Source organism: Euphorbia lathyris, chromosome 2 (genome assembly GCF_963576675.1).
Source record: "Euphorbia lathyris chromosome 2, ddEupLath1.1, whole genome shotgun sequence".
NCBI lineage: Eukaryota > Viridiplantae > Streptophyta > Magnoliopsida > Malpighiales > Euphorbiaceae > Euphorbia > Euphorbia lathyris.
In genome coordinates, this window is record NC_088911.1 from 142,061,678 (window position 1) to 142,133,766 (window position 72,089).

At 36.0% G+C, this 72,089-nt stretch overlaps 3 protein-coding genes across 4 annotated transcripts; all 3 read left to right on the forward strand.

Annotated features, from left to right (window-relative positions):
* The first annotated feature begins 3,686 nt into the window (after positions 1–3,686).
* Positions 3,687–10,354, forward strand: LOC136220189 (hsp70 nucleotide exchange factor FES1). Its single transcript, XM_066007952.1, has 8 exons — positions 3,687–4,062; positions 6,651–6,742; positions 6,912–7,062; positions 8,157–8,284; positions 8,394–8,552; positions 8,640–8,825; positions 9,793–9,990; positions 10,065–10,354. Exons 1-8 carry the CDS (start codon positions 3,828–3,830, stop codon positions 10,083–10,085), a joined length of 1,170 nt encoding a protein of 389 aa, XP_065864024.1. The 5' UTR covers positions 3,687–3,827; the 3' UTR covers positions 10,086–10,354.
* Positions 10,355–22,331: 11,977 nt separating this feature from the next.
* On the forward strand, positions 22,332–27,216 carry LOC136220190 (DNA repair RAD52-like protein 2, chloroplastic). Its single transcript, XM_066007953.1, has 4 exons — positions 22,332–22,841; positions 23,013–23,050; positions 23,856–23,947; positions 26,903–27,216. Exons 1-4 carry the CDS (start codon positions 22,438–22,440, stop codon positions 27,038–27,040), a joined length of 672 nt encoding a protein of 223 aa, XP_065864025.1. The 5' UTR covers positions 22,332–22,437; the 3' UTR covers positions 27,041–27,216.
* Positions 27,217–56,990: 29,774 nt separating this feature from the next.
* On the forward strand, positions 56,991–63,413 carry LOC136220191 (UPF0664 stress-induced protein C29B12.11c). 2 transcript variants are annotated; one of them, XM_066007955.1, is made up of 5 exons: positions 57,078–57,291; positions 61,497–61,608; positions 62,525–62,596; positions 62,671–62,876; positions 62,967–63,413. In XM_066007955.1, exons 1-5 carry the CDS (start codon positions 57,182–57,184, stop codon positions 63,073–63,075), a joined length of 609 nt encoding a protein of 202 aa, XP_065864027.1. In that variant the 5' UTR covers positions 57,078–57,181; the 3' UTR covers positions 63,076–63,413. The 2 variants fall into 2 exon arrangements, with proteins under 2 accessions (XP_065864026.1, XP_065864027.1); XM_066007954.1 differs by lacking the exons at positions 61,497–61,608; positions 62,525–62,596; positions 62,671–62,876; positions 62,967–63,413 and adding an exon at positions 59,786–61,490 and having other exon boundaries at positions 56,991–57,291.
* The last annotated feature ends 8,676 nt before the right edge of the window (positions 63,414–72,089 follow it).

Consider the following 72,089-nt stretch of genomic DNA (forward strand, 5'->3'; position numbering starts at 1 on the left):
ACATTGTTTAGTTCCTCTATTTTGAAAAACACATTATAAGGTCCCTACATTTTGTCAATATTCACTATTTGGTCCTTCTGTCTATTTTTTTAAGATTTTGAACCGAATATATGTTAGCTTGCAAGACAGCCATATTACAATACAAAATGAACATGTTACTTTATGTCTGTGTATTTATGTCAAATATAACAATTAAAAATATAAAAAAAAATAGATGAAATGACCAAAATGTTAATATTGATAAAAGATAAGGACTTTATAATGTGTTTTTCAAAATAGGGAGACTAAACAGTATGTTAGGTAAAAATATAGGGACTAATAAATTATTTACCTTTTATTATAAGATGTCTACTATTTTAATTATTAAGTGTAGGCACAATACACATGTCCAAATATAAATTAGAGACAAAATATATATACACATGTCATGAATTGATTGATTCGAAAGTATAAGGAGTATCTTAGAATTACTCATATAAATTGAGGATTCTCCAAGGGCGCGTTTGGTTCAAACTTCGGAATCAGAATTAGAATCGGAATACTATGGAATCAGAATCAGAATGCTTATTTATTTCTTTTGTTTGGTTTAACCTAGAATCAGAATTCAATTACTCTTGATTCAAATTTTGGAATCGATCAAAATGCGACAAAATTAAAATTAATTAAATAATAATATATTCAACACGTAAATAAAAAATATCAACTATTAATAATTAGTGAATATGAAAAATAAAAATTAATTTTTATTATGTAAAACATTAATATAAATTTGATACATATAATTTAGAAAACAAAGAAAAAAATTATATATACAAACTATCAGAAAAAAATGAAAAAGAAAAAGAAAACAGAAAAAAGAAAAAAGAAATCTCCATCCACATACTCCACATGCACATAGTGGAAGTGAGGTAGACCTGGCAATTATCGTGTTCGAGTCGTGTTCGTGTCGTGTCATTTCGGGTTCGTGTCAAAAAGAGTAAACCCAAACCCAACCCAAAAACTTTCGTGTCAAAGTCGTGTTAACCTGTTCGGGTTAGTGTCGATTTCGTGTCGTGTTTTCGGGTTACATGTAATTTTGTTATGCATATATATTAATAATAACTCTTAAAAATATAAGAAGATATGGTACTGTTTTTAAACATTTTATATCATTTTTAGATTAGTATGTTAACAATAATTATTGAAAAGTTCGATAATATCATGTTAGAGGGTCATGTAATGTGTTTATAACAATTTAGGAAATTCAAATCAATATTTGCAATTAATAATTATAATTTTATTATCTTTATTAATAAAGTGACATAAAAAAACACTAGAGAATATAACAATAATTTTCAATATCCGTGTCATTTCGTGTCGTTTTCGGGTTCACTTATCAACACTAACCCAACCCAAAAATTAGCGTGTCAGTTTCGTGTCAACCCAAAAATGACCTATTACCTATTTAGCTCAACACTAACACTAAAAATCCGTGTCGTGTTCGTGTCGTGTAATCGGGTCGTGTGTCATTTTGCCACCTCTAAGTGAGGGTAGGAAAAAATAAACTGATTTTAAATGTGATTTACTCTACCTAGCCACAAATTCCTACTTCTAGCCTCGGGAATTAACCGAGCCCAAAAATTGAAAAAAAAACCAAAACCTCTCAAATACCCTATACACTCTTCGATCAAATCCGAACTCGTTTGTGAACCAAATCATGGATCGTGAAATAGCCCGTAAAGAGAAAGACAAAATGGTAAGATTTACGGTTTTATTTCGTTGATTTTCGCTCTATTTTGTGATATGTGAGGTATTTAAAAAAATCGTCGGAATCGCAGTTGGGCGTATGAACATCACGCTCGACCTGTGGTTCGGGCGTGATTCCCTTACCAATGGTGCGGGCATGTGGCTATCACGCCCGACCAATGGTGCGGGCATGTGGCTATCACGCCCGCACCACTGGTCGGGCGTGATTCCCTTACGCCCGAACCACAGGTCGAGCGTGATAGCCACATGCCCGCACCATTGGTCGGGCGTGATGCTCGAACGCCCGAACCACAGGTCGGGCGTGATGCGCTTATGCCTGAACCACTGGTCGGACGTGATGTTCATACGCCCGACCAGTGATCTGGACGTGATTCCCTTATGCCCAATGTTTTTTTAAAAAAATTTACATTATTTACAAATTTATTAATTTATTGTAATTTTATAATAACTTTAGTATAATTTTATAATTTTAGTATAATTTTATAATTTTAGTATAATTTTAGTATTTTAATTATACTTTAATATAATTTTATAATTTTAGTATAATTTAGTATAATTTTAGTATTTTAGATAATTTTATAATTTTAGTATAATTTTATAATTTTAGTATTTTAGTATAATTTTATAACTTTCAGGGACAAGCAAACGTCCTAAACTTTCGCCGGTTGGATACGGTGTAGAGACATCGTCGAGCCGTATATGCCCGATCGAACGCTGCGACAGGTCGGATATACTCAGTCTATCCCAGCTGAGCGTATTAGACCTGATAAAACAGTACGACCATGGAGATCTTTAGCGTATAAGCTCACGCATTCCTTAGTCACAGTTGAGGATACCTGACGGAGATTTCTATCGGCTCGGGGAATTGATCGGAGGAGATGTCGACCAGTTGGATACGATCCCATTGCCTGTGATCCTGCTTATATGGACTGGTATATGCGATATTCGCATCCTTATCTCCTTCATGCACCACAGGCTGGACCGGTACAACATGCTCGTGCAAACAACGAATTTGTAAGTTTATTATTATTTAATATTATTATTTAGTATTAGTTTATATGTGTTTAATTTTTAATATTTATTAATTTTTTTTACAGTGGGTTAGCTGGTTGTGGCGTGTCACCCAACTAGCGGCTACCCACCGATCTGACGAGGATGCTCCACGCATTAAGAGGGAGATGGATGAGTTTATGGATGCGTGGCTCGGGCGAACTAGATTATTATTTTTTTTTGTAGAACTTCATACATTTTAACACTTTTGATATTATATTTACTCTTGTATGTTTATAATTTTTTTTATGTTTATTAATTTTTATTTTAATGTTTTTAAATTTTATTTGTTAAAGGATAATACGAGTTAAAATGCCGTAATTTTATTTCTAAACGGATAATTCGAGTTACCACGCCTCACCCTGTGGTGAGGCGTGAGGCTATCACGCCTCACCGTAGGTGCACACGTGATAGTCCCACGTCTCACCTTGTGGTGAGGCGTGATTATCTCACGCCTCACCACAGGGTGAGGCGTGATTACCTCACACCCGCGTGCCGGGAGAGGTTTTTTCCGCCAATTTCCCACCTCAAAGCCTGAAAGGGTATTTTCGTCCTTTCACGGGACTAGAGATGGAAAATTAGGGCTGAATTTAACAACACCCCTTTTAAATTTGATTCCCCTCTATTAATTTTGATTAACATTATATTATGGAGGGAATCATTTCCTTATTTACAGGAATCACATTTCCATAATTAAATTTAGCTAACCAAACAATCTAAATTCCCATTCCCATTTCTTTTCTCAGTACTTTTTACCCAACCAAACACTACTTAAGTGTATAAAATATAAAACGCAGCTACAAATGCTAAAAAACGACATATAATCATTTCTTCCCAATCACCAATCAACGGCCTAGATCATAGGAGATGACGTCTTATTTGAATTGTACCCTAAATTCCTCTAATTACTAGTATTTGTTTCCTTTCCCGGAACTATATCCATCCCGGAATTCTAGACTTTGATTCCTGCGAACTTCGCGTAATTGATTTTTGAATCGCGATTTATAGGCAGGCAGAGAGCGGCTTACAGGATGGGGTCATCCGCAGCAAGGCAAGCTCTACTCAGAGTCTTAAGAGCAGTCTTTGTTGCGGTTATGATGTTGTCGGCAGTGGTTACTGTAGCAGAAGGTGAGCGCTTCAACAAGAGTTCTTCAAAAGGGGCTGAATCCGGCAGCGGATCTTCTGCTGCTGCTGCTGTCGTCAACGACCACGACGAGCTTGATGGCGGCTTCTCTTCTCTTGATGGAATGTTACATTGGGCAATTGGTTTGTTTCTGTCTATTTAATCTTCCAGTTTCCTCAATTATGTAGTTTTTGATTTTTGACTATGAATACAGAGTGAGAACTTGGACTTCCTGACTTATGGAAGTGAGTGAATAGTAACAAATTGATATTTCTAGGGTTTTGATTGGATTATTTTACTTCAATATCACAGGAATGTTCACTATCAACACTAAATCCATATGTGCATTAACTATCCTCATCGTTTGGTTCTGTCTATCTAATCTTTCAGATTCTCCAATTATATATTCTGTGATTCTTGACTATGAATATAGAGTGAGAACTTGGACTTCCTGGTTCTTACTAATTTATGGAAGTAAATAGTAACAAATTGGTAGTTCTAGGGTTTTGATTGGATTATTTTACTTCAATATCAACACCAAATCCAAATTGGTAGTTCAAGGGTTTTGATTGGATTATTTTACTTCAATATCAACACCAAATCCATATGAGCATTAACTATCCTAATCTTTCAGCTTCTCCAATTATATATTTTGTGATTCTTGACTATGAATATAGAGTGAGAACTTGGAATTCCTGGTTCTAACTAACTTATGGAAGTAAATAGTAACAAATTGGTATTTCTAGGGTTTTGATTGGATTATTTTACTTCAATATCAACACCAAATCTATATGTGCATTATCTATCCTCATCGTTTGTTTCTGTCTGTCTAATCTTTCAGCTTCTCCAATTATATATTCTGTGATTCTTGACTATGAATATAGAGTGAGAACTTGGACTTCGTGGTTCTTACTAACTTATGGAAGTAAATAGTAACAAATTGGCATTTCTAGGGTTTTGATTGGATTATTTTACTTCAATATCAACACCAAATCCAAATTGGTAGTTTAGGGTTTTGATTGGATTATTTTACTTCAATATCAACACCAAATCCATATGAGCATTAACTATCCTAATCTTTCAGCTTCTCCAATTATATATTTTCTGATTCTTGACTATGAATATAGAGTGAGAACTTGGAATTCCTGGTTCTAACCAACTTATGGAAGTAAATAGTAACAAATTGGTATTTCTAGGGTTTTGATTGGATTATTTTACTTCAATATCAACACCAAATCTATATGTGCATTATCTATCCTCATCGTTTGTTTCTGTCTATCTAATCATTCAGCTTCTCCAGTTATATATTTTCTGATTCTTGACTATAAATACAGAGTGAGAACTTGGAGTTCCTGGTTCTTACTAACTTATGGAAGTAAATAGTAACAAATTGGTCATAGTTATTAAAGGCGCGCCTTTGGCGCATCAGGTGCAAGCCTTAGCGCCATGACACCCCCATGGTGTTGCGCAACCACTGTGGCACACGCCTGGTGCGCCATTTTGCACCAAGGGCAGTTGCCAAAGGCACACCAAGGCGCGCCTTGGTGACATAGGGGCAATTTTATGGGTTTTTTGACCGTTAAATATCTGGAACAAGTGTTCTGAAGGGTCCCAAGTGAGAAAAAAATATTAAAAAGGAAGAGAGAGATTATACGTTTGAAGTAATTAGAAGAGGAAGAGACAGAGTCTTATTATAAGAGTAAGAAGTTTAGTAGAACAAAACACAGAAAACGAATTCAAACAGAAACAAAGCAGCCAAGGGGAATTCGAATTCAATATGAGTGATGAGTTTTGAGGGTTTTGATCAGGAATAGAACTTAGGATTTAGTATTCAACTTTAGCTTTCTAACTTGGGGTTCATTTTGCATTTTAAAATTTATTTATGCTTAAGAATATTGCCGTGATTTAGTATTCATTGCATTTTTATGTTAGTTTTATAATTTTTATTTTTGTAAGTGCGCCTTGTATCGCTATGGCATGCGCCATCGCCGTGCGCCAAGGCTCTTGGATTTAGAAAGCTAAAGTTGAATACCAAATCCTAAGTTCTAGTCCTCATCAAAACCCTCCAAATTATATTGAATTTTTATTCCCTTGGCTGCGTTGTTTCTGTTTGAATTTGTTTTCTGTGTTTTGTTCTACTAAACTTCTTTCTCTTATAATAAGATTTTGTGGTAGCATCTTTTAATTAATTCAAATGTATAATCTCTCTCTTCCTTTTTAATATTTATTTCCCCCCCCTCATTTTGGACCCTTCAGAACACTTGTTCCATATATGTAACTGTCAAAAAACCCATAAAACTGCCCCTAACTCACCAAGACACGCCTTTGGCAACTGCCCCTTGGCGCAAAATGGTGCACCAGGCGCGCGCCATGGCGGTTGCGCCATGCCATGGGGGTGTCATGGCGCTAAGGCTTGCGCCTATGGCGCACCTTTAATAACTATGAGGGTTTTGATTCGATTATTTTACTTCAATATCAACACCAATCTAAATGTGCATTAACTATCCTCATCGTTTGTTTCTGTCTATTTAATCTTTCAGCTTCTCCAATTATATATTTTGTGATTCTTGACTATGAATACAGAGTGAGAACTTGGATTCCTGGTTCTTACTAACTTATGGAAGTAAATAGTACCAAATTGGTATTTCTAGGGTTTTGATTGGATTATTTTACTTAAATGTCAACACCAAATCCATATGTGCATTAACTATCCTCATTGTTAATGCATCAGGTCATTCCGATACTGATAAATTGAAGGAAACCGCAAAAAGTGTACAGAGTCTATCTCCTGACGAATTGGAGAAGCGTCAAATGGAAATTAAAGTTAGTATTCTGCCTGTGTCTGTAATCTACTGCTAATAATCGTTGATTACATGAATTGAAGCTACTTATCTTTACATATACACCTCTCCCTAGCATGTTATTTTTAGCCCCTTCAAATTCATCCTTTTTTTTTTGTTTTGAAGTGGTTGCATTGCTCTGTGTGACTCAGGAACTGACTGACAAGTTGAAAATGCCATCAGATGCTCAGTTGATGCAGATTGCAATAGATGACTTGAATAACTCCTCTTTACCTTTAGAAGATCACCACCGTGCATTGCAGGAGCTTTTGATTCTTGTTGAGCCAATTGATAATGCAAATGGTAAGTATGAATCTATCCACCTTAATTAATATGCTTGGAACAGATTCTGAAGGAGGATAAATGTTCATTTACTGGAATGATTTGTTATGCAAATTGCCACCACTGGGAAATTAAAGACAAGTTTTTGAACTGTTAAATTGCCTTAACGTATTTTCCAAGTTCTTTTTTGGATCACAATTACAATTATTAGATGATTTACGGATAAGTTAAATAAGGAGTTGACCAAGTCTATATCTCTCAAGTCTCAACAGATTATTGATAATCCATTTTTGAGTTCATCTGGAAGGAGTTTTAGACATACAGTCTACGTAATTCACGTTGCTTGGGCTCAGGTCCATGATAACCTGGGGCAGCTAGCTACTATTTATTATAACCCGGTTATTCCTTTCGTCTCATGATTTTTGATCTCACCAGAACAATTTGCATTTGATTTGAGGTTCTGACTGGCATAATAGAATTTTGTACAAACTATTTCATGGAGGTTTGCATTAACCATAAGTAACTAGGTGGACTTCTTCAAAAAAAAATATTTACTTATGAAATTACTGAATGATCTGATCCTTGATTGCAATTACCATTAAGATATAGGACATCATTATTCTCTACTATCTTTTGTTGGTTTGCTCCATGAAGTTTGTGTTTTGGTTCTATTTTGCCCACAGAACTTTTTCACTGTGCCAAGACTCACATGACATGTTTATATATGCAACTTATTGTGGTCTAGGTCAGATAATAATATGAATTTCAACATGTCTTGCTGTCATGTCATTACGTCACTAAATTCTTGAGTATAAGCAATGCCTTGGCACTTCACCGAAGATCGTTAGGTTGGAATGAGAAGAGAATGCAATTTCTGTAAGCAGAACTGCTAAAAGAAAGTATAGGATGTATTTGATTGAAGTTTGGGATGTATGATGCTATTAGGTCTTAATTCGTGGATAATGAAGACATCCTTGTAACCAGGATATTGAACTGATGATCGTAAATATACACGTGTGATACTTCACTACTCTTGTGTGCTAATGGTTAGAAGTATCTGGTTTTGTTTCTTCATGCAATATTAGTGGCTCATTCTACTACTGTGTGCATACCAGATTTGAACAAACTTGGTGGTCTTGGCGTGTTAATGGAAGAGCTTAATCATCCTGATTCAGATATAAGAAGAGTTTCTGCTTGGATTCTTGGGAAAGCTTGCCAAAATAATGCTGTTGTCCAGAAACAGGCATATAATTTTCTAACTTTTACCTGTTCTTCTTGTTTACGGTTGATTATTGGTTTCAAATTTATGCGTTATGTTTATTGATTTTTTTTTATTATATTCAACTTGTAAGGTCTTGGAGCTCGGGGGAGTCCAGAAGCTAATCAAAATGGTTTACTCAACTTCTCCAGAGGAAGCCATAAAAGCATTCTTTGCTCTTTCATCCTTAATACGGAACAATTTAGCAGGTCAGCGATTGTTCTATGAAGAAGCTGGAGATCAAATGCTTCAGGTACCTAAATAAGTAAGGTGGTCGAGTCCTTATTTAAAGCATTGCTGGTTGCAATTGTTGTGTCTTTTCTAAATCATTCCTTTGCAGAACATACTGATCAACTCGAGCACTGATATCAGACTCCAGAGGAAGGCTATTTCCTTGATTGCGGATCTGGCTGAATATCAATTAGAAGATGTGGAAAGAACTGATCACTTTTTCTTCAGCAATCCTGTATTGCTGAAGTCAATAGTTGATCTAACAGCAACAACAGACATTGATCTCCAGGAAAAGGCAAGTTTTTTGAGCAAGTACAAAGTGTTTTAGCTGGATTTAGTTTTTGCAAAATCATTAATATGGGTACCCATTTGGGGGTTGCAATGACATTTGAATGTGCTTAGCATGGTCAATATGCGATTGAGACCGACAGTGATGTGCAGTTGAGAATGCATCATATGCAACAGGCTCAACTACATATTGCAGTACTCATTCTTAATTTCCCGTTCTTCGGTTTCTTTTGCTCACTCACCATTGCATAGATGATAATGTTACCATACATGTTTTTGATCCTCCTTAACCCAAGCCTGACAGAGAATTTCAACCTTGCAATAGGTAGGGCAAGGCAGCAAGCAATGTGAAGTTTGTTTTAAAATATGCCTTTTGTACAATGCATTACCCCAAATACTAGCGGACAATATGCATATAGTATGTGTAATAATTAATATATAGAAATCGTTTTACATACACTATGAATTAATGATTAAATGCGGATCGCTACCAAGCATCCAACTCTGCACTTTTCCTCCCTTTCTCCAATTTTTAGATGGAAGGAAATCAGATTGGATGACAAATTCCTCCTGCACCTTTATCTCTTTTGCTAGCATCATATGGTGATGGTCAAGGAAAATCTATGACTTTTGGTGAACTTTAAGCCTGAAGTATACCCTTATTCGTGGGACTCAGCCGAGTAGGGATTTTCGGGGGCCTCAAGCCAACAACAGAAAACCTAATGCAAACAATTTAATTATTCAAATGAGTGTCTGATTGCATTTTTCCTATCACAGCATTGCTTTAGTTAACGTGTGTAAAGGGAAAACTCAAAATGTACTATAAGCTCTTAATGTAACCGCCTAAGATACGAAGTCTCTTACATTTGACCAAAGAATTAGCCAACACTTTAACTTTATCTAACTGATACATAAGTGTGATTAACCAATTGTTAATCTTTGATCATATTGATTGACAATTTGTTCGTTTTTAGGCTCTTGTTGCGATCAAGTCTCTCTTGGAACTCAAAACAACTGAAGCTTCTATTTTTGAGGACTTGGGTGGTGCTTTGGAAAGGATGAGGCTACAGCTGCAAGATTTGATGAGTGTGGAATACCATAGAGATTATGCAATTGACATGGAAATCCTTCGCCGAGAAGTCGAGGTGATTTTCCATAGGAAGCATGACAAGGTGAGAACTAGAGCTTTCTCTGGGTTTGATTATAATTTTGTGTACTCTTATTTGATAAAAAGATTTTGTTACAGGTGATCAGAGTTCCTACATAATGGGAAGCACCGTGCCTCTCACTTTCAAATTCAATCGTGCAAGTTAATCTCCATCTCTCTCTGCAATTTTTTTTTTTTATAGATAGATAGATAGATAAATAGATAGGTAGATGACGAAAGAGGTCATGCGAATGAGTTGGTTGCGCCTAGGAATTAATTACTGTCTATATAATGTTGGAAAATATTCTCGTATAAGTGTCTTATAAATAACTGCGTAACGAGTTGTATTTTTAATCAGTAAATTGCTTCTGATGCAATATCGTTTTTTATTGGGTTGCTGACCAGGAAAAAGAAAAGAGAAACAAAATCTTGTTAGGGAAGGAACAATTGAAATTTCTGAAACATTCGGGGTTTTCAGGGATGGGAATGATGGTGGGGGATATTTTCCTCCCAATGCCGAAACTGGGATAGGGTAGAGCGTATTATCCCTGAATCGTGGGGATCCTTGCCCTGCCTCTGTATAAATCCGGGATTCCCGAAAATCTCAGATATTAATTATATTATATATATATATATATATATAATCATAGTTCAACAACTATTTGGAAGAATAACTATATTATGCAATTATACAATTATTTTCTTTCCTTTTATGTTTCATATACATAACTCTTCAAGCTAAAAATTTTTGTAGTCCTTAATTTTTTACTCAATACACTGTTTAGTCTTTGTATTTTAATAATATATTGTTTAGTCTTTAACTTTTTTTTTTTTTATATTCAATAGTTTAGTCCCTCAAATATTTGAATTATTAAACAGTTTAGTCTCCTATAGTTTGGTCTCTATAAGGGGTTACACTTTTGAATAAAACAAAAGTTAAGGACTAAACAAAATATTAGTAAAAGACGAGGACTAAATAGTATGTCAGGTAAGAAAGTGAGACTAATAAATTATTTACTCTAAAAATTAAAATACATATTGCATCTACTTTAGCTTAATCTTGTTTGGTGTTTTAGTATCTATGTTGTATAATATGGGTGGCGAATTTTCGTCACACGTGGGTACCCGCTTTTCAGGATTTCTTTTCCTTGATCGGATTGAGGTCTTGGTTCGAGTCCGAGTAGTGGCATATCATCCTGTAATTTTACAATATACATATTTATGTATAAAATAGTCTGTAATAATCAAAATATTAACTTTTTTTTTTTATATCGCATATTATTGTTGGTCTTAGTTTATATTGTAAACTTATAAAAGTATCTAAATTTGAAACAGATGGCTGCAAGTAAAATAATATATTTATCATTCTCTATTTATATTTATAGATAGAGGAGGGGAGGGGATGATAAAAGAAAATAATTAATATATATGGATGGAATAACCATTATAATAATGAGTTTTTAACGTTACAATATTAATGGTTTATTGTCATAAACAAGTAATAATAAACGTTTTTTTAAAAGTTCATTCTTATAATTGATATTCCTTCCATTTATAGTAATCATTTTCTTGTATCATCCTCTTTTCTCCTCTATCTATAAATTGAGAACGATAAATATGTTTCTTTGTAGCCATATGTTTTAAATTTAGACACTTTATAAATTTACGACATAAGACTAAGACCAATAGTAATATTTTTTTTTATTACTTGAATGCGATAAAAAAAAAAGCAAGTTAATATTTTGATTATTTTATATATAAATATGTATATTTGATTTTTAAATTAAAAAAATTTAAAATTTGTGTAAGTATGTTTTAATGGAAATTAAATTTTAATATTTTCATACAATAATTAGTTAATATATAATAATTTTAAAATGAATAAACTGATCTAAATAAAGATTAACCAAATTAAAAAAATGATCAATGAATTCTTAAATAGATTGATGGATAAAATGAAGCTGATAATTATTTGGCTTCCATCTGTCTATCAAAAGAAAATAAAAAGGAAGTTTTACAATAAAAGAAAATTCTTATATAGGAATATATAATATTAAATGATGAACGATGGATCTTATATAAACGTGTAATTATTAAGAGAAAAAATGAAGTTTATAATAGAAAAGAATTACATATGTTTTTATAATATATTACCTCCATTTCATATTACATATCTTTTTAGAGATTTTTTTTGTTTCATATTACATGTCATTTTATATGATCAGTATACGTTTAAGTTATCTTTTTCTCTGTCATAAAACGCGGGTTTATGGAAATTAATTAAAATAATGGATTTATTATAGAATAAATAAATATTGGAATCAATAAATAAGGGGCAACAATGTCTTTTTTTCAATATTCGTAATTTCTATACAACTCTCTAAAAACACATGTAATATGAAAAGTAAATAAATTCCCAAGCAGTGTTACATTTTACGAATAGGAATTTATAATATAGAAAAGTAAATAAATCAACTTTTACTTAGGCTTAAGGAAGAAGTAAATATAGAAATTAAGGGATAAGATGCAAAAATACTCTGAACGTTTACAGTCAGGAGCAATTTTACCTCTAACATTTAAACTGATGCAATTTTACCCCTAACAGTGGCAATGAGCAATTTTACCTTTAAAATTTCAGATATTATTATAAAACACATATTTTGTTTCTTATTATGCACAAATTGCATATCAATTTGTTCTAAAAGAAAGATTTCATATTTTTTACGATTTAATAATAAAATTGAAGATTAATATTTATAAATTTGGTGAAATATTTGATTTTTTTTTGTATCCAACTCGTAAAGAAGAGTAACTTTTTTTCCATGTCTAATCTTATATTTGTGATCAATTACTAATAATTGATAAAATGACACACATGTGAAGTGTAAATGACAAGATTCTTGATAGAGAAGAAGTTTGATGAATTATTTCTCAAATTGACCAAACTTGTCAACGTTAAGAGTAAAATTGCTCTTGAAGCCAAATTACATATTTTAAACGTCAAAGATAAAATGGTCAAACACGTGAATATCATAATTAAGTACAAAATTACAACTAAGTCGTGTCACCAAACTTAATTCTTAATATGTCATTATTTTTATATATTATGATTTTACACAATAATTTAAAAATTCTAGACCCAAATTCATAATTCATAAACCCTAGAAAATATATTTTAGACTTCTAATTTATAAATTCGAATCCTTAAAATATATTAAAAGTACTGATTTTACTAGTTTGATATAATTCAAAATCATTACTTGACATAATTGTAAATAATTTTTTTAAAAGTGAATTTATATGTAAATTTTCCAAGATAAATTCGCTCCTAACTATAAAAGTTAAGTGTATTTTTATAGTTTTCCCTAAAATTAAATACAAATATTATTACTTATTTGTATTGAAGATCACTATAATTATTTTTAGGTTAAATAATTTATTAGTCCTCACATTTTTACATAACACATTGTTTAGTCCCAAATTTTGAAAAACACATTATAAAGTCAATATTAGCCCTTTGATCATTTTGTCTAGTTTTTACATTTTTAACCGAACATATCTTAGCTTTGAGGACAACCATAGTACAATACAAAATGATAATGTTACTCTGTTATTTTCTGTCTGTTTGTTTATGCCTAATATAACGGTAAAAATTTAAAAAAATAAACAGAAGGATCAAAGAGTTAATATTGACAAAATATAAAAACTTTATGATGTGTTTTTTAAATAGAGAGACTAATCAATGTGTTAAACAATGTGTTAGATAAAAAAATTGAAGACTAATAAATTATTTATGGCTTAATGCTTCTCCAACCCCCTTAACTTGTCCAAATTGGTCATTTTACCCCTCCAACTCATCGAATGTCCTATTTACCCCCTTAATTCCATAAAATGGTATTTCTCACCCACTTAACTTGTCCAAATTTGTCATTTTACCCCTTCTCAACTCATCGAATGTCCTATTTACCCCTTAAATCTATAAATGTGGTATTTCTCACCACTTATGATCTTATTTACTCTCTTAACTCCATAAAAATAGTATTTCTTATCCTTTATAGTAGTAAAAAAAGTGGAAAAGAGAAAGAACGAATAAAAAATACAAATAACAAGAACATCAATATAAAGAAGTTAAATACATTATATGTAGGGATAATGTACCAAAATAGGCCTATGATTTTTAGGAAAGTATCAATTTAGGTTCCACTTACAAAATAGCATAAATATAGGTTTAACGTTTAAAAAAAGTTATCAATTTAGGCTTCGATAACAGATTGTAAGGGGTGAAAAATACCACTTTTATGAAATTAAGGGGGTAAATAGAACATTCTATAAGTTGAGAGGATAAATGGACAAGTTGAGGGGGTGAGAAATACCACTTTTATGGAGTTTAAGGGGTAAATAGGATATTCGTGTTTTTGAGTTACCTGTAAGTTTGTTATGCATATATATTAATGATAACTTTTAAGAATATAAGAAGATATAATACTTTTTTGAGTAAAGTTCAAATAAAACCTCTGTGGTTTCATTAATTTTCAGATAAAGGACTGTGGTTTACTTTTTGTCAAAACGAGGACTGAGGTTTTCAACTTTAGCAAAATAAGGACTTTTTTTATTGATACTATTAAAATCACCCTTAACAACTTCAAAAATGACATATTTTAAGAACTACAGTACTAATATTCTAAGCAACTTTAATTCTTCAACTTTTTTTATTTCGAGATTATTTAGATGATGTTTGGTAAAGAGATAGAAAGTTAATGTTTAGAGAGAGAAAGTTCCAAAAAAGATGATTTTCTAAAATCGAAAATGTAGTTCCATAGAAAATATAACATTGAACAACTTTAATTCTTGAAAATTTTCATTTTGAGGTCGTTAAAGATGGTTTTAATAGCATTATTAAAAGTACGAAACCTCAGTCATCGTTTTGACAAAAAGTAAACCATAGTCCTTTATCTGAAAATTAGTGAAACCACATGAGTTTTATTTGAACTTTCCCCTACTTTTTTTCTTTTAAATACTATGTGTCATTTTTATATTAGTATGTTAATACTAACCATCGAAAGTCCGCTAATATCCTAATGTAATGTGTTTATAACAATTTAGGAGATTCTAATCATATGTGTAAATAATAATTATAATTTTATTATCTTTATTAATAAAATGACATATAAAAATACGAGAGAATATAATAATAATTTTAAATATTCGTGTCATCATTTTTGGGTTAGCATGTCAATCCTAACCCAACCCAAAAATTCACGTGTCAATTTCGTATCAACTAAAAAATGACATATTACCTACTAACCTAAACCCAAACACTAAAATTATGTGTCGATCTCGTGTCGTGTGTACTTTTGCCAATGTATAAAATGATATAAATTTATTTTTAACATTTTTAAATAAGATTAAATGTATTTCTTGAATGTAGTATTTTGATAATTATTTGATTGTTATATCGACTTTTTAAATAAAATTGTCGATAAAGTGAATCGGTTTCGTATAATTTAATAGGTTGTTTGTAAATGTGTTAGTAATATAATAAACATTTTAGATATTTTAATAAGTTTTTTGTGATTAATTTATATGTATGAACTTAGTCGTTGACATTTTGACAGATTATTTATAACTGTTTTAGTAATATAGTGATAAGACAAATGAGTTCAAAGCCATCAAGTCTAGTAAAAAGGTAGATTTAAACCCATAATTCCTACATACGCCTAAACCAAACGGGGTGCCAAGACGACCCAAACTTGTCCTATCCAGACAGGTCAGATCCTAGGGGTACTAAGAACATTCCACCATATCCGAAGTCTATAAGTATTACTTTTAAACCTCAAAGTAAAGGGGCCAGTCTCTCTCTAGTTCTACAGACTATTTCTCGTATCTCTCTTTAACTTGATTATTAGAGTGTATTTAGGAGACCACTCTCAACGCAGGTCAGACCATTCAAAAGGACTTACATATATAATCTCCATACCTCATCATTTGGTGCGGTGGGCCTAGAATAGAACGGTATATGTCATTCACTATGATCAAGAAAGCAAATGTGATTGAATGAAATGCATTTCCAAAGAAGAAGGTGATCACTGCCTCCGAAAAATACACGAAGGGGTATGCGGTTAACACAAAGGGGATGAAAACCTAGCCCAATAGGCTCTTCTACAAGGACTTTAGTGGCGAACCACAGATGCCATCGTCATGGAGAAATAGTGCAATAGTTTCCAAATGCATGCCATTGCCACAAAGTCATGGGGATCAACGTTTGAAGGTATCATTTCACAATTGCTCTTAATAAACCAAACGAAAGGGACCAAGGTGGAGGCTTTGTCCATCATTTTAGTGTCTAAGGTAATTTCATTCCTCTAAAGCCACGTCCTCAACTGGTTCGCTATTCCCTACTCATTCCTTACGGAAAACAGAAAAAGTTTGATTATTCTCGGCGGATGCTCGCCTTAGACCAAGCTTTGCCTACGAGACATCCGTCATGACGCCTACGATACTGTTTGACTCGGACTCATTTGGAACGCTCCATCATCTTGGTAAGGTCGCAGATAAAGAATGTAGTCGCCACCTATACTAGGTCCAAAAATCTTACAAAGATTTCTTGCAAAAAACTAGCGAGAATTTGAAAAATATGGTATATTTGGGGAAGATCAATATCCCCTCAGAAAGAAATATTAAGCATTTCTAAATCGCTCAGTAAACCTCAGACTTCATACTCTACACCCTAATAAACTGTCATGCATTATTGAATTCTTTTAAGTTTATGTGAAAGTGCGTGCATATTATTGTGTCAATTAGCATTTTAAGTTTAAATCACCTATTAATAGTAAATCCTTTAGCATGCATGGTCTCTGGTCAAAGGATATGGAAAGCGAAATAAAAAAAATGAAATCCCCAAAAACATAAAGCCCGAAAAGAAAGATAAATACAAAATTACATAATGCATCTTCACTTTGTGCTTCATACTCCCGAATCACTATTTAGTAATTAAATCAATCTTACAACACACAAATAAGCGAGTTAAAATAATAAAACGAATAAAAATATGAATTTATAAGTTTTTGAAATTCGGGAATGTGAATACTCAATCTCATGTCGTCTCTACGCTATAGCGAGTCCCTAAGCAGTCGCGAAAGACCTCTTGGCAGCAACGACTACTTTGAGCGATCATAGAAAGGGTCTAGTTAGTAGCGTTCACCTCTAGACAGTTATAGAAGTAGTTTGGGCGGTGTCGCCCGCCCCTGGGCGATCACAGAAGTGGTCTAGGCAGTAGCGCCTACTTGTGGACAGTCACATTAGAGGTTTGGGCGATAGCGCCCGATACCTATTTATTTATAGTGTTTATATATGTCTCAGAGTTTAATTATGACTTTTATTAGTCTTAAAGCTCATAATTTACTTTAATAATGCATGTTGTTTTGTTTTACCTTTGGCTGCTCTCTATTTAGAAAGATTAGTCAAACAGGTTGGTAGAAGAAGTGAGAGATGAAGCTAAAAGAAGACCATCATTTTCAAGGACATTCGAACTATAAAATTACTTTTTTCTAAGTTTTTGTCTTACCCAGGGAAATAAAATTTGTAGTTGAAACTAATAATTTATGTTTTTTTGTTTTATGTTGCAGATTTTTCTGTCTGCATGCAACAATTGTGTTAGGGAAAACCCCGCAGTAGAACGAAATATTTAATCTGGGTAAATAAATTGACAACAAAATAAAAGAAGAACAATAAAGTAAATGACACAAGGATTTACGTGGTTCGACGGTGTGCCTACTCCACGGGCGAAGGAGACCGAAAATTATTCCACTAGAGAGACAAAAGTGGTACAAAATAATAGAGAAAATAACACTCAAAACCCTTAACCCCAATACATCCAAAACCTCACAATTCTCTCTTAGAGAATATCACTCAAAACTAGCAATCTAATATCAATTGCTAGGATGCCCAAAACCTATGCCAAAGCATGGTATTTATAGGCAAATTTTGGAGTGTGAATACAAAGAAAAATAATGTGTGAACAAAGGGAAAGAAAAGGGATAAATGTGAACTTTGACAAATTTAATTGGTGTTCAAAGTTCAACATGGTTTGAATTGAAATTCAAAGTATTCATACTAATTTCAAAGCATTCATACAAACTGTTATGTCTGTCTGTGGCAAACTATTCTATCTGTTTCGACCGACTGTTCTCAGCTACTGATTTATATGTAATTTTATCTTTGCTTTAGTATTTTACCGTTTTCCATGCGTTTTAAACCCACTTTAGAGTGTTGTATTGAAGTATTGTCAAAATCATTATTAATCATCCAATTAGATAAATTTTAATGTAGACCGAACTTACGCTTCCTTTTTATATAAATATATAAAGTTTAAGAATTTTATTAATATTAGAAAAATAAAATAATTTTTATATAATAATTATCAAAACATAAAATAGGAAAAAATAGTATTAAATGATATTTTAAGTTGTAAATATGATTATACATTTATTTGTTTTTTGTTTTTTTTTAATCATACATTTATTTGTTTTTTTGAAAAATATGATTATACATTTATTAATTATTGATAAATATCATAAGTTGTATATTAATGTGGTGGTTGAGAAGCATGTTTGAGATTAAGATGTCCCAAATTTGAGCTCCCTTATTTATAGATTTAAAAATAAAATAATAAATAGCAACCCAGAAAATGGCTTGATCAGACCGCTTAACCGGGACAGGTCTCTCTCCGGAGTGGAATAGTGACCAGTTCCGGTTGAATCCCCTTATATATAGATTTTTTTGATTAAATAGTAACCCAGAAGATGACTTGATCAGATCGATTAACCGGGATAAGTTCAAGCGGTTCTAACCGGTTTTCAGCTATGTTAAAATATAGCTATTTTCGGACCAAAATAGTGACTAGTTTCGGTTGAACTGGCCGATTCGGTTCGGTTCTTACAACCTTACATTCTTTTCGAGCCCCCTTATCTGTAGATTTTTTTTAATTAAATAGCAACCCAGAAGATGACTTGATCAGACCATTTAACTAGGAGTGGTTATCAGCTATATTAAAATATAGCTCTCTCCGGAGCGGAATAGTGACCTATTCTGGTTGAACCCTTATCTATAGTATTTTGTTTTTAATTAAATAGCAACCCAGAAGGTAACTTGATTAGACCGCTTTACCGAGATCTATTCAAGTGATTCTGACCAGTTTTCAACTATGTTAAAATATAGCTTTTTTCGGACCGAAATATTAACTAGTTTCAGTTGAACCGGCCGATTCGGTTTGGTTCTTACAACCTTGCATTCTTTTCGAGCTCCCTTATCTGTAGAATTTTTTAAAAAAAATTAAATAGCAATCCAAAAGATGACTTGATGAGACCATTTAACCGGGAGTGGTTTTCAGCTATGTTAAAATACAGCTCTTTCCGGAGCGAAATAGTGACCTGTTCCGATTGAATGCCTTATATGTAGACTTTTTTTTTAAATTAAATAGCAATCTAGAAGATGACTTGATCAAACCGCTTAACTGAGATCGATTCAAGCGGTTCTCACCGGTTTCAGCTATGTTAAAATATAGCTCTTTTCGAACCGGAATAATGGCCAGTTCTAGTTGAACCAGTCGGTTCGGTATGATTCTTACAATCTTGCATTCTTTTCGAGCCCTTTATCTGTAGATTCTTTTTAATTAAATAGCAATCCAGAAGATGACTTGATCACACCTAGGGCTGTAATCGAGCCGAGCAGAGCCGAGTTTTGGCCTGTTCAAGCTCGGCTCGCTATAAAATTAACGAGCTCGAGCCCGAGCCAAGCTTGCTATAAAATTAACGAGCCGAGCCCGAGCCGAGCTTTGGCTTGCTCAACAAGCTTGAGCCGAGCTTCGAGCTTGTTTCGAGCCCAAAATCCTCTTTTGGACTTGGTTCATTAAGAAAATTATCTAACCATGAATTATTTGTGAGTAAATTGTTAATTATATTTGTGAAGTTTGCTCACAAATAACTCTTTAATTGTGTACATAAACAAGCTCACAAGCAAAGTTCGTGAATAAATAAACAAGATGCGTACAAATAGTTCGTCTATTACTCATTTATTATGTTTGTGAACGAACTCGTCTAATAGCAAATGAAATAATATTAAGTTTAGATATTTGTGAACTAACACAAAACTATATAGTTTTCTACAAAACTAAAATTTGTTCATAAATGTTCTAATCGAGTCTGCTCGCGAGCTTTCGAGCCGAGCTTTGGCCTGCTCAAGCTTGGCTCGTTTACGAACCGAGCCAGTAAATCGCGTTCACGAGCAGCTCGTTTACAAATCGAACCGAGTCGAGCTGAGCTTTTATCGAGCCGATCACCGAACCGCTCATGAGCGGCTCTGTTCATTTACAAACCTAATCACACCATTTAACCCGGATCGGTTTTCAGATATGTTAAAATATAGCTCTCTCTGGAGCGGAATACTGACCAGTTCCGATTGAACCCTTTATTTGCAGATTTTTTTAATTAAATAGCAACCCAGAAGACGACCTGATCAGACCGCTTAACCGGGATCGATTCAAGCGGTTCTGACCGGTTTTTAGCCATGTTAAAATATAGCTCTCTCCGGACCGGTATAGTGACCAGTTCCGATTGAACCGACCGGTTCAGTTTGGTTCTTACAACCTTGCATTCTTTTCGAGCCCCTTTATATGTAGAAATTCTTTATTTTTTTTAATTAAATAGCAACCAGAAGATGACTTGATCAGAATGGTTTTTAACCATATTAAGCTATCTCCGGACCAGAATACTGACTAGTTCTGGTTGAATCGGCCGATTCAGTTTGGTTCTTACAACCTTGTATTTTATATAAACAGTGTTCTTTTTGGTTGAAAAAAAAAACTGAATTGAACTGAATTCTATTGAAACTGAAATAATAATATAGTCCGTTAAAAATAGCAATAATAAAAATAAAAATAATAATGGTTCTAATAATAATAATAGTAAATATTTATAAAAATTAATTATAATAAGTAATGATAAGTTACTGAACTGAACTAATTCTGAATACTGAACTGAATGCTACTGAACTGAATATTACTGAAATTAAAGGCCTGTTTAGTTCAGCTGTTAGCTAATAACTGTTGCGGTTGCTGTTAGCTGTTTGCCGTTGCAGTAAACTGTTAGTTGTTTGTTATTAGCTGTTTAATTATTAGTGTTTGGTAAAATTATATTGAACTGTGTGTGTTCGGATTTAAAATGTCTAATATGGACATGTTTTAAATTAATTAACAAACATATTGTATGAAATAAGAAGGATAATTTTATTAATAACAAATAACTAAAAACAACTGTTTATGTCGTGAAAAGCTCCAAAAGACTGCGGTTTCTAAAAAAATACTAAACGATGCGGTTATATAAACCTAACCAAATACAATATTTAATGCGATTTGGAGTGAAACGACGCTCCTTTTTAAGCGGAAACAAACAAGGGTGCTAAAAAACCGAACCAGACCAAAATAACCGATCGAACCGATAAATTTCAGATTTTTCGGTACGAGTTTTGGTCTATTAGGTTCGGTTTTGGTTTTATTTTTTATAATATTTCGGTAATTTCGGTCCGTTCGGTTTTTAAATCAAAATTACCGAATTAACCGAACAGACCCAAATAAATTAAAATTAGATTTATTATATAATTAATGTATGTTATTTATTGTTCTAAGTTATATTTGATTTAGAATTGTATTATTAGAATTTTTGTTAAGCATGATAGTTTTTGGATTGCCTGAAACTAATTATATTATTGGTCTATTTAATGTTTATCTACTAATTTAGTACAATTGTACACTAATTCATATTTGGAATTAAAATTGATTTCATTTCTATATAAAACTTGTATGTTTTTTTTTTCTGTTTTTTTTTATTTCAATCCAAAAAGAAAAATAAAAATTGTTGTACCCAACAACATCGTTGACGGTATAATATTATCCTTACATAAAAATAATTGTTAATGAATATAAGAAAACCGAATAATCGAACCGAACCAACCGAAATAATTCGATCAATTCGGGTTGGTTATTTATTATTATTTAATTAGATTCGGTTTTTATTTTTATGACTATTCGGTTTTTTGGTTATTTCGATTCGATTTTCAGACCGAACCGACCGACGAACACCGGTAAAAACAAACAATAAAGAACACGGCATTACTCCCTCCGTTCTAATCACCTAACAACTACTATTTGCCAAAACAAATTAAAGAGTTCATTAGAATCGACGGTCGAGATTAAAATAAGAAGGTAAATCTAACGGTGTTAAGGTTCACGTGAACAATGGTGGCAGCTATGAGGAGTAATTATCAAAGAATAGTACGAGTTTAGGGGTAGGTGGTGGTGGTGGTGGTGGTGGTCTATTTGATATCATTTACATCTACCATTTGGTTTAGTTTTTTTTTTCTTTCTTTCCTTTTTGGGCGGCGGCGTCGTCGTCGGCTGCGTAACAGGAACGTGAAAAGAATGGCTCTGCCAAACAGCAGCGTCTTTCTCGCAAAATCAGTTTCTCCGGTGGTCGTCGACTTTCCGTTGTCATCATCTGAAATGAGCACTATTAGTTTTGACTACAGTGGTGTAGGTGTAGGTTTGTGGAATAATCAGAGGCGGCGATCAACGCGGCTTTTATGTGCTGTTGCCGGAAGCAGTAACAATAATGCTAACAGCAGTAGTAGCGGAGGCGGAAGCGATGGTGATAAGAAGAAAGGCGTACTGAATTCCAATTATGTTGTGCCTTTGGATAAATCATTTTCTTCTTCTTACTCTTCCTGTATCACTCGCCCTCTTGCTGAGATCTTGCGTGATCTCAACAAGAGAATTCCTGATAACATCATCAAGCCATCGTCCCCCGCCACTACCTTAATCCCATGGTATGTGCTATTTTTTTTTTTTTTTGAAACATCCATGGTATGTGCTATTAATTGTGCTTTTCTGTTGTTTCATTTCATTTTTTTCTAATTTCTGTTCAATTATGCATTTCAATTGTCTAGGCCTAAATTGATCTGTTTCTGATTTCGATTATTGATGATTTTGTTTTCTAGGTACCATGCCAATCGTATGCTAAGCTTCTATGCTCCTGGTTTGTTTGTTTCTTCCTTCTTTTTCTCTTTTGCTCTAGTATTCTATATACACGCAAAAACGGTGTGATCTCAAGATCTCATTCTAAATTTACCTTACCGAGCTCTTTACTCTGGATTTTTGCTATGCTCATCTCCATCGCATTACCATCATTGCATACCTAGTTGGATACATTGTAATTTGTTTGGATACAAGAATTTTGGTGTTTTTATAATAATAATAAAATGTGTTTTATGAGGTGGATTCATCATTCATCAACAGAGAAAATTTAGTATTAATGATGTAAGATTTATCAATAATATGAATCTTAACTTATGCAATTTGAATACAGAAACTCAATTTGTTTTGGTTTCACTTCACATCCTATTATCCTGATATACCCTCATTTTTCTGAGAATTTAACAAATAACATCTACGTACAATCTATTGCTGTTTGGAAACAAACTGTTTCCAGCTACTCTCACTTCTCGATCCACTCCATGCCCAACCTTAGCCATCAGTTTGTCTTATCTCATTTATCTGAGAATTTCCAAAATACTATTGGTGTCATGTATGATGATTGCTTGGCTTTCTTTTAAACATACATGTTTCTGTGTGTTTGGATGTGAGTTACAAACCCAACTTGAAGCTTATAAAGATAGTTACTATCCATAATATGCCACCAGAGTTAGCTAGTTTGTAATGCAACTGCAACTGTATTGGGCTGTGCAAAAATCACCTTGAACTTTCCTTGTGTATAATTTTCTATATTACAGAATCAATTTTTATTTTATTTTATAATTAGTAAGCTATTTCTCATTTGGCAGGATGGTGCGGTGAAATACGTGATGTTATATTCTCTGACAATGGAAGTGTGTCTGTGGTGTATCGTGTTACCGTACGAGGATCAGATGGAGAGGTGTGTCTCATGATCTTTGTACTTCTTTTTACAAGTTGTTTTTCAGTGTGTACCTTGCTATTGAAGCTGTAGAATTATGAATTAAGTTGAATGATACTAACTATTAACTTGTGTCAAGATTTATTTATGTTGATAATTTATCCGGTTACGGTTCTGGCTGGTCAGACACCCGGTGGATCATGCCTCAATATTTATTTAAGCTTTAGCTTTGTTTCTGTTTAGTATGTTCATAATCTTTTAATTACATCATGCTTAGACATTTCATCTTTAAGGACAAGCACTAGCAGAGTTTGGTAGCTCAACTTATTTACTTTGGTTTTCTGGGTTATTTGATAACATTTTAGCTTACTATAAATCAATATTTACTGATAATTTTGATAAATTAATACCTAAAAAAAGAATACCTGTAGTGCAAATACCTTGATATGTTTGCTCAATATATTGTTGATTTGGATTGTGATGTTTATTTTCTATGGAGGTTTAGATTTTTTATTAGTTTATGATTGGGTACCTGAACTAGGGGTGCTTTTCTGGTTGCCGGTCCTGCGCTTGGGGTGGCCCTCTGGATACACTCCGATCCTAAAGTTAGTAGGAGTATACGAAGTAGAGAGACGAAGTAGAGAGAGAGAGTGAGTGAGAGGAGAGCCCCTGTACCTGTCCATTATTGGGGGCTATATATAGGATGTATGATGGGTTAGAGTTTCTTTTTCTTCACTTGGTCTTTGTGGGTCTATTTGGTAGGAATGTGGACCTTGATCCACCTTCCTCAACAGTTTGTAAGATGGAATTATGTTTAGATAAGATTCGGCTATGCAGACTTGCATTACTTAAGGCCTTCAATGATCTATATTTTTTTTCCCTCATTGTTGGACCAATGATCAAATTGAAAGAAGAATGACCTCTTCAAAAATCCCAATAACTAAAATAACTATAGTAAATTTTGTGTTTAGTTTGGTTTCGAGAGTTAAGAGGCGATTTGATTGTTAGGATCACTCCTTGGTACAGTTTTTTTTTTTCTGAACTAACTCTTCGGTACAGTTCAGTTGAGCAGACTAACTGAATTGATGTCTGTTGTTTCCAAGTTATATGCAATTGTATACTTGCATATCTTGCTTTGACTTGACTTTGAACAAGATACTTTTGTGAAATAAACGTATATATAATAATACACCAATGATTTTGAAGAAGTTTCTCTGGAATTATTTAATGCTGATTTCCAGTCAGTCAACTTTTCATCATCTTTCTCTGATTCCATGATTAAGTGATTTCTTTAATCAAAGTTCCATAATATTCATAGCAATTAGATAGAGAAGGTTAATAGAAGTAATATGACTGTTGTAACCCAACTATCTCATAGACAAAAAATGTGGCATGTTTACTCTACAAGAAAGAGCTAGAAACTGATACTCTTGGAAGAGAGCGTATGAGTATGAGTCTTGGCTGGTAGTTGTATATGCAGGTGTTGCTGATTTTAGAGGCAACTTTTAGGATATTCTTCCATTTTGTGGGTTGTTTGCTGTATCTTTGAGAGATAGGGGGACTGTTCCTGGAGCATTGCTTCTGCACTTCTATTGTCTGTATCTCTCTTTTCTTTACTGAGATATATCAGATGAGTTGTAAACTCTTCCATTTCTGACCCTCTTTTTTTTGTGTGTTTTTCTTATATTGGCTGTTTAGTTGATTGTTCGAAATCGAGTTTCCTTGCACAAATTTACATTACCCTGATAATTATTCATGAGTTAGGAGATCACCAAATTGTTACCCCTTTAAGATATGTGTCTTCCATTTCTTGCTCCAGTCACTTGAAGTCAATGTCATTTTTCCTCTTCATGTTCAGCAGCTCAAATGTCTTTTCCAGATATTTTTGCATTTTTGAGCTTGAATTAGTACTGCATTTTAGTTACTGTGACATACAGTTGATAACTCTAGCTGCACCTTTATATTTTAAAGTTTTTTCACAAATTCTTATAGTTCGAATATAGAGGATAGAATGCGGGAACACTTATTTAAGACATCTTTGCTTCCCTATGAGACTATAAAGTCATCCATCCATGTTCATGGTCATAGTTAAAGAACATTTATTTAAGACATCTTTGATTCCCCAATTTAGTGCCTATATTCTAGGAGGTTTTCTACGATCTCTTACAAATGTCAATTCAAAACAAGTTATTTTTTAGCATCTAGTTAAAGTTATAACTTCTGGTCAAGTCTGATTTTATTCTTATGCAGATTCATATACAAACCTTTGGATAACAATCCTTTGTGGATAAAATCAATACCTTTCAAATATCCTGATTTTTGAACTTACACCTTTCTTTTTCTGTGGGAACATTGGTTCTAATCTATGTTGCACGGAGACTCTTCTTCATTAGCGGTTCATGTCCGTTTCTGTTTCTTTTCCGTTTCCATTACCGTTTCCTTGCTAAATTTTCTTAGAAATAAAGTTTCCCTGTTTCTGTTTCCATTTCAGTTTGCGTCTCCGTTTCCGTGCAACATAGGTTCTAATTTCTGTTTTGATTTTGAGCCTTGTGAGTTACGAGACATCTTTGCTCATATGATTGTTTTCTATGAGTGTATTTGAGTTCGGCATTTAGAGATGCGTAAGGAAGAGATTGAAATAAGATGTTCATTGAAGTAGAAAAATATTACATTCCTTTGCTTGATGTTTGTACATGTAGTTGCATTTATCTGTGTGTAGATTAATTTCTGTTTTAGTTTTGAACCTTACCAGTTACGAGACATCTTCGCTCATAGGATTGTTTTCTATGAGTGTATTTGAGTTCGGCAATGCGTAAGGAAGAGACTGAAATAAAATGTTCATTGAAGTAGAAAAATATTACATTCCTTTGCTTGATGTTTGTACATTTAGTTGCATTCATCTGCGTGTGTAGATTAGAGACATACATGATTTACTCTGTTCATTCTAGAGCTCACCGATATGAGTTGGCATTGCAGGCGCATCGTGAGTCAATTGGGACGGTATCACCGAGTGATGGGAACATTGTTGACCCTGTTGCTGCGGCGGAGGAAATAGCTTTTTGCAGGGCCTGTGCCCGTTTCGGCCTTGGCTTGTATCTATATCATGAAGAGTAGAGGCCTTCCTAACATGTGATAGATGTTGGTATTTTGAGAAATTAGAAGATTGTTGTATTTATTATATCTGTTTGCCTTCCAACTGATGTAAATATACAGCATTCTCAAAGAATCCAATTTGGTTTGGTGAAAAAACATCAATTTTATATAAAACAAAATGGAACAGATTACTTTCTTATTCGTGTGTACTTACTAATATCGAGAATAACTGCCCGTTGTTCGTTTTAAGTTGTAAGAGCATGTCTAATGGATGTTACCAATTTAAGTATGTTTATGACTTTGTTTACAAGCTTTATATTCTTGTTTAAGAGAAGAAAAACTGGATGAAGAGGCAATGTGTAGTTTGCAAGGTGCCAGACCTTGTTGCATCTGGCGCGTATAATGCACGCGGCAGATGTCTGGCGTCAAAATAAGAAAAGATAGTGGATGGACGTGTGTAATGCACGCGGCAGATACACACGACAAAATAAGAATAAGATAGTGGATGGACGTGTGTAACGCACGCGGCAGATGTGGTGCATCTGGGGTTGAAAAGAGAAAAGATAGTGGACTGGCGTGTGTAATGCACGCGGTAGATGATGTGCATGTAGCACCGAAAAAAGTAAATATAGTGGACTGATATGTGTAATGCACGCAGTAGATGCGGTGCATTTGGCGTTGAACAAGGTTATAAAAGACGTTAGACGCTAGTCGGACGGATAGGGTCTTTGGAGGATTAATCGAATTTGTATTTTTTATATTTTCTTATTTGTTAATCAACAAATTATTATATAAATGCAATTAAATTATGTATTATATTATTTAAAATAATAATATAAAATGATTTAATATAGAAAACATGTATATTTATAACCTAGGTAAATTTCATTAATGGTGTATAAGTTTTGCCTCATTTCACACTTTGGTGTACAACCTTCAATTTGTCTCACTAATGTATACGACCTTATAGGTGACCTCACATTTTGGTGTACAGCCGGTAAAAATGACCGGTCAACATCCGGTCAACACGCCACCTCATCAATTTCATTCAATTATATTAATAAAGTGGGACCCACAAATAAAATAAAAAAATCAATTTTATCCTTTCCCTCTTTTACTCTTATCCCTATATATCTTTATCTTCTTTTCTCTCTATCTTTCTCACTCTTCAAATTTATTTCTCTCTCTAACCTTTCTCTCTTTAAATTTCTTTCTTTCTCTGACAGTCTGAACATATAATGTGTGGATCAATTGACTGTTACGGCCAAAAAAATCCATGAGAGGATGTGGACAATTAAAGCAATAAAATATAGTTTACAGTTCATTTGAACTTGAACTTGTTCGTTGAAATCCAAGGTTTGCAACATCAATTTAAGTGGCTCTACTTTTGCAAGTGGTGAATAAAGCTTTTCTGAGACGATCATAGGTAGGTAGTCTTTAAATTGCAGCCCATTTTAAAGCTTGTTCATCATCTCCATCTTCTCTTGAAGATTCCTATATATAAATACTCTTGTTTTAAGCAAATAAACAAATTAGTACGAATTAATCAACTTGTATAACCATATTTATCATTCCAGATGAACAACTATTTTATGGAGTAAGATTTCTAAATTTAATTTAATTTTATGAGATCATGGCAAAGGTTTGGCTCCTGAACCTAGACATATCATCCAAGCAAATAGATTTTTTGACTCTTACATCCTCCTCCAGCTTTTCTATCGATTTCCGATTTCTTAGCCTCTGCGTCCGGAGCAGTCCCGGCACCGACTTCCTCCTCCATAATCAAAGCTTCATCGTAATCGCCAATCAAGAACAAATACGGAAATAGCGACGGAGAAGAGGTAGATTGACGGGAACTCTCAATTTGACTCCTAAAAGCAGCAAGATCATCCGCGAGAAAACTTTCGATTTTCTCCATATAAAAGAATAGGGTCTTGGCAAACTACCACCTGCTACATAAAGTTCAGCAACTTCCATTTACCAACTTCAAGAAAACAAAAACCCAAAAATAAGTTTATTGTTTAGTTTCCTGTATATATATAATGGAATTCAGATTGGTGGGCTTTTAGAAAGAGAGAGGTGAGGTTGAGAGAGAAAAAAAATTAAAGAGAGAGAAGGGTTAGAGAGAGAAATAAATTTGAAGAGCAAGAAAGAAAGAGAGAAAAGAAGATAAAGATTTGTAGGGATAAGGGTAAAAGAGGGAAAGGATAAAATTGATTTTTTTTATTTTATTTGTGGGTCCCACTTTACTAATATAATTAAATGAAAATGATGAGGTGGTGCGTTGACCGGACGTTGATCAGTCATTTTTACCGGATGTACACTAAAGTGGGAGGTCATCTATAAGGTCGTATACATTAGTGAGACAAATTGAAGGTTGTACACCAAAATGTGAAATGAGGCAAAAGTTGTACACCATTAATAAAATTTACCCCTATAACCTATATCATTAGAAATGTCTTAGAGTTTAAACACAATTAAACAAAAATATCAGGAAATAACAAAAATAAGGAAAAATTACAAAATTGGTCAAATGGGAGATCCATTTACATATTTAACTCAATTACTCAACCTACTACATATCTAGACTATTTTTATGCGACTTTCCCAAAATACTCTTACCCTTTCATCTTCCCCCTTCTCCTTTTCGGCTATGCGAACCCGCTGCTCTTCCCCAAATGATTTCCACACCTTTGATCTTCCTCTCTTCCTTTAAATTGCGCGAAATCTGCACCATTTTCCACATCATAATGTATTTCTCTTCTTCCTCTCTTCATCTCTTGATTCTTCATCTTCCTAATCCTAGAAAACGGAGCTATGGTTCTTCATCTTCATTTTCCTACTTGTTCCTTGGTTTCTTTCTTCTTGTGACAATCGAAGAAATGGTTATTCTACGTTATTTTCATCATTTTTTCCAGTTTATCATATTGTTATTGTCGTTTTAAGGGTGAAAGATGGGAAAAATGTAAGTATCTACTGTTTTCTCTGCGTTTTTTCAGAAAATCACTATCGCTTAGTCGATGATTTCGCGAAGATCTGTGATGAGAAAGAGCCTAAAACGGGACGTTCTTCTTAACGAAACGATGATTTCGCGAAGATCTGCGATGAGAAAGAGCCTGAAACGGGACGATCTTCTTGACGAATCGATTATTTCGCGAAGTCTGCGAGTAGAATAGTTCATGATTTCACTCGCAGACTGCGCGAACGCATCGATATGCGACGTAGATCGTCACATTTCAGACCTCGCAGACTTCTAAGTAAAATCATCTTCTTCCCTGCACATTTACATTCGCATGTCTATGAATGTATTTGAGTTCGGCATTTAGAGATGTGTAAGGAAGAGATTGAAATAAGATGTCCATTGAAGTAGAAAAATATTACATTCCTTTGCTTGATGTTTGTACATGTAGTTGCATTTGTCTGTGTGTAGATTAATTTCTGTTTTAATTTTGAACCTTACTAGTTATGAGACATCTTCGCTCATAGGATTGTTTTCTATGAGTGTATTTGAGTTCGGCAATGCGTAAGGAAGAGACTGAAATGAAATAAAATGTTCATTGAAGTAGAAAAATATTACATTCCTTTGCTTGATGTTTGTACATTTAGTTGCATTCATCTGCGTGTTGGGCTTATGGAGACTAATATATATAGGCCTAACTGAAGCGATGGGCCCAACTGCAGCGATCCAACTGGGTAAACAATTCTTTCTTATCGTAATTTCAATTATTCCTAACACTGCGTGTGTAGATTAGAGACATACATGATTTACTCTGTTCATTCTAAAGCTCACCGATATGAGTTGGCATTGCAGGCGCATCGTGAGTCAATTGGGACGGTATCACCGAGTGATGGGAACATTGTTGACCCTGTTGCTGCGGCGGAGGAAATAGCTTTTTGCAGGGCCTGTGCCCGTTTCGGCCTTGGCTTGTATCTATATCATGAAGAGTAGAGGCCTTCCTAACATGTGATAGATGTTGGTATTTTGAGAAATTAGAAGATTGTTGTATTTATTATATCTGTTTGCCTTCCAACTGATGTAAATATACAGCATTATCAAAGAATCCAATTTGGTTTGGTGAAAAAACAACAATTTTTATATAAAACATAATGGAACAGGATACTTTCTTATTCGTGTGTACTTACTAATATCAAGAATAACTGTCCGTTGTCCGTTTTAAGTTGTAAAAGCATGTCGAATGGATGTTACCAATATAAAAAGGAATGGAGGGAGTAATACTTTTTAATATATAAAAGAGTTATGACAGATATCGAGTACTCTATAGCTATTTCTATATCCGTCCTATTACCTGTTAGGATAATGGTTTTAATCTCATATCCATCTCATACCATTTTATACAGGATACGGATAGTTCCATTAGAGTCGGATAGTGTCCGCATCCGTTGTCATTCATTCTTAGTTTAGGCAGACATCGATTTCACAAGCTGAAAAAAGTAAAGATAGTGGATTGGTACGAGTAATGCACGCATTACACGCGGCAGATACACCTTGTGGCAGATACGGTGCATTTGGCGTGGAAAAAAAAAGTGGACCAAACTGTGGGCCTCATTGGGTTTTATATTTTTTCAAAGCTATTAATTGAGATAAATGGAAACATGTAAATATACATTAAGTCTTGTTTTAATATTATTTTCTTTATTCATTTGAAAATATATTAAGAGATGGTAAGAGTAATACGACCCGATTACACCATATGTAATTTTAATATTTGAGTTTAGTAGATAATATATTGTTTTTGGATTAACATGAAACTAACACGTAAATTTTTGGATTGGGTTAGTGTTGATTAGACCTGTCAAAGGTCCGGTCGGCCAGGCTTTCAGTTCAAGCTCAGCCCGGTCCACTGTTAATTTAGGCGGGCTCGGATTTAAAAATCAAATCTCAAGCCCAACCCATATAAACCCACCTAAAAATATATACATAATTTCTAATTATAAAAAATAAAAATTATACTTAAAATTATGTATTTAATATATGAATTTATTACTTAATATTAATAGGCGAGCCAGTCCGTGCTATTTTTATCAATCTCAAGCTCATTTAAAAAATAGATGGGCTTTAGCGGGCCTGGTCCGGACTGGACCTAAAATCAATTTTTACTGTCTAAGCCCGATCCAATGAACATGGGTCTGGACGGATACTTGAGCCCATGGGCAAGTATAATGTTGATATGCTAACCCGAAAACGACACGAAATGATATGAATATTTAAAATTATTGTTATATTTTCTCGTATTGTTATATGTCACTTAATTAATAAAGATAATAAAATTGTAATTATTACTTGTAAATATAATTCGGACCTCCTAAATTTCTATAAACATATTACATGATGTTAGCATATTTTTTGATGGTTAGTATTAACATACTAAATACTAATCTAAAACGGACATAGATTATTTAAAAACATTACCATATTTTCTTATATATTTAAACATTATCATTCATATATATGCATACAAAAATTACATGTAACCCGAAAACACGATATGAAATCGACACTAACCCGAACAGGTTAGTACGATTGTGACATTAAAGTTTTTAGATTGAGTTTGGGTTTACTCTTTTTAACACGAACCAAAAAATAACACAACATGAATACGATTGGAATACAAATTGCCAAATCTAATATTAATCTTGTTGCTGAAACTTTTTTTTTAATCAATACAAAAGGTTAAAAAAAATGACAATATTTTAAAAAATAAATTGATAAATATTTTATATTTAAGTAAAATGTTCAATAAATAATAATAGTTATTTAATTATTAAATTTTATGAAAATAGTAATAAGTAGTGAATTAATTATTTTGTTGGATAAATAGGTTTTATAAAATTAATAATTTTGTTTGGGCTTAATACATCATTTGCCCCCTGAACTTGTCCAAAATGGTTGATTGGCCCCCTGAACTTTCAAAGTGTATCGATAGCCCCCTGAACTTGTATAAAATATTCAGTTAGCCCCCTGAACTTACGTAAAATGTAATGAATTAATCATTCGGTTGTAAAAAAGTAAGTCAAATGCAGAAGATATGTTACACGTGCCTTAGAATGTTATTACATACTTCACAAAATAGATTAAAACATGTTAAAAAAGAATTTCTTACTTATTCAACTATAAAACATTTTCTTCTCTAATATTATAATCGCATACCCGGACCTTGATCGTTTTACTTTTTTAAGATGCGTGCAACATATCTTCCGTATTTAACTTACTTTTTTACAACCGAGTGATTAATTGATTACATTTTATGCAAGTTCAGGAGGCTAATTGAATATTTTATGCAAGTTCAGGAAGCTATCGAGATACTTTGAAAGTTCAGGGAGCCAATCAACCATATTAGACAAGTTCAGTGCACAAATGATGTATTAGGCTTTTTGTTTGGAATTATCAAAAGAAATTTACATAGAATTACAAGTTTTAAAAAAACATTTAGAATTAAATCACCTTTATTTTTTAATATTATCAATTGGAGAATTTTTTTTTTGTCATTTTGTCAAACTCTAACTCCCACGTTTTAATATGAATTGGAAAATAAATAACTGCTTTCTAAAAAAATAAAAAAATCAGTAACTGTTTGATATTTGTGGAATAAATTTTGATACTTTTGATATATTAAGAATTAGTTTATCAATATTGATTAAATACTAATATTATTAGTATATATGACTTCTGTGTAAAGAACCCAATTATCAATTGTATGAGAGTGAATCATACATGTTCATCAGTCGGGTTAGGTTGGGGCCGGTTTTGATCACATGGACCTTAATGACCATACAATATTTGGTCATTCACCATTAGATCTAGGGCTATTAGAATCCTAAGGTGGAGATTCAAAGCATCCTGCGGCTTAGATTTAATAAGCCTAGATCTAACGGTGAATGACCAAAATCACTTGGTCATTAAGGTCCATGTGAATATTCCCGAGGTTGGGGCAGAATCTAATGGTTTTTTATTCAAAAATACCAAGCCCAACTTGCTAAGTTGCTATTAATTCAGATGGGTTTGGTCTACGATACTATAAAAAAAAAAATATATATATATATATTATTTTTAATTATAAAAATAAAATTGATACTTAAAATAAATATTTATTATATAAATATATAAATTCACTAATAATATTAGAAAAAATTACACAAAAATTTATATTCTAAAAACTATTTACAACTATATCAAATCATAGTTTTAGATTATGTCAAACTAGTAAAATCAGTACTTTTAATATATTTTAAGGATTGGAATTTATAAATTAGAAGTCTAGAATATATTTTCTAGGGTTTATGATTTATGAATTTGAGTCTAGATTTTTTAAATTATGGTGTAGTATCATAATATATAGAGAATAATGACATATTAAGAATTAAGTTTGGTAAAATAAAAAGATACAGGATAAATTAATCTGATAAAAAATAGAACCCCCCGCCACCAAAAAAAAACCTAAATAGTTCTCCGCCATCGTCGGGTTTCTTGAAACCGTATCCTTCCTCTCCACCGCCGTCCGGCAACGTTGTGAGTGTTATAATTGGAACCCTTGAGGTTTTCATTGAGTAAGAAGTGTTTATATACATAATACACAATTAAGCCTACAATCAATGGAATAATAAGGAAATAATCTATTTCCTAAACAATAGGATTTTCCTAAATAATAGGATTATTTACATATCTAACACTCCCCCGTAGTCAAAGCGGGAGGAGGTCGAATGTTGAGACTAGATCTGAAGTCGTCAAAAAGAATATGTGGTAGACCTTTAGTGAAAATATCGGCTATTTGATGTCGGGAAGGAACATGAAAAACTCGTACTTCGCCTTTGGCAACCTTTTCACGCACAAAATGAATATCCATCTTTATGTGTTTGGTGTGTTGATGTTGAACAGGATTACTAGAGAGGTAGACAACACTTACATTGTCACAGTAAACCAGGGTGGACTTCCGAATCTGACAGTGGAGCTCAAGGAGAAGATTTCAAATCCAGCAAGTTTCAGAGACAACATTAGCTACCCTTCGATACTCAGCTTCGGCACTAGAACGAGAGAGAGAGTATGTTGGCGTTTTGTTGACCAAGAAATGAGATTATCACCAAGAAAAACACAATAGCCTGATGTGGATCGTCAAGTGTCAAGACAACCGCCCCAATCATCATCAGTATAAGAGACTAAATAATCAATAGAAGATGTAGTAAGTGTAAGCCCAAAATCAAGAGTCCCCTTAACATATTGAAGTATCCGTTTGATGGCGGCCATGTGCTGGGTCCTGGGGTCATGCATAAACAAACAGACTTGCTGAACTGCATAGGAGATATCCGACCGAGTGAGAGTCAAATACTGTAAGGCACCGGTAAGACTCCGGTACTCGGATGGATTATGATAAGGAGAACCAGAAGAAAGGCTAAGCTTTTGTTTAGTGTCAACAGGTGTAGCGCATGAATTGGAAGACAAGAGTCCAACCTTGTGAATTATTTCAGAAGCATATTTCTTTTGAGACAAAAAGAGAGACCCTGGTGTCCGATAAACTGATATACCCAAGAAGTAGCTTAGTGGACCCAAATCCTTCATAGAAAACTCTGAACTAAGTTTCTGTATGATGGATTCTCTTAAAGCAGTAGAAGAAGTAGTCAGAATGATATCATCAACATACAAGAGTAAATAAGCAGTCTCGGACCCCCGACGAAACACAAACAGAGAATGATCATATTTACTGTGAGAGAAACCCAAGGTGGATAGAATAGTAGCAAACCGTTGATACCAAACCCGAGGGGCCCGTGTCAGGCCATAGAGAGACTTTTGGAGCAGGCAAACATAGTCTAGATGAGTAGGATCTTGGAATCCTAAGGGCTGATGCATGTATACAGTCTCAGTTAGGTCACCATGAAGAAATGCATTCTTCACGTCAAGCTTATGTAAGCTCCAGTTCTTGGATAAAGCAATGCTGAGAACCGCCCGAATGGTTGCCGGTTTGACCACATGGCTAAATGTGTCACCACAATCAATGCCAACCAGTTGGTTTGCACCATTACCAACGAGACGAGATTTGTACCTCTCAAAGGATCCATCTGCATTAAATTTGTGCCTGAAAATCCACCAACTACGAAGAATGTTAGCATTAGGAGGACAGGGTATAAGTACCCACGTCTTATTTTCAATAAGAGCCCTATATTCATCGGACATGGCATTTTTTCAATTGGAATCGTGTAACGCAAGCGAAGGGTTCAAAGGTAGGGGAGAAAGGGTGGTGGTATTGAGATTTAATTTGCATTGAGGTTTAAAAATGCCATTACGGATGTAGGTGCCGCGGCCTCGCCCGGACGGACCGGGGGGTGGACACCGTTGACGACAGATGCTGTGATTGGCGCCGAAAGCAACCAATCGCGGAATCAAGCTGCTCGGCAGGGCCGGAGCTCGAAGTATGGAAGAGTCGCCACCCACGAATGGGAAATGAACACCGATCCCTTGCGGGAGACCGGTGAGGGTTCGGGAAACTTAGGTACGAGCCGAGAAGGCTAGCTCCTTTCCGGAGAAAGGCTACTAGACACCCCGACATCGCCCGGTTATGAACCACCGGCCTCCTACTTAGCATGTTAGACGCTAACGGACTAATTGCATATTTCTGTAAGTTTAAAATTCATTTGAAACCTTTTCTTTCTCGTTTTGGAAACCGTTTTGAGCATATATTATTGAAAGCCATATTAGTAAAAAATCACCCATTTACATGAATTTAGAGTATATGGAAGAAAGAGGGAGATAGAAAAAAGGACTAGTTTATTCACGACGTGAGTTATGCTTTATATTATAGATTAAATATACACTAATCTCACTCCCCAAAAACGAGTTTATTTACATGGTTCGTACCTTAATCGCCGTTGGAACGATTTAGATACGTTTCAAAACCCGTTAATTTACATGATGTTCACTTGAATCGCCGTTGGAACGACTCGAGCGTTTGAAAGCGTGGAATAAGAAGTCTTAACCCAAAATCGTGATTAAGCATACAAGTCCATTTATTTTTGTACAAAACCGTTTAATTAGGAAAACGATTCAAAACTCTATCATTTATAAGGAAAACGATTTTAATTACAAGGTTCGCTTAATCCGTCGTTGGAACGAATTAAGGTTTTAAAATATGATGTTTAGGAAGTGGTTTAAAATGATAAAAAGCCTTTTATTTACTCTTTAGGAATATCTAGAAAAACTTTAGTTTAAATGAACAAATTAAACTCTCTTTTTTGTGGTTTATTTTCCCTTTTTCACTCAATTAACCTTTACTTGAATATGATTACAACAACTAACAAATCAAACCCAAATTCACCCAATAAAACAAATTTGAAGTATATACATATAGATGTCAAAAAGAGGGGTAAATATACATATACGTATACATTTTGGTCAAAAATAATGGGTATATCTATAGATTAAAAAAATAAGGAAGTAAAGAATAACATATGGTATAATTGTTTATGATAATGAAAATAATATTAAGTATAATCTATTTTTTTATCTTAATAAAGAAAACAGGTAAAAAATGAATAAGATTCGTAAATAAGAAAATAGTATTTAACCCCAAAATAGTTTTTATGATGAATGTATAGAAAATAACCCTCCCCAAAATACATATTAAATATAGATAATAGAAAACACCACTTAATGGCCCAAAAAGTACCTTTTAATTAATTATCCCAAATGTCCAAACTAATAATCTCCCAAAATAATAACTAACATGGCTTGAATAAAACCCAAAACCATATATATATATACATGTGACTTTACAAAGCCCAAATTAGTATAAAAGATGTTTAAATATGAAATAAATAGGTATATAATACATAATTATTAGTCATATAACCCCAAAATAATTTTAATAGATAGATCACATAATTATACATATATATATAACATAATAAAAAAAAAGCAAAAGCCAAAAAAAAACTCAAAGAAATAACCAATTTAAAATTCCAGCAGAGTTAGTGACGGAAAATCCGTCACTAACCTGTATTTACTGACAGAAAACGGGACATTACAGAAACAGTCCCTTTGAAATTCCAGATTTATCAAAACTTATTAGATCCACTTTATTTCATCATTTTAGCCCCCAAACTACCCCAAATCGGGTCATGGTTTGTAACGGAGGATTCTAAAACGACGTTTTATTGAAAATAATGGTTCAAAACATTTGTAAACACACGGATCTACGACATTTGGATCCCGAACTACCCTTAAATCGGGTCACGGTTCGTATTGGGATCCAAACGAAGTTTTTATTTCAAAACCAAAACCAAATACTTGTTCAAATGCAAAACGAAAAATTAACTTAACAAATCTAAACAATAAAAGTGTATTGGTAACGGATTAAATGGATCTAAACAACAAAAATGCAATAAAGAATTAAATGGGTCTAGTTCCTCGGATTATTACCTCTTAATTGGTAAAGGATTCCAAATCAAGTCGATTGATTAGTGTTTTAGAGTCGTTTTTGTGGGTTTTTGAGAGAATTCGGGTCTCGGTAGAATTTGCCAGGGGTTCGGGTCTAATTTCTTCCTCTTTTGTACATTGAGCTCCATCCTATTTATCCTATTTATGGGCATGGAGCTCCCAAACTTAGTTTATCTTTGGCTCCAAGCCAACTTGGAGCCAAAGATAAGCTAAATTAGCCATGGAAATTTCCTAGGCATCATTATTATTATTATTATTATTATTATTATTATTATTATTATTATTATTATTATGATTTTGTTTATTATTATGATTTTGTATTTTTTTTTTAATAAAAAAGTAAAGAATGCACTTGGCCGAATGCCAAGTGCAGGGGGGCTGGCCTGGGTGGCCCAGCCCCATCACGGGTCGTCCAACGGCCCGTGACGTAAATACTGGCTCCTGACGGGGCCGTGTTTAAATATATATTAAAAAATAAAAATAAAAATAAATATTTAGATAACTAAAAGAATAACTATTTTTATCGAAAATGATTTTTGTCAAAACCGATTCTATAAAATTAGCTTTTATAAAATATATTTTGGATTGCTTGAATACCAAAACAAAACCCTATCGACCCGAGATTTTATTAATAATAAAATTAATAAGAAAAGAGCATGAAATACCCCGAACTCGGCGAGACGATTTAAGATTTTATTCGCGGAACCGATTCGCCCGTCGCTCGATTTAATTTCCGAATTCAATCAAGCCGGCCTCCACGGTTCCTTCGAACAACGTTTTTACTTGTTATTTTTATTGACTCATAGTTTATTTTAATCGACTGATTTGGATCCCTTTTTGTAATTTTTCTTCATCGGTTCTCCAATCCCGGTGTCTACAACGGGCTCGGGTCATCATGGGATGAGGAGGAGAAAGTGGCTGTGGTATAGGGGAGGCTGCTTGGGGCGTGGTGGAATTTGTGGTAGAAGGGGGGGGGAAGGTCGGGATCAAGTGAGTGGGCCGTAGGAGTTTGCCCAGTGGGGCTGGGTAGTAAGGGAGAGGCTAGAAGGCTTGGCGGGCTCGGTGGGCCGGGGGCGAGAGGAGAGTCTGTTGGTCTAGGGCTGGGCTGGGCTGGCGGGGAGTTGTTAGCGGAGGGCTAGAAGAAGAAGGTTGGGGCGGGGAATTAAAAGTGATAGGAGATGTAGTAGCTGGGCCAATAAAATATAACTTAATAAAATATAATGCATATGATACACCATGTACAACACCTATATTTTCTTTTGAAATACAAAATAGAATCTTGCATACTGTTAATATTTCGTGAAATAATATAAAAAATATAAAAGAAGTCTATATTTAATTAAATTGCTGATTGCTATCTTATACTAATCATAATTTAATTTTTAATTTTTAATTTTTTAATGTAAAATAAATTAGCAGGGCGGGCTGGGCTGTGCTTGGAAATCAGTTCTCTTAATATGGCCCAGCCCGACCCGAGCCCAATGCAAATTTTGTATGGATTGAGTTGAGATTGGACAAACTAATTACATGTCAAACCCAGTTAGATCCGGTCCGAGCCCAGCCTGGTCCAACCATGAATAGATCTATAGTCATTAAACTTCAAATTACTCAAAGGCGATGATGCAGGGCGGCGGTGAGGCGATTTGGTTTTTGATGATGTAGGGTTTGTTGCAGTGGCGACGCAAAAACTGGTGAAAGTAAATTAATTTTAATTTTGGCTGAATTGAGTGGAGGATTGGTGGATCTTCAATGATGCTCGCTCGATTTCGCGGATCTGCTGCCGTGATGGCTCTGCTTCGCTGAAACGAGTGGATTTTCGGTCTTTGTTACCGTGGTTTTGCTCCGACTCTGATTTGGGGTTTCGTAATGCTTTCGTTTGAAATTTGTTTTTATTGGTTTCTTTTGAATTGTTTGATTGTCTGTCTATGTATGATTGGGTTTTTTCACGATCCTATTTGGTGAATTTGTGCTTTCTTGTAATTTGAAAGATTAATTTGCTTTGCTCTAAAGGCGAAATTTTCGCTCTATTTTAAGTCACCCAATAGCCTGTAGTTTGTCTCTCCGCATGGAGTGCAGTTTGTCTCTCCGCATGGAGTGGTATTAGGTCTTCTCTCTGTGAGAAGGGTTTGTGATCGTTTTCTATGAATTTTTCTCTATTCTTTTCGCTGTGATCCATTATTAGCAGATCATTTATGGATAAAGGTAAGGGTATGATGGAAGCGTATGCGAGATTATATCTGGCTGATGATGAAGAAGTCGGACTCGAGATTCGCCTAGCCCAATGAGTATCCTTAGTAGGAACTGTCGTGGGCTGGGTAACCCACGTACAATTAATGTTCTGATGGACCTAGTTAAGGTTCATAGGCCTATGGTTACCTTCTTAATGGAAACTATGATTAAGGAGGAGAAAGTGATTTTGGTTGGTAGAAAGCTCGGATACAGTGGATATTTTATTGTAAACGGCTCGGGTCACGGGGGTGGTATTGCGCTATTATGGAAAGATAATGTCACAGTTACAATTCAGTCATCTTCAGTTAATCATATTAATGCTTTTATTACCTTTCCAAATATACCAACCTGCCGTGTTATAGGATTTTATGGTTTCCCGGAAAGACATCGCCGGAGAGCCTCTTGGGATTTGCTGCGATCCCTCAAAGACCAAGAGGGTTATGCATGGTGCTGCATAGGGGACTTTAATGATATAATGAGTTTGCAGGAGAAGCGAGGAGGTAGAAGTCAACCGAATTGGCTTATTGAAGGATTCAAAAAAGCCATGGAGGAGAGTGGTTTAGGGTCAGTTCCCATGGATGGATATCCATTCACGTGGGAAGTCGGTCCAGGTACTCATAGATGGATTGAGAAAACTCTTGATCGTGCACTTGTCAACTCAAAATGGAAAGAATTATTTGTAGAATCTAGAACTCGGAATCTTATTACTATTTCATCGGATCACTCGGCTATCCTTTTAGAGAGTAAGATGTGGATACGCTGTCCTGTGATTAATAGGTTCCGTTTCGAGAATGCTTGGCTAAGGGAGTCTCATTGTGAAGCAGTTGTTTGTCAAGCATGGATCTCTGATAAAAATTGTTCGATATCTACTAAGATATCAGCTTGTACCGATGCACTCAAAGAGTGGAGTTCCTCTTTGGAATCAAATTTTAAAAAATCCTTGAATATGTACAGATTGCAGATGGAAGCCGTACAAGGAAGAAGGGACGAGTATGGAATGGAAAGATTCAAGCATGCCTCATTAGCATATATGTCAACATTAAAGAAACAAGAAGATTTTTGGAAGCAGAGAGCTAAATTGCTTTGGTTAAGAGATGGTGATTCAAATTCACAATACTTCAATTCCTACGCAACAGACAGAAGAAAGAAGAATAGCTTTTCGAGTCTCAAGGATTCTAACGGTAATTGGTGCACAAAAGGTAATGGATTAGACAATATTCTATCTGAATATTTTAACGGGATATTCACGAGTATGGGTAATAATGATTCTGCACTTCTACCGTTTGTACAATCAAGGGTCATGCAGGAGGAAAATGAGTTGCTATCTCATGCATTCTCAAATGATGAGGTAAAAAATGCTTGCTTCTTTATGCATCCGGATAAAAGTCCGGGCCCTGACGGATTAAATCCGGCTTTCTTTCAGCATTTTTGGAGTATAGTGGGACCTGATGTATATGAGGTATGTTTCTCTATTCTCCGTTCTGGCAGGATCCCGCTGAATCTTAATGATACGTTGATTGTGCTCATTCCAAAGATCGGTAAGCCAGAATTGTTGGTCCCTTATAACGTAACAAGTTAGTTCCAAGGGGGGGGGGGGATAGGAACTATTTAAAATTTTAGTACGTTAAGGCTGACTTCTTTTACTTTGAAAAGGAATTACACAGCACGCTGAGTGAAGTAAGACACTGGCTTAATCAACTGGTGACTAAGTCAGCTTCTTTCTTTGAGTCAGGAGATAGCACTTGAGTTTATTCCTGAACTCAGATACTCAATGCACACAACTCAGCGTGACCTCTTTACTTGGTCAGTTTTGTTTAAGCAAGAAATATATATATTGAAGGAGTTTAAGGTTAGAACGATGTTACTCAGCAGATTTATCCAGGTTCGGCCTCTATGCCTACGTCCTGTCCCCGAAACACATTCCGAGCTTTCGAATTCTCTACTGAGCTCTTTAACGGTTGAGCATCAAACCTTTTACAACAAGAAGCTGAGTATAACAAGAGTACCTTCCTCTATACCTCTACTCACTCCTATTCTATTGCTGAGTACTATAACCGAGTACTCAGCCTCTCCTTTATATTTCTAGAATTGATAAAAAGATTGTCCTAAACAACAATTGCTAAGACACTTTAGATGATTGGATAATCACTCTAGACTTTTACACAGTAATATGGAAATTGGTGTAAGTATTTGCTTTGCTTTTTCACACAGATTCTTCAAGTAGAAATTTGGTCAGCGTAATGGCTTGTTGAAGATCTGCATCGAATGAAGCAACTGAAAGGCCTATTTGTAGTGACACTTGAGGTATCGGTTATTTCAAATTTCGAAATAACTGTTGGAGGGAAACGGCTTGATGTCGTTGTCACTCAGTACACGCTCAGTGTCGTTAGCCAATCAGATTGTTGTATCTTCTGTCTTCGGTCAGTGCTGAGCAGCTTTTAGACAGACAGGCAGAATGTTTCGCCTTTTATGGCAAAGTCTTCCAGACAGCTTTCTGTGTCTTCTGAACTTTACCCAAAGTAGAAATACTTTGTCTTGAAGTTGTTCCTTGCTCAGCTGCTGTCTTGTACTCCTTGTCGTCCAACTCAGCAGCTTCATTCCGAGGTAGATAAAGAAGGTCTTCCAGATCCTTCTTCATGCTGAGCTGCGTTTTGTCCATAACGACAGCGTTTTGTTTACACGGACCGAGTTGTCTTGGGCCTTTGACTTTCCTTTGGGCCTTTATCCTTTTAGTCTTTATGTCTTATAAACAATTTAGCTCAACATTGAACAACCACATTAGTGTAATAAATCAAAGCATTTAAACTTAGTGTGTTTTAGAATATTCTTTAAATAATTTTGTCAAATCAAAATCACGTGGAAAGGTGTTTCAACAAACTTCCCCATTTTGATGTTGGCAAAACTATTCAGTGAAGAACTCAGTTTTGAGCTCCCCCATGATAGTTGACCTTTTATAACTTAATAAACTCCCCCGTAAGGGTTGAGCTACTGACACAGTTTTACTCAAAACACTTTAAGGTTTAATCGAGTAAGTCCTAGGTCAGTTTTCAAAAAAAAAAGGTCAGCTCATGAAACATATTCTACTAACTCAGTTTTAAGCGGAAGATTTTTGCTATCAGATAGCGCTGAGTATTTTGTTGTTCAATGAGTTTTATAAGACAATGTTTTAATCATACAAGACAGTGTTAACAGTATACAATCAGAAGACATGAAGAATGATAAACATAGTTGATGTATGCAACACATAATAGCTCAGCATCACATAAGATTTTAATCAAGTTGAAAGATTTGATGCAAGCATAGTATTAATAAGTAGTCAGCATTATACATAACAGGGATACTTAAGACTTAGAACCTAGCTATCCTACCTAAGCTATTTCTTCTTATATATCAGTTTTCCCTTTCCCTTAGGCTGACTACTTCCAGCAGCCTCTTACTGAGTTCTTCCTGTTTGTTCTTTCTCCCCCGTTTTGGCAGCATCGGGAGGAGGAGGAGGCCTGAAGGTGTTGTTTTGAGCAGCCTCAGATATTTGAGCTGAGAATGCTTTAAGCTTGAAAGTGCTTTCATTTATGCCATCAAAGATAGCAACACCATTGTCGAATACCTCTTGAGGCACACCAATTTCAGCAGCGCTGAGGATGCTCAGTGTGTAGGCTTGAGATTTACCCATCCAAGTAAGTGTATCAGTCAGCGCAGCATAAGCTTGATGAAACATCTTGAGCAAAGTTGGGTCATAGAACTGACGCTGAATGTTGGAGTGACGCACATGGGTGAAGATTTGATGTGTATACTGAAGAATCTCATTCTGCTTCATCTGGTCAGTGTCCATCTCAGCCTTGTTTAGATTCAGAAGACGAACAGCTTCGCCGACCTATTCTACTGAGCATTGGGAGTAAGAGGAAAGCTGATGGTTTGTCTTCTCTTGCTCAGTTTGAAGCTGACAAGGCTTGAAATTGTCCCTGAAGGGAGTTGATATGTTGAACCATGGTCAGCTGGAGTTCAGCCAGCTTTGTTATTGACGCCTGCTTTGGTTGTTGGGCTTGGGTATTGATCATTATACTCAGCAAGTCTTTTAGACCTCGAACCTCGTTGAGAAGTTGAGTGACTTATGGAAGCTGAGTGGATTCATTATCGGCAGACCCAGCAGTAGTGTCAGAAGTTTGGTGAATGTCTTGGATCAAGGCCTGAGCCGAGTTAATTATCCTTCGACCAGACTCAGTGGCGGTGAGGTAGTTGAATGAGTCTTTATTAGTTTGACCAGCTGGTGGAGGAGTGAGATTTAATGCATCATTTATAGTGCCAGTGGGGTCAGTGACTAGTCTTGGTGTATCAACCTGCACTTGTTCTTGAGGATGGAGAGGTGATTGAGTAGCATCATAGGATGCAGGTTCAGAGTCAGGCTGAAGCTGACTTTCTGTTGAAGGTTGGATAGGTTCAGTGCTGACTGGAGCAGGAATTTCCTTTTCCGACAGAGGGCTAGGTTCAACATCTGCATTTAGAATTGGCTCGGTGTTGGTTAGGTTCACAGAAGCATCTAAGTTGGCTTGTTCCTGTGGAAGAGAAACAGAGGCTTGCTTTTCAGTGTGCTCTGGCAGAGTAGTGGAAGATTTCTTGAAAAATTTCAGCTTTATAGTCGATGGATCAGTGGTTGGTCTTTTCTGTGTTAAATTATCCATGACGTCAAGCACAGTTGTTTGGTGTGCCTTGACAAGTCTTCTTCTCTTTCCCTGAGTCCTTGGAGGAGTGGGATCAGCGTGAATTGATTGAATTGAATGAGATGGAGAATTTACTCCTTGATCAGCGTCCTGCTGTTTAGTTTGCTCAGCTTCTTCTTCTGCAGTCAACTCAGTGTGAGTTGGCTCAGCATCTTCTTCACTAGCTGTCTCCTCAGTGTCATCCTGACCACTCTCTTCTCCTTTTTCTTCTTGCTCGTCATCCTGATCTTCCTCATCTAACTCTTCTTCCAACTGTTCAATGAACTAATCATCCAGTTCAACTTCATCGTTCTGTTGCTCAGCGGCAACACCTTGACTCTGAGCATAGTGTGAGTCGTCTGGAACAAAGAAGCCAGCAGGAATGGCATCGAGTGGACTTAACTCCGAAGAGTTCTTCTGCTTCTTACTCAGAGGTTCTTCATCAAGGTTTTCCCTTTCATCTGCCTCAGGCTCATCTTGCCTAGGTCTTTTCTCAGCTGACTTGGGCTCAGCGTGTGCAGTCGTTCCTTTGGACACAATCTTTATCTTCTTAGGAGCAGGAACAGTGTCCTTAGAGGTGCTTAGCACAGCTTTTCTCTTCCTGTCAGCAGGAGCTTTGGTTCTTCTGCTCTTTTGAACCACTGTTCCCTCAGCGGTCTGATCAGCGGCACCTTTTCCTTTCTTAATTGGCTGATCAAATTTCAAGGCGAACAGAGCAGCAACAGTTATCTCTGATCCTTTGCCTTTAGTTTCCCCCGTGAGGTCTACTCGGTGGTCAAGGAGGATCTTGGTAATGAGTGAACCCAGCCTTAGAGTGCCAGTGCTCCTTTGAAAACCGGCAATCAAGAATATTGGCATGTTGATGGGCTTGTAGGTCAGCATATGCCATATGAAGCATTGCTCAAAGTTTGTTGCTGAGCTGGTGCAATTTATCTTTGGGAAGATGTAATTGGTCAGCAGGTAGTGCGCCATCTTTTGGTGTTGTCCCATTGAAGTGCTGGAGATTTCGCCAGCATGTCCAGTCGGTTTACAGAACGTAGTGGAGTATCCAGTAACGTCCTGATCTCTAGACTTCCTAAGAATGGCTCCTTCATTCTTGAGTTTTAGAAGGCTGGCTAGGTAGGTGGGATTGATGAAGATGGTTTTGCCCTTCACCTTGGTGGCTAAGTGGTCCTGGTTGTCATCAGCGACACACAGGTAGTGGTAGAATTCCCTTACCAAGTCAGGGTAGGTATTGTAGCTTATTGAGAACAGCTCGGTCCAGCCATTCTTTGAAATCCACTCACAGAATGGTTGCTCTTTTTCAACAAAATCTTTTGAGAACCACCTTGAGTAGTCAATTTTGTATTCCCTGACGTTCTCATAGACCTTGGTGTAGGTTCGTTGCTTAGGTTTCTTTCCCTTGGAGGAGGTACCTTGCTCAGTTTGGGTTTTCTTGCTTGGTGTGTTAGCTTTGGTTTGATCATGCTGGGTAGGAGACTTAGGGTTTCTAGCAATTTGGTGATCGGCATCGGAGATATTGACAGAGTCGTTCGTCATTTTCGCAGAGAAGATTTGAAGGATTTGAGGATTTTGAGAGAGAAAATATTTATGTCAGAAGGTTCTGTAAGCGTAAAGAGATAAAAATGGGGATTTGCCCATTATTTATAGACATGAGAGATGGATCTTATCGAATCCATGTGTCAGTTTTGCCCTTGGGATATTCAACCGACAAGAATCCTGGCATTTATGACACATTCGGCACATACGTCATCCTAGGTGGCTATACGCGTGCTTTTGCATTCAATGCAACGGATCAATTTACTCAGTGTGAGAATCTTAATCGTTCTATATTCTGAGTGGTCAGTTTTATACAAATGGATGACTTAAGTAATTGGTTGCTCAGTTTGAGATAACTACTCAGTGCGCATATTTGCTCAGTATGTGATATTCTTCAATTAGCATTAAACACTCAGCATACATCTATTCACTCAGCAAATAATAACATAGATCATTTAGCATGTCAATTCACTCAGCATGAATCTATATTTAGAACTGGAATTTACTGAAGAGGATTAAACATACCAATGGCTTCTCTCAGTATGCTGAACTGCTCACGAGCCAGTGGCTTTGTGAAGATATCCGCAAGCTGCTCATCCGTAGGGACATAGGTCAGCTTTATCTCACCCTTGAGTACATGGTCTCTAATGAAGTGATGTCTGATGCTGACATGCTTTATCCTGCTGTGCTGAATTGGGTTCTTTGATAGATCAATTGCACTTTTGTTGTCACATTTGACCTCAATTGTCTTTGTTTGAACACCATAGTCTTCAAGCTGTTGCTTAATCCATAGGACTTGAGCAACACAGTGCCCAGCAGCAATGTACTCAGCTTCAGTGGTAGATAAGACTACTGACGCCTGCTTCTTGCTGAACCAAGATACAAGACAGCTCCCTAGGAAGTGACATCCTCCAGAGGTGCTTTTTCGTTCAAGCTTGTCTCGTCCATAGTCAGCGTCAGTGTATCCAATGAGTGTAAAATCATGAATGTTGGGATACCATAAACCTGCGTTCACTGAGCTTTGCAAATATCTAAGGATTCTTTTTACAGCTATGTAATGAGATTCCTTAGGGTTAGATTGATATCTAGCATAGTAGCATACTGAGAACTGAATGTTCGGTCTACTTGCTGTTTAAGTAAAGTAGAGAGCCTATCATACCTCGATACAATTTGCTGTCTACCGACTTACCATTCTCGTCAGCACAGAGGACAGTGTCAGTGCCCATAGGAGTAGATATTGGCTTGCAATTTTCAAGATCATATTTCTTCAATATCTCCTTGGCATATTTAGCTTGGCTGATGAAGATGCCATTTTTCCCTTGTTTGATTTGAAGTCCGAGGAAGAAGTTGAGTTCTCCCATCATTGACATTTCAAACTCAGTCTGCATTTTCTTGCTAAATTCCTTGCACATTGACTCATTAGTAGCACCGAATATAATATCATCAACATATATTTGAGCCAGCAGGGTGTCTTTACCCTTTCTCTTAATGAATAAGGTTGTATCAGCTTTGCCTCTGACATAATTTCTAGTCAGCAGGAAACTGGTCAGCCTCTCATACCAAGCACGTGGTGCTTGCTTGAGGCCGTACAGAGCCTTTTTGAGTTTATAAACGTGGTTTGGGAACTTAGGATCCTCAAACCCTGGAGGCTGATTAACATAAACTTCCTCGTTTATAACTCCATTAAGGAATGCACTCTTAACATCCATTTGAAACAGTTTAAAGTTCATATAACTTGCATAAGCGCATAAAATTCTAATAGCCTCTAGCCTTGCCACAGGGGCAAAGGTCTCACCGTAGTCAATACCTTCTTGCTGACTGTAGCCATGAGCTACAAGTCTTGCTTTGTTCCTTACTACATTTCCTTGTTCATCCAGCTTGTTACGGAAGACCCATCTTGTTCCAATGGTCTTCTGACTTATTGGATGTGGCACTAACTCCCATACATCATTTCTTCTGAATTGATCAAGTTCCTCTTGCATTGCGCTCATCCAGAATTCATCGTGCTCAACATCAGCGAAGTTCTTTGGTTCCTGAACTGAGATGAAGGCTACGTTGCTGAGGTATCTCCTGAGTTGATTTCTTGTCATCAGGGTATTCTCAACGACATCAAGAATAGCACTCTCTGAGTGTCCTCTTGTTATCCTTATCTCCTTTGGTAGATTGATGTCTTATGCTGTCTGTGTTTCAACAATCTCTGCAGGTGTAGACTGGTCAGTGAAAACAATTTGAGGTTCACTTTTACCTTTGGTCAGCCCTTGAGGGAATGACTCAGCGGCTGTATCTTGATCAGCAGGTACTGAGTGTGGATCATCCTCGGTCAGCGGCTGATATCTACCTGCAGGGTTAGTTTCGTCGAACTCTACATGTACTGACTCTTCTAAAACTTGAGTTCGTTTATTGAAAACTCTGTATGCTTTGCTGTTTGTTGAGTAACCTAAAAAGATAGCTTCATCAGCTTTTGAGTCAAACTTAGCTAAGCTATCTTTGGTATTCAAAATAAAACATTTACAGCCAAAGGCACGAAAGTATCCAATATTGGGCTTTCGTCCTTTCCAAAGTTCGTAAGGAGTTTTCTTTAGTATAGGTCTAACAAGAGCCCTATAAGAATATAGCACGCTATGTTGACAGCTTCTCCCCAAAAGTACTTTGGAAGCCCATGCTCACTCAGCATTGTCCTGGCTATTTCAACCAAGGTTCTGTTCTTCCTTTCAACAACCCCATTTTGTTGAGGCGTTCTAGGAGCAGAGAAATTATGGTCAATGCTGTTGGTTTCACAGAATTCAACAAACTGTTGGTTCTTAAATTCTCCACCATTATCACTTCGGATGTGAGCTAACTTAAGGTCTTTATCATTTTCAAGTTTTCTTACCAAATTTGAAAATGTCTCAAAGGTTTCATCCTTGCTACTCAGCAAGATGATCCAAGTGTACCGAGAAAAGTCATCTACAATGACCAAGGAAAATCTTCTTCCACCCAAGCTCAGCGGCTGGACTGGACCGAAGAGATCCAAGTGTAGTAACTCTAATGGACGCTTAGTTGAGACAATGTTTTTACTATGAAAAGATTGTTTGGTTTGTTTTCCAGCTTGGCAAGCGTGGCATAATTGATCTTTTTCAAATTTAAGTTCTGGCAGTCCCTCAACCAATTGCTTTCTTGCTAATTTGGCCAGGAGGTCCATGCTTACATGACCAAGTCTCATTTGCCATAGCCAGGAATTTTCTTCCTTTGATACTAAGCATACAGTTTTTGAAAACTTTTTCTCTAAGTTCAGCATGAAGACATTATCAATGCGAGGGGCAGTTAAAATTAACTCATTAGTCTTACCCTCGAATATTTTACATCCAGTGTCATCAAATATAACTTTTCTCCCATTGTCACATAGTTGAGCTACGCTGAGTAAGTTATATTTGAGTCCACTGACTAGGGAGACAGACTCAATAGTAGGATTACCTCCAACGGTTCCTGACCCTACTATCTTACCCTTTTTGTTGTCTCCAAAACTTACGCTTCCTCCTCGTTTACGCTCAAATGTGATGAATTGAGTTTCATCACCAGTCATATGCCTCAAGCATGCGCTGTCAATATACCACATCTTTGACTTCTCAGCACATCTCAGGCTTACCTGCAATGTGACTAGTTACTTTTAGGTACCAAATTCTTTTTGGGTCCTTGCTTGTTAGGTTCAACAGGTAAAGCATCATGTTTTATTTTATGGCGACATACTTGGACAGTATGGCCATTCTTTCCACAGAAGTCACAACTGACTTTCCGTTTAGGATGTCTCACTGACTGGTCAGCACCCTAGTGCTGAGCGTGCCAGCACACCTTTGTGGTGTGTCCTTTCTTCCCACAGAAGTCACACTGGACATTCCACTGAGGATTCCATCTCTGCTGACCAGTACTTCGGTACTGAGTATTCAGAGGAATATTTCTTTTGTTTGGAACCTTTAGTTGGTTCTGAATAGATGTGACGTCCTTTCTCAGTTTCTTAGAATCTGATTGGACCTCAGAGACAAGCTTTTGCATAATTCCAATGTTACTATGCAAATCTGAGTTGTCCTGAAGAAGATATCGAAGGTCACTCAGTTTGACCTCCTCAACCTCGTCACATCGCCTGGTGAGTGCTCTAACCTTTTTATTACACTTTTTGACAAGTGTGTAGAGGTCACTCAGGGCATTAACCATTTCATTTCTGAGCAAGGGTAGTGATATTACCTCAGTTGAATGTTCCTCATCGTCAGATGCAATGGAAGGGTCAGCATGCTCAGAAACACATAGCTCAGCAAGTTCGTCAGCCATGAAACAAATCTTCGCTGACTCAGTGGCATCAGCTTCAGATGATGATGAATCATCACTATCACTCCAGGTTGCCACCATTGCCTTCTTGCCGTTCTTTCTTTCTTTCCTCAGCGAGGGACATCTTGAGTTGATATGGCCAGTTTGATGACATTCAAAGCAAGTTATGGGCTTTGAGCTGTCCTTCTTGTACTTGCTGTCGCTGGAGTCAGCTTTGTACTTATCAAACTTCTTAGAATATTTGTCATTCTTTTTGAACAGCCTTTTCATCTTTTTGGTAAACATAGCCATCTCTTCGTCGTCTGTTGAGCTCCCATCAGTGGAGTCAGCTTTCATGACAAGAGACTTTTGCTTCTTGTCTTCAGACTTTTCCTTCACCTCGAAATTCTTCATCGAGATCTCATGGGTCAGCAGTGAGCCGATGAGTTCATCATACTTATAGGTGGTTAAGTCTTGAGCTTCCTCAACAGCGGTCTTCTTTGCTTGCCAGCTTTTAGGAAGACTCTTAAGAATCTTCTTGACTTGTTCTTCCTTAGTGAAGATCTTCCCAAGTCTCTTGAGCTCGTTGATGATGTTTGTGAATCTTGCATTCATGTCTGAGATCCCTTCATCATCGTTCATTTCGAACAGCTCGTACAATCTCATATGCTGGTTCACCTTGGATTCTTTCACCTTGTTGGTTCCTTTGTAGGTGACCTCCAGCTTCTTCCAGATCTCCTGCGCTGACTCACAACCTGAAATCTTGTTGTATTCTGCAGCATCTAGCGCACAGTGAAGCATGTTTATAGCCGAAGCATGATTTTGTAGCTTCTTGAGATCATCCTCTGTCCATTTGGTCTCAGATTTGACAACCGTTTGGCCATCAACAGTTTCAACAGGAATAAATGGGCCTTGAACTATAGATAGCCAGGCACTCATATTTGTAGCCTGAATGAAATTTTTCATCCTATTCTTCCAGAAGGTATAGTTAGACCCGAAGAATAGGGGAGGCCGAGTTATGGACAGACCCTCAGGTAGAACCTGAGTTGTCAGATTTCCTGGGAGAAACCGAGTGCTATTTTCAGCCATAGTGGGGATCAGCTCAAGGTAGTTAAACCTTGCACAGTGAGCTTTTAAGCTCTGATACCACTTATTGGTCTCTTATAACGTAATAAGTTAGTTCCAAGGGGGGGATATGAACTATTTAAAATTTTAGTACGTTAAGGCTGACTTCTTTTACTTTGAAAAGGAATTACACAGCGCGCTGAGTGAAGTAAGACACTGGCTTAATCAACTGGTGACTAAGTCAGCTTCTTTCTTTGAGTCAGGAGATAGCACTTGAGTTTATTCCTGAACTCAGATACTCAATGCACACAACTCAGCGTGACCTCTTTACTTGGTCAGTTTTGTTTAAGCAAGCAATATATATATTGAAGGAGTTTAAGGTTAGAGCGATGTTACTCAGCAGATTTATCCAGGTTCGGCCTCTATGCGTACGTCCTGTCCCCGGAACACGTTCCGAGCTTTCGAATTCTCTACTGAGCTCTTTAACGGTAGAGCATCAAACCTTTTACAACAAGAAGCTGAGTATAACAAGAGTAACTTCCTCTATACCTCTACTCACTCCTATTCTATTGCTGAGTACTATAACCGAGTACTCAACCTCTCCTTTCTATTTCTAGAATTGATAAAAAGATTGTCCTAAACAACAATTGCTAAGACACTTTAGATGATTGGATAATCACTCTAGACTTTTACACAGTAATATGGAGATTGGTGTAAGTATTTGCTTTGCTTTTTCACACAGATTCTTCAAGTAGAAATTTGGTCAGCGTAATGGCTTGTTGAAGATCTGCATCGAATGAAGCAACTGAAAGGCCTATTTATAGTGACACTTGAGGTATCAGTTATTTCAAATTTCGAAATAACCGTTGGAGGGAAACGGCTTGATGTCGTTGTCACTCAGTACACGCTCAGTGCCGTTAGCCAATCAGATTGTTGTATCTTCTATCTTCGGTCAGTGCTGAGCAGCTTTTAGACAGACAGGCAAAATGTTTCGCCTTTTATGGCAAAGTCTTCCAGACAGCTTTCTGTGTCTTCTGAACTTTACCCAAAGTAGAAATACTTTGTCTTGAAGTTGTTCCTTGCTCAGCTGCTGTATTGTACTCTTTGTCGTCCAACTCAGCAGCTTCGTTCCGAGGTAGATAAAGAAGGTCTTCCAGATCCTTCTTCATGATGAGCTGCGTTTTGTCCATAACGACAGCGTTTTGTTTACACGGGCCGAGTTGTCTTGGGCCTTTAGCCTTTTAGTCTTTATGTCTTATAAACAATTTAGCTCAACATTGAACAACCACATTAGTGTAATAAATCAAAGCATTTAAACTTAGTGTGTTTTAGAATATTCTTTAAATAATTTTGTCAAATCAAAATCATGTGGAAAGGTGTTTCAACAAGAATATGTCTCTGATTTACGTCCGATTGCACTCTATAATGTTCTGCTCAGGATTCTATAAAAAATATTAGCTAATAGACTTAAAATTGTTCTTCTATCCATCATTGCTACTACTCAGAGTGCATTTATAGCCGACAGATCCATCTCAGAAAACATTATTGTGGCGTATGAGATGATCCATAAATTGCGCGGGTTGAGGCAAGGGAAACATGGGACAGCCGCTTTGAAGCTCGACATGAGCAAAGCATATGATCGTATTGAATGGGGCTTTTTAGAAAATATGATGAAAAAGATGGGGTTTAATTTAAGATGGATCCAATGGATGATGATGATGGTTTCCACAGTTTCATATAAAGTATTGCATGACGGTAGAGAGATTGGACCGATTATTCCTCATCGAGGTTTGAGGTAGGGGGATCCATTATCACCTTTCCTATTCCTGATCTGTGCTGAAGGCCTATCATCATTGCTATCAGCTAGAGAACGGATGGGATTGATTCATGGAGCTCAGGTGTCTCGCAATGCTCCAAAAGTTTCCCACTTATTCTTTGCCGACGATAGTTACCTGTTCTTTCGGGCAAATAAAAGAGAAGCTGAGGAGGTTCAATCATGTTTGAGGTGTTACGAGCAAGCATCTGATCAATGCGTGAATTTCCAAAAGTCGTCTATATTTTTTAGCGGCAATATGACAGTTGAGGCCCGCTCTGATGTTTGTAATGAACTCGGGGTTGGAGAAGTTGAGGATATGGGTTTCTATTTGGGGGCGCCTATAGTTGTTGGTAGAAGCAAGATGCAAGCCTTTGGTTTTTTAAAAGACAGAATTTGGAAACGTATCAATAGTTGGAAAGAAAAATACTTGTCTCGAGCAGGGAAGGAGATTCTCATCAAATCTGTGCTACAATCTATTCCCACCTACATAATGAGCATTTTTCTTATGCCAAATGAGTTCTGTAATGATGTTAATAATATGGTGAATAGGTTCTGGTGGAATTCATCGGGCTCTACATCAGGTGGAATTCACTGGAAGGCTTGGGATAAGTTGATTTGGCCAAAATCAAATGGAGGACTGGGCTTCCGTGACATTCACAAATTTAATCTTGCACTGTTGGCTAAGCAAAGTTGGCGGCTTGTTCGACATCCGAATTCATTGGTTGCTCAATTATTGAAAGCACGTTATTTTCCTAATGTTGATTTCTTACAAGCTTCTTTAGGGCATAACCCTTCTTTCGTATGGCGTAGCATCATGGCGGGTCGTGATTTATTGATTGAGGGGCTAAGACGGAAGATTGGCAATGGAGAGTCCAGTTCCATCTGGAATAGTCCATGGCTTCCTGACGATCAGAATCCGTATCCCACGAGTTCGGTTGCTACATCATTACAAACAGGCCTTGTGAAAGACTTAATGAATGATTATGGGGGATGGAATGAAGAGATCATCAGCAGTAATTTTAATAGTCGTGATGCTGCGCTTATTCGTTCCATTCCTATCAGACGTAGGAGGGAAGAAGATGGATGGTTCTGGCCGAAGGATAAATCTGGAGCGTACACGGTAAGAAGCGGATACTTTCAAGCATTGGGACCAATACCGATGTCTCTGATAAATACAAATCGAATCAACTGGAATTTAATTTGGAACCTGAAGGTAGCACCAAAAATTAAGAATTGTCTATGGAGAATATTTACTAACTGTTTACCAACGCTAAACAACCTTGCATCCCGCCATAGCTCTCTTCCTAATTGCTGCCCCATTTGTGGCGCATTTGGGGAAAATGAATTTCATGTTTTCATCGGGTGTCCATGGGCGTATCAAGTTTGGCAATTTTTTTCCAAGATAATCGAATGGATCAGATTACCAGCTTCATTTAGTGGTTTATCAGTCTCCTTGAAGATGCAACGAGCGATTGTAATCGTATCGCAATGATATGTTGGAAATTATGGAAGGCGCGACGATAAGCTTCGCACCCCTGAGGAAATATGTCATTCGGCAGCAACAGAACTTGTGGCTTGGCAGGCTGCACAGAATTGTCATCCGAGTCAGGCTACTCCATATTCAAATGCTCAGAGTAAGTGGAAAAAGCCCAACGTCGGCAGCTTCATATGCAATGTTGACGCAGACATTGATAGCCAAAATAATTTCTGTTCATATGGTTTTCTTCTACGAGATCACCAAGGACGATGTTTTGCGGCTCGTATGGGCTATCTTGCAGATACAGTTAATCCTCCCTTGGCAGAAGCTATGGCGATCCGCGAAGCGTTATCATGGGTCAAGGATTTCAATCTAGGACACGTCGAATTTCAATCTGATTGTTTGGCGGTGGTTCGAGATATTCAACATCAAAACATTCGATTATCATATTTGTCTGATGTTATTTGTGAGTGTTGTGATTTATTACGAGATTTGAACACTTGTTCTATCTCTTTTGTGAAACGATCAGCGAATTTAGCAACCCATAGTCTTGCTAAGGCTGTTACTTCTAGTTCTGCTCGTGGTGAGTGGGCTTGTCCACCATCGTTTATACTTGATGTTCTATCTTCTGATTTAAAATAATAATAAGTTATGTTTTATTCAAAAAAAAAAAACTTCAATCAACATTTTAAAGTGGTTGTTACCGACCTCAAAATTAAAAATTTTAATTCTTCAAAAAATTCATTTTGAGATCATTTATACGTTGTTTGATTATGAAAAAAATTTCCATATATTTTTTTTATTTAGAGATTGTGAACAGTTATTTTAAGAAATTGATCGAAGTTTAGTGCTAATAGTATTATAAAGGGTAAAGTTCAAATAAAACTCCTGTGGTTTCACTAATTTTCAGATAAAGGATTGTGGTTTACTTTTTGTCAAAACGAGGATTGAGGTTTTTAACTTTAACAAAATAAGGACTTTTTCGATTGATACTATTAAAATCACCTTTTACGACTTCAAAAATGACATATTTTAAGAACTACTAATATTCTAAGCAACTTTAATTCTTCAACTTTTTTATTTTGAGATTGTTTAGATGATGTTTGGTAAAGAGAGAGAAAGTTAGTGTTTAGAGAGAGAAAGTTCCAAAAAAGATGATTTTCGAAAATCGAAAATGTAATTCCATAGAAAATATGAAATTGAACAACTTTAATTCTTGAAAATTTTCATTTTCAGGTCGTTAAAGATGGTTTTAATAGCATTAATCCAAATTTGAAACCTCAATCCTTGTTTTGACAAAAAGTAAATCACAGTCCTTTCTCTGAAAATTAGTGAAACCACATGGGTTTTATTTGAACTTTACCCTATTATAAAATATAAACATAAGTGACTTTTTCATTACGTTTTAAAACTTAGTAGCCATACAAAAATGAGTAAAGTTTAGTGATCATGGATGTAATTTGCTCGCGGAAGAAGGTTCAGGAAAGGAAACGAAATGGCGAGACCGTACACGAACTAGCATTTTGAAAAGTGAAATTAACAATACAACAACAATAAGCAAAGAAAAGAAAAAAAGCAAACATCGTCGAACAAAAAAGAAAAACCCAGAATACCACACAAGATGGCTTTGAATCCTCAACTGTTCGATAACGGGATGCCTGTTCCATTCATCAACGAAATCTTTGTTTTGACTAGAGACGGAGTCGAGTTCGAGATTGATAAAATCCCTGGGTAAGTTTTTCTTCTTGCTTTATCATCTAACTTTGTGTTGAATTATGCCCTAGAAGATTTTAGAAATCAAATTCATATAAATTGAAGATGATTTAAGCTTGAGAATTATGAATCGCGAACCTTCTAGCTGCTGTGGATGAAAACAATATCAATTACTATGTGTATCTGAGAAGAGGTAACAATCTTTGTATATTTTTCCAGATTTTCATGTGCAAAATCTATAGATGTAGATTTGTGAACTTGTAGTTGGGCTAAGAAATGTCAACTGCGAATTTTGTTTTGTTTTTTCTCGATTAAGTCTAACTTGCAATTTTCAGCGCCTTGTTTCCTGAATGCTCTCTTATATTCTCTGTGTTTTGTTGTTTCTGAAGTTCTAGTCCATTTGATTGCATGATGGCCGTAATTTAGTGACAATCAGCGGTGAAATGCATAGCTTTTGGTCGAGTATTAGGGTATTTCATTTAGCTACAAGTCCTGTTTTTCATTGGATAGTTAGATTGGTTATTGATTGGTCATAAGGTTTCAAACAGTTCCATGTAATAGAACACTTCAAGAAGTGATGCTGTTAGTATTTTAGCAGGTAAGTTAATGTTACTTTAATGTTGAAGCATGCATCTGTATTGCGAACCTTATAGCTGTGGATGAAAATAATATCAATTACTATGTGTATCTTTGAAGAGGTTAACAATTTTTTGAAAAAAAATAAATAATTGTACATTTTTCCAGCTTTTTGTGTACAAAATCTATAGATATATCATATAGATTAGTGAACTTGTAGCTGGGCTAAGAAATGTCAACTGCGAATTTTGTTTTGTTTTTTCTCGATTAAGTCTAACTTGCAATTTTCAGCGCGTTGTTTCCTGAATGCTCTCTTATATTCTTTGTGTTTTGTTGTTTCTGAAGTTCTAGTCCATTTGATTGCATGATGGCCGTAATTTAGTGACAATAAGCGGTGAAATGCATAGTTTTTGGTCTAGTATTATTCAGCTATTTTATTTAGCTACAGGTCCTGTTTTTAATTGGATAGTTAGATTGGTTGTAGATTGGTCATAAGGTTTCAAACAATTCCATGTAATAGAACACTTAGTGATGCTGTTAGTATTTTAGCAGGTAAGCAAATGTTAATTTAATGTTGGAGCATGCATCTGTATTGCGAACTTTATAGCTGTGGATGAAAAAAATATCAATTACTATGTGTATCTTCGAAGAGGTTAACAATTTCTTGAAAAAAAAAATACACAATTGTATATTTTTCCAGCTTTTCGTGTACAAAATCTGTAGATATAGATTAGTGAACTTGTTGCTGGGCTAATACATGTCAACAGATAGTTTTATTTATTTTGTTTTTTCTCGATTAAGTCTAACTTGCAATTTTCATCGCGTCGTTGTCTCCTGAATGCACTCTTATATTCTTTGTGTTTTGTTGTTTCTGAAGTTCTAGTCCATTTGATTGCATGATAGCCGTAATTTAGTGACAATAAGCAGTGAAATGCATAGTTTTTGGTCTAGTATTCAGCTATTTTATTTAGCTACAGGTCCTGTTTCTCATTGGATAGTCCGATTGGTTATAAGATTTCAAACAATTCCTTGTAATAGAACACTTCAAGAAATGCTCTTAGTATTTTAGCAGGTAAGCAAAATATGAATTTAATGTATAGATATAGACTAGTGAAGTTGTTGCTGGGCCAATAAATGTCAATTTTATTTATTTTATAGTCTAAGTTGCAATTTTCAGAGCGTTGTCTCCTGAATGCTCTCTTATATTCTTTGTATTTTGTTGTTTCTGAAGTTCTAGTCCATTTTGAAAAGGATAAAGAAAAAATATGAATGCATCAGGCATTTGATTACATGATGGCTGTAATTTGGTGACAATAAGCGGTGAAATGCATAGTTTTTGGTCTAGTATTCAGCTATTTTATTTAGACTTTGATTGGATGGAGAGTTGGGAAGGGTAAATAAAGGAAGGAAAGGGAAGGGAAGGGGGAGCAAGGGGAAGGTTCAACCCTTCCAAACCCCCAAATTGGTGGTACAAAAATTGGAAGAATTGCAATAAAATCAACCATTCTAAGCCCTTGCAAAATCTTTAACCTTCTAAATTTTATTCTCCCAAACAAGGGTTTCCATCAACCCTTACTAACCCTCCTAAACCCCTTATCCAATCAAGCTCTTAGCTACAGGTCCTGTTTTTCATTGGATAGTCAGATTGGTTATAAGATTTCAAACAATTCCATGTAATAGAACACTTAAGAAACGCTCTTATTTTAGCAGGTAAGACAAATATTAATTTAATGTTTAAGCATCTGTTTGTGTGTCTATTTGTTCTTAGATCTTTTGTTAGTTCTTCAGCCTTTACGGGGAAGTGATACTCTATGCGACAGATTTTATTTTTCTTTGGCTTTTATTTTGTGTTCTTTTTCTTTGCTTATTTGTAAAAGTGATTGCAAGCAAAATTTAAGAGCTAAAGAATTTTGGGTATGTGTGCTTAATGTTTTAGGGTTTAGTCCAAGATTGTGCCAACTATCGGGGAATCAAATTAATGAATCACACTATGAAACTTTGGGAGCGAGTGATTGAACAAAGGCTAAGGAGGACGGTGAAGATCTCGGAAAACCAGTTTGGCTTTATGCCGGGAAGATCAACTATGGAAGCCATCCATCTAATGAGACAATTAATGGAGCACTATCGAAATAAGAAGAAAGACTTGCATATGGTTTTCATTGACTTGGAGAAAGCATATGATAAGGTACCAAGGGAAGTACTTTGGTGGGCCTTGATAAGGAAAGGCATTTCGCGGAAATATATTGACATCATAAAGGACATGTATGAGGGAGTATGCACGAGTGTACGTACTAGTGTTGGAAAGACTGAAGAGTTTCCTATTACGATTGGAGTGCATCAAGGTTCCGCACTAAGCCCATTTCTTTTTGCCATCGTTATGGATGAACTAACAAGTTCACTTCAAGATGGTATACCATGGTGCATGCTGTTTGCAGATGATATTGTGTTGGTTGAGGAGACGAAAGAAGGAGTGGAGATGAAGTTGGAACTATGGAGGCAAACTCTAGAATCTAGAGGCTTTAAGTTGAGTCGAAGTAAGACAGAATATTTGGAGTGTAAGTTTAGCGGCCGTAGGAGTAGGGAGGCAGGGACAATCATCTTAGATGGGAGAGTTGTTCAGGCCTCGGATTGCTTCCGGTATTTAGGATCTATTATCCAAACGGATGGAGAAGTAGATGGAGATGTTGCTCATAGGATTAAAGCTGGTTGGTCGAAGTGGAAGAGTGCTACGGGTTTCCTTTGTGATCCCGGCATGCCTAATAGATTGAAGGGAAAATTCTACCGGACGGCAATTAGACCAGCATTGTTATATGGTACGGAGTGTTGGGCAGTGAAACACTGCCACATCCATAAGATGTCGGTGGCGGAGATGCGTATGTTGAGATGGATGTGTGGTCACACGAGAAAGGACCGGGTGCGTAATGAAATAATTAGGACAAAAGTAGGGGTCACATCTATTGAGAATAAAATGAGAGAAAACCGACTAAGGTGGTTTGGCCATGTGAGACGTAGAGCGCTTGATGCGCCGGTTAGGAGAACCGAAGAGTGGCAAAGGGATGTAGTGGTGAGGGGTAGGGGAAGACCTAAGCAAACTTGGAGGAGGGTGATCGAGAGTGATATGAGTTTATTGGGAATTGAGGAAAATATGGTAGTGGATAGGACGGAGTGGAGGGAGCGAATCTGTGTCGCTGACACGACTTGATTTTCACGGTTTTATATGATGGTTCATGTTAGCCGACCCCGAATCATTTCGGGACTAAGGCTTTGTTGTTGTTGTTGTTGTGCTTAATGTTTTACTGCATCAATAACATGATTTTATTCAACTTTTTAACACTTAAGTTTCTGGTTTCTTGAACTTATTGGAAAAATTAGTAATGAATCATATTTACTTTAAAGTCAATGATCCACAAGTTTTTATGTTAATTGCTAGCTTAATAATACACCGAGGAACAGCTAGAAGGAGGCTTTAGATATTTTTTACTTCAAAAAATCTTCTTAATGTGATTATTGGTTATGAGAAAATGCAAAATATTCCGAGCTTTGAAGTACTAGTAGTATTAACAAAAATAATTGGATTGAGTCTTCAAGTTGGAGTAATTTGTCAGAGTTGGAAACTTAACAAATTAGCTCTTGGTTTGTGATTACAGAAGTCAGGGAGGCCATGTTAAAGCTAAGGGAGTACTTTACTTGTCAAATATAAGGATGGTCTTTGTGGCAAACAAGCCCGTTGGTAGCTTCACTGCCTTTGATATGCCCATGGTAAGTGATTTGTTTATTGTTCTCTGGTATGGTATGTGTTCTCAAAATTCTGATGAAGTAGCATAATCTTTTTTGCTTCCCCTATGTTTGTCGTTGCAGCAATGATACCTCTTTCTTTCCATCCTTCTCCTCCGTCTCCCCATTTTTTATTTTTATTTTTCTATTAATATTTGTTTAGCATGAAGTCTTCATAACCAGCAATAATATTCTGGATATATGGCCTTTGCTAGGGCTGTAATTGAGCGGCTCGGTGTTCCACCCGAGTGAGCGGATCGATAAAAGCTTGATCGAGTTCGACTCGATTTATAAATGAGTCGAGCTTGAGCACAGTGAAGCTCGACTCGAAAGCTCATGAGCAAGCTCGATTATAATGTTCATGAACACGCTTGTGAGCAAACTTGGTTCGTTTATTTTTTTAATAATAATATTTCTACAAAGGGGAAATGTAAAACAACATAAATTTTCAGATTTCAAAACTATGTAGTTTTATGTTAAAGAAATTTCAAAGCTCGAGCAAAGCTTGTGAAGAAGCTTGCGAACTGTTCGTGAGCAGGTCACGAACAGAGTTGAGCTCGAGCTCGTCAATTTTTTGACGATCGAAGCATGAGCAGGCCAAAGCTCGGTTCGGCTGCAGCCCTAGCCTTTGCTGGTTTCTGGTAGTAATATGTGACTGTGAATGAGAGTTTTGCATTTTAATTAATTTGGTTAGCCGATCCCAAATCATTTCGGGACTAAGGCGTTGTTGTTGGTTGGTCAAATTTAATTGACTAAGTTCTCCATTGACAGCATTTTCAATTTTAGTTTTCTGTTTCCAGTAATAAGTTGGATTTTCTAGATGAAACACTTTTTAGTTTTTTTTTAGCTGGATAATTTTTCTGATCATTTTATTGGGTTCTTCAATTGCTTTGTTTTGCAGCTTTACATCCATGGTGAAAAATTCAACCAACCTATATTCTTTTGCAACAATATTTCTGGTCTTGTGGAACCCGTAAGTATAGCAAATAAGAGTGGTAATTACAACTTTGATAGGTAAATTTTAATTGTCTTACTTCGACTCTTCAGGTAGTTCCTGAAAATGAGAACCGTGCGCTCTATTCTACCCACTCGTTCAAGATTTTGTTCAAGGAAGGTGGGTGTGGAACCTTTGTACCGCTGTTCTTCAATTTGATCTCTTCGGTGAGGCAATACAACCAACGGACTACACCTGAAGTGGAGATTAATCCTTTACAAGCATCACAGACACCAGTTGATGAAATGATGAGACATGCGTAAGTTGCACGGTTGATTGCATAATTCTGAGTTTTCCTGGATCTGTTTTAAAGCTAAATGTTTTAACTGCTGTGCTGTTCATTTTGCAGATACGTAGATCCCAGTGATCCAACAAAGATATTCTTGCAGCAGCCTACTTCTCAGTCCGAGTTGAGAAGGCGCACCTACCAATTGTCTCCAACTGAGCGCGCCATGTGATATGATAAGATGAAACAAGTTAAGCAGCCAAGTATATCATGTTCTGTTCGCTGGCGACAAGGTTTGCACGTGGATGTTTTTCGTTACCTGTATGTTATAACGTGACAATCTTTCAAGTGCTGTGTATATTAAGAATATTCATTAGACAAGGCCTCGTTAAAATAACATATTATTACTTCTATACTATGAGAAGATGCGCTACTGAATGGCTAGGATCAAACAAAAAGGCCAGGCCAGTCTTGTTCTGTTTTCTTTGATTTTACTTGTATCCGCTCTTGTGTATAAACCCTGCAATTTGCTTAACGACGGATGTTCTGAAATGGATGCTATTTTGTAAACTGATTTTACTAACTCTTGATTTTTTTTTAGAGATGTTGTCAATTCATTGGTTGCTCTAGACTTTAGTCATTTCAAGAATGCTATTTTTCTGATTCATGTGCAGATAGAACTCTGAGTCCAGGTTTCCATTTGAATGGGGAGCAAGAAAAAGATGTTGCAGATTGCCTTTAACCGGGAGGTTATCCGGGACACGAAAAGGACCATGCTCAAAGTATTGGTAATTTGGTATTGGTATTGGCATCTGGGGTTGATACCAGGATGTCCCCATACCTTGGCGTATATATGGTGCCTATTAGGCCAATTTTCAAAGATGCATCACTTGGCCAAGGCCTTTTTTGCGAAAAGTTTTGTTTTTGTTTTTGTTTTTTTTCGTTACATTTTTTGGTTTGTCGGGTTGATTCTTTTGTAGTCGTTTTACTAACCTGATGTTGTTTTACTACCTGATGTTGTTTTGCTCCGGATGAACTAGCTCGGGTCCATGATTGTCCCTAGTTTCCGTACCTCGAGGTATTTGTTGGACTTTTCATGGCCAATCCCATCCCGGCCTACCCTTGGCCCTAGGGTGTCCTGTACCTCGAGGGATTAGTGGGACATTTTTTGGTTCGCCAGGTTGATTTTTCTGTGGTCGTTTTACTAACTTGATGTTATTTTTTCTCCGAATGAACTAGTTGGGGTTCATGATTGTCCCTAGTTTTTGTACCTCAAGGGATTCGTGGGACTTTTCATGGGCAATCCCGTCTCACGCACCTAAGGCCGATTTTCTAAGGGGTAGCAATCCCGTCCCGGACCTTTTTTTTAAGGTTTGTATACTTAGGATTTGAGATCAATCTGGAGAAGTGGATTTTTTGTGGCCAGTCCTATGTTGGAGCATGTCGAGCCAATTCTTCAAAATGTACCACTTATGATCGAGACTGTTTTCCTTGGATATATACATATATATTTGGTTGAGATGCCGTAGCCAACTTTTGAGATTGACCCTGAACTTGGCATGTATTCATATGAGATTGATCCTGAACTTGGCATGTATTCATATGAGATTGATCCTGAACTTGGCATGTCTTCATACTTCTGCGGACTCATGTCACTCTGTTGTTTGTCCCATCCTGTGACTTGTGGGGGTGATTTTCTAAGCTGTATGTTTCTCAGGGTACCGGGATATCACGAGCAGTGGCAAATACAGTTGGGAGGGCCGATTTTACACGTAATGTGTAAATTTTTTTTTTTGCTAAATTGGTGTCTAATAGAAAAAATTCGGATTTAGAGAGGACCTAATACCCAAAAAAAAACTGGAAATTTAGGTTTAAGAAGCGTCTAACAGGTCTAAAAAAAAAAATTAGAAATTTGGATTTAATGAAGGCATACCTGGCAAAAAAAAATAATTAGAAATTTGGATAGGTCAGAAAACAGGTCCTGGACCAAATTTGGATGCTAATTCAGCACCCGATCTAAATTTCTTGGAAAGAGGAGGGTCAGAACACTACACCATCTCAAATTTTGAGGAGACAATGGGCCGAAACTACTGGTGACCATGGTGGTTCTGGCGAATGCATGACATGTTTAGGCTGGTGAAGGAAATTTGGTGTCACTGATCTCAGGACATGACTAGCCATAGAGTTTCCTATGTGTTTCTCGAAGTATTGGGATATCATGCAACTGATGCCACCCTATCTAGGTTGTACGGAGGAAATAAAACCCGACTAAATCTTGGGCGCTATTGGCGCTCCTTTGAGAACTTAATTAACAGACTTGGGACGGGATCATCCACGGGGAGTCCCATGTATTCCACGGGGTTTCAAGATATCACAAGGTTGATGGTAGACTATGTCTAGGTTGTACAATGTAAAAATCGCGAATAAAGAAAAGTTTAAGGTTTAAGGATCCTAGTGGCACTTTTTGAGAATTTGGTTGGAAGGACCCAATGACGAGACCGACTACAAGTCCCATGTATTCCACGGGGTTTGGTACTCTACAGTGGAGTCACACATGTTCCTTTGTATGACGTATGTCACAAGTCGTAGCCTGGTCTCGGCTAGGTCATACAGATCAAACAAGATACAAAGATACAAGTAAAGAAAAAACATTATCAGATTCTATTGGTACTCTTTTGAGAATTGTCCAGATCTAGGCTAGGTCATACAAATCAAGCAAAATACAAGTACAGAAAAAAAAAAAAAATCTTGTAGTTTGTATTATTTGCGAATGGAGGTATTTGATATGTTTTTCTATATGTTTTTTTATAAAATAAAGACCAAGAACATTTTTATTTTATTTTTTAAATTACATTTACATATTGACAAAACACATACTCAAAAATTAAATATTAATTTAGTTCATAAATTGTTAAATTAGTAAAAAACGTAGACTTTCCACCATATGATTTAGATTTAGGAAGATGCGTTTTGGAGGGGAGACTGTGTTTTGGTGATATGTAAAAATACTTTTTTTTTTCAAGATAAAAATGTTATTGATTGTAATCGAAACTTAATGGGGTAACTTGAAATATTTTTTTTTGTAAATTAAATCATATCATAGACTACTATTTGTAAACTTTTGAATCACATGCCCTGTTTGCCCATATTATTTTTGTACTTTTTCCAAAAAAAACATTCTTAGATTCGACTGGTACTCTTTTGAGAATTTGGGTGAACGGACCGGCCACAAGGGAAAATCGCGTGTTCCTCAGTGTGCCAGGATATCACTGGAGAAAAAAATAAAAATAAAGAGTAAAAAAAAATTTGTGATCCCTGTGAGGTTTTGGCAAGACCGCTTTTGAGAAGGGACGAGCCATATGTAGTCTGGTGTGTCCGGTTCTGTTTTTTTTTACTGAAATTAAGTTAACTGAACTGATTGGACTGAACTAAATGCCATCGAACTGAAATTATATTATTAGACTTTAAAAATAGCAATAATTAAAATAAATTTTTTATAATAATAATGGTTCTAGTAATAGTAGTAATAATAATAATAATAATAATAATAATAAATAATGATAATAAATAATTATAATTATAATAAATAATGATAAATTATTGAACTGAATAAAAAATTATTAAACTGAATGCTACTGAACTGAAATTAAGTGACAAAGAACAGGTCTTTCTCTTTCATGTGTCCTTCAAAATACTGAAGCCAAACTCTCATTGATCTCTAAATCTTCATTAATTAGGAACTTAATTTGCCTTGCACAACTTTTTTATGTTATTATTTTATGTTTTATAAGTATCAAATATTGGCTCTATTTGGTAAAGAGCTTTTTAGAACAAATTAAAGGTTTGAGCCACTTTACAGGTTTTGACTAGTCAAACCTCTAATAGTTGTGATTGGTGGAGAGAGATTTGAAAGAGCTTATTGGATCCAAAAAGCTAATTTAAAAAAAAAAACTCATTTTAAGAGTTTTTTCAACTAGTTTATTGTTCCATCCCTTTTGAAGGATATTTTTACCTCTATTTATTACCATCTAACCTAAATAAATTTTTTACCATGACTTTATTTATCATTTTACATAAATAGTTATTAACAATCAGCTAAGTTTTAGCTAACAAGTCTACACAATGAACTAGTCAAACCAGTTAACCAAAAGTAATCGGCTAACAGTTAATGTAATCAAAACTTTACCATGTTCTTATTTGTTATTTTACACAAACAGCTATTAACAATCAACTAAGTTTTATCAAACAAGTTTACACAATGAGCTAGTCAAATCAGCTAACCAAAATAATAATAAGCTAACCGCTAATATAATCAGCTAACCGTTAACAACTGTTTCAAATAGGATGATTATCTAGATTTCAACTTGAAAAGTTATAAAAAGAGAGACCCATATGAGTGGAATGTAAGTAATTAAATTGATATTAATAATAATGCTTTTTATTTTGGTTTAATACTCCTCGACAATTGAGTAGTATAGGCCAATTGTTATGAGCAATTTCACATTCAAAATTATCTCAAAGATCTTAGCTGATAGGCTTGCCATTATTGCTAGCCGAATTGTTACAGAGAATCAATTTGGATTCATAAAAGGGCGCCAAATCCATCAGTGCATTGCAATCGCTTCTAAAGGTGTCAATCTCTTGAATAAAAAATGTTTTGGATGTAACATGTTGTTGAGCGATTTCCGCAAGTGCACGGTTTTGCTTGTAGTAATAAAAAGATATCGATCCCACAGGGAACGTTTTTCAACAAAAACTTATTTAAGTATAGATTAAATATGACCTTAAGGTTTATATAAATAGATAACCGTTATTGGAAATTGGTTATGAAATTGATAAAATAAGAATTAGATTAGAATATGTAGAATGTTAGAGATCAATTCTGTTTTGAGAATGAATTATAAAACAGAAACGTTTAGTGCTTAGAAAAAGAGAATAAATGTATTCGTTTGCATTAAGCAAAGAAAACAACTTTAAACTTTGTATAAATTATGAAAATGTAATAACGTAAACTCCTTCAATTAAAGGGTTTTGAACCGCAGACAATCCTCCTACGGTCGGGTTAGATTGCTACCTTAACCAAATTAATTCTCGAAGAATAAATTTGCCTAAGTGTTCAACAAAGTTTCCTTGTAATGATTTTGAATTTAACTATGTTTTAATGAAAACACCAGAACTCACTTCTAATCTTTTTCAGAAGTGCTACATAAAAATATATTGAATTATATGAACTTTATTAGATGAAGTATGAATTTGATACAAGTTTACAGAGAACAAGAAGCATGGAAGCTTTCGTCGACTTTCAAGTGAACGGGTTGTCAATCCTTTCCTCGAACCTCGATTAGAGTTTGTCAGGCTCCTGGGTCGAATCCTCTACTTAATCTTCTCGCTGAATCTTTGAAATAGAGATGGGTCGTCTACTACCAAAATGTAAACTAATAAAAACAGATCTTAATCTAAATCTAAATGCTACTGTGTTTATAATTATTTGATAAACAATGTGTGTACATCATATTGCTTTTTACAAAATCGAACTTCTAACTCTGAATTGCTTGACTCAGAATTTCTGCATTAATTCTGTACTAAATCTTCTTTTCAATATTTCATATCAACTCTGAAATCAACTCTTTATTTATAGATGTTGAGGAGTCGAGTCTAAGGAACGTGTCTGCTGCGAAGAGACGTTCTTATCCAATCGAACAGGCGCGTTTCTTTGAAAATGAACAAATGTATATTAGGCTGCCTGAAAATCTGAACTTACCGAGAATGTAAATTCTCGACCGAGAATGGGGAAGCAGTTTTTTTTCAGCCTTCGAACGAAAGGGGGAAGTGTCTGGGCGACGCGTGTCGCGACCGAGAATGGAGGATTCTCGGTCGCGACACGGAGTGTTTTTCTCCGTCTCTGACTTCGTCCTCGTCCTCGTTTCGGTGCGTTTTATTTTCGTCGTCTTTGACTCCTTTTGGTAGGGGTTTTCTTTCGTTTTTGACCTCTTTTCGTTCCTATTTGGATTTTACCAAATATTTAGGTACCTTGCATGAAAGAAACATATTCGAACGTAAAAGTACTCTAAATAGATGTAAACAGCACAAATTCGTAGTAAAATTGATGTAAATATTGATGATATTTTAGGTATATTTTGGGCTTAACACATGTGCCTGAAGGTGGACATTAAGAAAGCCTTTGATACGTTAAACTGGCAATTCCTGCTTGAAGTTTTAAAGTCGTTTTCTCCTCTCAATTCATTGGTTGGATTCATGCGATACTCTCATCGGTCATATCTCGATTCTCATTACTAATGGTTCTATTGGGTATTTCTCTTGCTCTCAAGGGGTAAGACAGGGAGATCCGCTTTCTCCTCTTCTATTTGGTTTAGCAGAGGATTTCCTTCGCCGCTTTATCAATGCTCATGCCTTGCGTGGGTCACTGTCTCCGATGGGTTATTCTACTTCTTCTGTAATGCCTTCGCACTTGTTATATGCAGATGATATTTTAGTTTTTTTACAGGGCGAGCATCTCGAACATCCATGCTCTCATGGGTATTTTTGATTTATATGGCTCTCTATCTGGACAATTGGTAAATTGGCAAAAGTCTAAGATTTTCTTCGAGGACTCGGTCTTACTCAGACGTCGGGGCAGATTAGCGGGTCTAATTGGAATCAAAATTGGATCTCTCCCTTTTAATTACTTGGGCGTTCCTCTTTTTCAAGGGACCCCTAGAGCTAAATACCTTGCGGCGGTTGCAAATAGAATTATTATCTCTTTCTCGCGCTGGGCGGGGACGTTTCTCTCTATGGCTGGTAGGCTGACACTTGTTAATTCTGTTATCAATAGCTCTCTGATCCACACCTTTATGGTTTACAAATGGCCTGTGAGTTTTCTTAATAGACTCAATAGACACATGAGGAATTTCATTTGGACGGTTCAGTTTTGTCCAAAAAGGTGGTTACTGTTCCCTGGAAGGTTTGTTTGAAGTCCTTAAAGGAAGGAGGGTTGGGTATTAAACACCTCTCGACCCTTAACTTGGCTATGAGTGGTAAATTGGCGTGGGGTTTTCTTTCCTCTAACTCCTTATGCTTTAATTTGTTGAGGACACACTTTCTAAACAGGGCTGGTTTGCCAAGGATTCGATTGCAGCGATCGTCCGTTTGGTGGTCTATCAAGAACGCCTATCTCAAGTTACGGGAGAATTGTTTTTGGTCATTTGGATCATCTTCTGAGTTGTCATTCTAGAATTCGGAATGGATTTTACCGCCCCTGGCTGAACAGCTTGAGATTTCTACGTCTGACCGTTTGAAGCTCAATGATAGAATCTCAGATTTGTATGAAAATAGCAACTGGCGGGATCTTCCGATGCTGGCTAGTCCGTTGCACCAGCGCATCCGGAATATGCATGGAAATGGCTCTGAACATGATTTATTTTTTTGGAGACCTGCGAGCAATGGCCTCTTCACGGTAAAGCTATTCTATCACTAGTTGCGTGCTCCTCCGGATTTGTATTTGGTTTTTCAAATCAGTTTGGAAACCTTTTATTCAGTCGTCACACTCCATCGTCTGCTGCCGTGCGTACTGGGATTCTTTACCAACTCATGCCGCGCTCCATGCTAGAGGCCTGCCTCTAATTTCTCGCTGTCCGATCTGTTTAATGGCTTATGAGACGAGTAACCATTTGCTTGTTCATTGCCCCTTTGCTTCTCAAATCTGGTTCAAAATATCGGCTTTATTTGGTAGAAGACTTGTACTTGATTCTTCTCTACAGACCCTCTTACAACACGCCTTCTCACACAAGTTCATCTCGCAAGTCCTTTCCCTCTGGCAGGTCGCGCTTGTCAACGCTGTTTGGACGATCTGGTCTGTAAGAAATGCTGTTATTTTTTAGAACAAGCCTCCAAACATTCATGAGGCATTACACTCTCTTTGGTCTGCTATTCGTAGCTCTGATAGAATCAGCAAAGGATCGGTATGGAATTCTGTTATGGAGTTATCAATTCTCCATAATCTCGGGTTAAACGATCATCGTCATAGGGCCCCTCGAATCATTAAAGTTAGATGGCAGCCCCCTCGTCTGATTGGATTAAAGCAAACACTGATGCCTCTGTGATATCGGGTATAGCTGGTTGCGGTGTGGTTTTTCGAAATAGCCAGGGGTGTCCTCTTGGGTCATTTGCCTTCCCCCTTGATTGTGCTTTGATACACATGGCAGAATTGCAAGCTGCTATTTTTGCAGTTTCGATTGCGAGGTCACGTGGATGGACTCGCCTCTGGATTGAAAGTGACTCGACTTACGTTATTCGAATTTTCCGTACCCGTGCACAGATCATTCCCTAGACAATTTCGAGTGGATTGGTTAAATTGTTTAGATTCAATGATGCATATACAGGTGGTTATTTCCCATGTGTTCGTTGAAGGAAATCAAGTGGCGGACGCTCTTGCTAATTACGGACGTCTGGCCTCAGATTTACAATTGTGGAATACCCTTCCGGACTTCTGCTCCCTTTTAGCAAGAGATAATGCCCTTGGTATGGATATGTTTAGATTTTCTTAAAGCATTCGTTGTATTGGATTCATATTTTTTCTTCTCTTCATTTATATATCTTGGATCTTTGCCTTTTTGGGGGTGCGAACCTGGTTGGGATTTCCGTTAGGCTAGGTCCGTATTTCAATAAAAAAATACATCAACAGCTCCTTGAACTTATCCAAAATAGTAGATTGGTCCCTCGAACTTTGCAAGTGTCTCACCAGCTTTCTAAACTTGCTTATTTCGTATCACCAGCTCCCTAAACTTGTCAATAAAAGTAGATTAGCTCCTTGAACTTTGCAAGTGTCTCATCAACTCCCCAAACTTGCTTATTCTATAACAATTAAATACAAAAACCATAATACTAACGCTCGATCCTCATCCATTCAATCTCTCAAAGCTGCAACACTAACTCTTATAATAGGTTGAAAGGTAGGAGAAACGAAAAATTACCTATCGAATAGATAAAGACGTATTTTTAGAATTTAAGTTTAATAAGTTTTTGTATTTAGTTGTTACATAATAAGCAAGTTTAGGGAGTTGGTGAGACACTTGCAAAGTTCAGGGAGCTAATCTACTTTTATGGACAAGTTTAAGGAGCTGGTGATACGAAATAAGCAAGTTTAGGAAGCTGGTGAAACACTTGTAAAGTTCAGTGAGCCAATCTACTATTTTGGACAAGTTCAGAGAGCTGGTAATGTATTAGTCCTTTTTTTTGGTACAAAGTAAT

Bases quoted from the DNA above. Each gene is read 5' to 3' on its own strand.
- LOC136220189 (XM_066007952.1), top strand. From the start codon at position 3,828: ATGGGGTCATCCGCAGCAAGGCAAGCTCTACTCAGAGTCTTAAGAGCA. The intron at 4,063-6,650 runs GTTTGTTTCTGT...TTAATGCATCAG, and splicing joins AATGTTACATTGGGCAATTG to GTCATTCCGATACTGATAAA. The intron at 8,826-9,792 runs GCAAGTTTTTTG...GTTCGTTTTTAG, and splicing joins ACATTGATCTCCAGGAAAAG to GCTCTTGTTGCGATCAAGTC.
- LOC136220190 (XM_066007953.1), top strand. From the start codon at position 22,438: ATGGCTCTGCCAAACAGCAGCGTCTTTCTCGCAAAATCAGTTTCTCCG. The intron at 22,842-23,012 runs GTATGTGCTATT...TTTGTTTTCTAG, and splicing joins GCCACTACCTTAATCCCATG to GTACCATGCCAATCGTATGC. The intron at 23,948-26,902 runs GTGTGTCTCATG...TTGGCATTGCAG, and splicing joins TACGAGGATCAGATGGAGAG to GCGCATCGTGAGTCAATTGG.
- LOC136220191 (XM_066007954.1), top strand. From the start codon at position 59,828: ATGAATCACACTATGAAACTTTGGGAGCGAGTGATTGAACAAAGGCTA.